We start from the raw sequence: 70,356 nt of genomic DNA on the forward strand, positions 1-70,356 counted from the left end.
TGCTGGCCCAGAACAGTTTCAGCTCTGGCCCCAGATGTCAGCCTAATGTGTACCTTAGCCATGTAAGCCATGTAATAACAACATGTGCTGGAACATAATAGTGCAAAAGTAACATGACGAAACTCTGTTCAGACAGTGAATGGACTGATTCTTATACAGCACTTTTTTACTCACCCATATTACTCAAAGTGCTCTATACAACATGTCACATTCACCCAATCAGGCCAAATGTGGCATGCCATCACATAAACAGTGCCATCTTACCATGCCAGAAGTCAGCCAGCAGTGCCGGCTTGACACCAGATCCAGGCAAGACCCGTCTGCTATGTGGGATGACTTGTTCTTTTGGCATTTTAGTTGTGGATTGTGTTTGGACTGTGTCTCTTGCCCTTTCAGTATTGTTTCCTTGTGCTTCTAAGTGTCCCTTTGTTTCTTTTTAGGTTATGTAGTATGGGTTAGAGATATTTTGTATGTTGTTTTTGTTTAATAAATCCGCCTTTTGGATTATTCCCTGATGTGCCTGAGTTCTGTTATTTAGTGTCACTTTGAAAGGACACACAGCCAGCATTTACATAGAATTGTTCTTTCAATTTTTGATAAAGATTACAGTGAATTGAGATGTAACTTGGCCCAGAGGTACGGTAGGACGCCCAGAGTAAGAAAGTGTTGAAAGTTGGACCTCAACTATTATGGGTGATTTTTAATGAATTTTTGAAATTTCCATAATTGTAGTGTATTGACTGTATTGAATTGAATAAATGTTTCCATTAATTTCTGAGGAGTTCTACAGTAAATCTGGATGAAACCTGGCACACAGGTACAGTAGGTGTCCCAGAGGGGGGATGTGTTGAAAGTTGTACATCAACTACTCAGGATGATTTTTAATGAATTTCTGAAAATTGACATAATTCTACTGTATTGGCCGACTGCATTGGATACAAGTACCCTTTAATTTCTGAGGAATTCTACAGTAAATCTGGCTGAAACCTGGCACACAGGTACAGTAGGTGTCCCAGAGGGGGGATGTGTTGAAAGTTGGACATCAACTACTCAGGATGATTTTTAATGAATTTTGGAAAATTGACATAATTCTATTGTATTGACTGTATTGAATTGAATATAAGTTTCCTTTAATTTCTGAGGAATTCTACAGTAAATCTGGCTGAAACCTGGCACACAGGTACAGTAGGTGTCCCAGAGGAGGGATGTGTTGAAAGTTGTACATCAACTACTCAGGATGATTTTTAATGAATTTCTGAAAATTGACATAATTCTATTGTATTGGCCGACTGCATTGGATACAAGTACCCTTTAATTTCTGAGGAATTCTACAGTAAATCTGGCTGAAACCTGGCACACAGGTACAGTAGGTGTCCCAGAGGGGGGATGTGTTGAAAGTTGTACATCAACTACTCAGGATGATTTTTCATGAATTTTTGAAAATTGACATAATTCTACTGTATTGGCCGACTGCATTGGATACAAGTACCCATTAATTTCTGAGGAATTCTACAGTAAATCTGGCTGAAACCTGGCACACAGGTACAGTAGGTGTCCCAGAGGAGGGATGTGTTGAAAGTTGGACATCAACTACTCAGGATGATTTTTAATGAATTTCTGAAAATTGACATAATTCTATTGTATTGGCCGACTGCATTGAATACAAGTACCCTTTAATTTCTGAGGAATTCTACAGTAAATCTGGCTGAAACTTGGCACACAGGTACAGTAGGTGTCCCAGAGGGGGGATGTGTTGAAAGTTGTACATCAACTACTCAGGATGATTTTTAATGAATTTTGGAAAATTGACATAATTCTATTGTATTGACTGTATTGAATTGAATATAAGTTTCCTTTAATTTCTGAGGAATTCTACAGTAAATCTGGATGAAAATTCGCACACAGGTACAGTAGGTGTCCCAGAGGACGGATGTGTTGAAAGTTGTACATCAACTACTCAGGATGATTTTTAATGAATTTTGGAAAATTGACACAATTGTAGTGCATTGGCTGTATTAGATTGAATAAATGTTTCCATTAATTTCTGAGGAATTCTACAGTAAATCTGGATGAAACTTGGCACACAGGTACAGTAGGTGTCCCAGAGGGGGGATGTGTTGAAAGTTGGACATCAACTACTCAGGATGATTTTTAATGAATTTCTGAAAATTGACATAATTCTATTGTATTGACTGTATTGCATTGAATACAAGTACCCTTTAATTTCTGAGGAATTCTACAGTAAATCTGGCTGAAACTTGGCACACAGGTACAGTAGGTGTCCCAGAGGAGGGATGTGTTGAAAGTTGGACATCAACTACTCAGGATGATTTTTAATGAATTTTGGAAAATTGACATAATTCTATTGTATTGACTGTATTGAATTGAATATAAGTTTCCTTTAATTTCTGAGGAATTCTACAGTAAATCTGGATGAAAATTGGCACACAGGTACAGTAGGTGTCCCAGAGGGGGGATGTGTTGAAAGTTGGACATCAACTACTCAGGATGATTTTTAATGAATTTCTGAAAATTGACATAATTCTATTGTATTGGCCGACTGCATTGAATATAAGTTTCCTTTAATTTCTGAGGAATTCTACAGTAAATCTGGATGAAAATTGGCACACAGGTACAGTAGGTGTCCCAGAGGAGGGATGTGTTGAAAGTTGTACATCAACTACTCAGGATGATTTTTAATGAATTTTGGAAAATTCACACAATTGTAGTGCATTGGCTGTATTAGATTGAATAAATGTTTCCATTAATTTCTGAGGAATTCTACAGTAAATCTGGATGAAACTTGGCACACAGGTACAGTAGGTGTCCCAGAGGAGGGATGTGTTGAAAGTTGTACATCAACTACTCAGGATGATTTTTAATGAATTTCTGAAAATTGACATAATTCTATTGTATTGACTGTATTGCATTGAATACAAGTACCCTTTAATTTCTGAGGAATTCTACAGTAAATCTGGCTGAAACTTGGCACACAGGTACAGTAGGTGTCCCAGAGGGGGGATGTGTTGAAAGTTGTACATCAACTACTCAGGATGATTTTTAATGAATTTTTGAAAATTGACATAATTCTACTGTATTGGCCGACTGCATTGGATACAAGTACCCATTAATTTCTGAGGAATTCTACAGTAAATCTGGCTGAAACCTGGCACACAGGTACAGTAGGTGTCCCAGAGGAGGGATGTGTTGAAAGTTGTACATCAACTACTCAGGATGATTTTTAATGAATTTTGGAAAATTGACATAATTCTATTGTATTGACTGTATTGAATTGAATATAAGTTTCCTTTAATTTCTGAGGAATTCTACAGTAAATCTGGATGAAAATTGGCACACAGGTACAGTAGGTGTCCCAGAGGAGGGATGTGTTGAAAGTTGTACATCAACTATTCAGGATGACTTTTAATGAATTTTTGAAATAAACATAATTGTAGTGCATTGACTGTATTGCACTGAATATGAGTTTACTGTGATTTCTGAGTAATATTACAGTAAATCTGGGTAAAAACTGGCCCAGAGGTAAAGTAGGTGTCCGAGAAGAGGATTGTGTTGAAAGCTTGGCATCAACTTTTAAGAATGATTTTTAATGAATTTTTGAATATGCAACCAGACTGTCACGATGGCTGTATTGGGCTGTTCCATTGTAATTTGTGTGCGCGCGTGCGTGTGACTGTTCACGCGCGTGCATGTGTGCGCGAGTCTAGGCTTTCAATCAGGATATAAAGCGAAAAGGCGCTACCGTAAAGACTGGTGTAAAAGCGCAAGGGAATTTATGCGGCGGATAGGAGGCGGCTGGCTTGACCGCGGCTCACAAATGACGGCTCACTTTACCGCAGTGATGGCTGAGCGTGTGATGTGGATGGTGAACAGGATGAAACGGTGAGCGGTGAGGTAGATGTCGCGGGGGATGATTCAGCAGGTGACGGCTGGATCACTAGCCGGGCGATAGGCTGAGGTACAGCGACCAGCTGGGCCGCGGGCTGCGCTTTGGCTACCGGCTGGGCAGCTGACCGTATAAACATAGCCCCAGAGTAAACAGTTGAGGTGAGTGACGATGAATTGTCCATATGACTCACCACAGCCGGCTGTTGAGATGTCTGTGGATTTAGCTGCGGTGAGGAACGCTGGCGGCGCGAACGTCGTTTCCGTGTCGGCGTCGGGGCCGGCGTCTCAGGCAGTGAATCCACCAGCTGTCCGAGCTGGTGGGCAGCCTGAGGAGGAGAGTGGAGGTGGAGGGTGGAAAGTAGGAAGTCCAGGACCACCGCATTAAGGGAGTCCACCAGCCAGGGGAATTCAAAAAGCATCTCCTGCAGCCGCCTCTCCACGGCGTGACGCAAACCTTCCGCAGGCTTCTCCCACCATAATTCACACATGCGGTACACTTTGTCCATAATTTCCCTCCTGAGCCTCTCCTCGGAGACCGCTGGGTCCATAAGTGGCGGGATCATTCTGTCACGGTGTGGCATGGCACACCGTGGAAGGAGTGGGGAAGGAGGACCCAGGCGCGGTGCTCTACGTATAGACAGTGTTTATTTACAGAGGGTGATATCAAACAACAATAAATCCCCGTGTTTCTCCCCAGACTCCCGTGTCGTGTCCTCCAAGTGCTCTCTGCTCCCGTGTCTGCACTCCCGGTGCTCGCTGCTCTTTAAGCCCTCCACGCTCCTCCTGCGGGAAACAATAGCGGCAGCAGTCAGGACACTGAACAATGGCAGGCATACACTACACGACCAAAACCTAAACTGGGTAACTAACGTGGAGTCCCAAGCAAATGATCCCGCGTCGGTGGGAGCTCCAACTCTCTCCTAAGTAGCTCCCCCGACGAGGCCTGATCAGCAGCAGGTGTGTGACTTCGGGTGTGGCCAGTCCTTCCGCAGGGCCACACCCCTCAGGCCTGCAGGTGGCTGAGCTCCATCCTCCAAGCATACCCGCAGACACACACACACACACACACTCACATCTACAAGCATGGAGAAGAGCAGCAGCAACACCAAAATACACAGCAATAATAATAATAATAATATAATACATAACTGCTCAGGGATCCTGGGTCGCCCAGTCCCAGGACCCTGACAGTTTGACGTCATTAACCGTTTCTGGGTCCCACAGTCAAACGATCACTGTGGCATCACTGAGAGTTACAAACTGTCTAAATTCTTTCATCTTTAATAAGATGATCAGTGTTCTGCTCTACCAGGTGTAACAATTAAGTTTAACTTCCAGGCATCCATGAAAACAGAATTTATTAAATTCAACAGAGTTAGAAGTTAGCAGGAAGTTAGCTCGCTAGCTTCCACTTAAACATAATATGCCATGTCCAGCTCTGCTATCATAACCTTAAAGCCATGCTGTATAACTGACATCACAGAGTCTTGGTCTCAGTAACCAGCTGCTTCACCATTTTTCCTTTTATCAGACCATGCAGAGATACAGTTGCCCGCTTTTTCCACAGCGTTAACTGTGTTGTAGAATTTTGCTACTTTATGTCCCAGAGCTTCAAGACCATCAACTACATCCTGCAGAGCAAAGAGGAGAGAGACTCAGATGGAACAAAACCTGTAGAAATTATTAATTTATCATTTAAATACACTGAATAAATTACCTTTTCAAGCTTGGATTCAAGTGTTACTTCACTTTGAGAGTCTACAAGAACAACCAGAGTATCAATTGCCTCCTTAAGACTCTTTCCAAACCAAAGGTGGTTCATGAGCGCCTTGGAGAGAAAAAATAAATCTATGAGGTGAGAATGTGATGATTACAGGATAAATTAGGGTGAAGAATCCTCTTACTGTGATGCAACCTTTAACAGCAAAGACGGGCATCGGTCCACATGAATTTATTTTATTTAATATGTAACGGCACCTTTGTGTGTACCATGCATACGTACCGAGGCCACAGCCGGTGGAATCATTTCAGAACCAGACCCTCCAATCACCAGCGTCTTCAACGGAGACTTCAGCACAGAAGGGGCCATATTGGAGGGAGGCCGCTCGCCTGAGAAATACAACAAAGACCTTGAACGGCGAAACTAGAAAGCAGAAATCAGTCTGTACACACATATTTGAGCATAAATCATTCATACAAATGTTTCATACACAAATCAGTGACTGTATTTTCTTGCAGTATTTTCATACCTGGATTGCGGGGGCAGTGGAGCCTATCCTAGCTATCATAGGGTGAGAGGCAGGTTAAACCCTGGTCAGGTCGCTAGCCTGATGCAGAGCTAACACAGAGAGACACTCAACCATTCACATTCACAACTATGGGCAATTTAGAATCACCAATTAGCCTAACCCTACTAACTGCATGTCTTTGGACTGTGGGAGGAAGCCAGAGTACTCAGAGAGAACTCACACAAACATGGGGAGAACATGCAAGCTCCCCACAGGAGGTGGGATCGAACTCAGGGCTTTCTTGCTATAAGGCAACATCGCGCCACCGTGCTGCCCTATCTATATACAGTATAAATGAATATAAATATCCATATACTGTTAAATCACAACAGCACATTTATATTATAAGGTTAACCCACTTCAGTAGAGACAAAACTGAACAATAAGACGAGCCCCTTGTGAGCAGGTACTTAATGACAGTGTGAAGGAAAAACTCACTTTTAACAGCAAGAAACCTCCAACAGCACCAGGCTCACAGAGGGGCAGTCATCTGCTGTGACCAGCTGAAGAGTGAGGTGAGGAAGACAGGACAGATTTAGAGAGCTCGTGTAATTTGTGTTTATAGAAGTTCACTCAGAGCTCAACTGTGCCTGTTTTTGAACATTCAAAACATTTCAGTAGGCTATGGCATTAAATGGAAAATGGCATTTTAATCCAAATTTACATGATGTGCTTCAGTTTGGCAGTTTTGTTGATTGTTTTCATCAATTGTCAGATGACAAGGTGTCACCATGAATTATGAAATGCAATTTTCTGCGCTCATTTCCTCAGTGGTGCTTTTGTTTGGTACTCTTAGATTAATAATTCATGGTGTGCAGTTTCCTGAGGTGTTGTTGTTTTTCTTTCAAATTTCTTATATTTGCCCCCCAACATGCTAACATGTACAAACATGCATATTTATAAAGTATATGTTATATTAACCAGCGGTGCCCAACCCCCGGGCCTTGGACCGGTCCGTGAGTCGTTTGGTACCGGGCCGCGAGAGTTGAGGCTCAGGTGTGAAATGTATAGTTTTCAGGGTTTTTATCGGTTGTCAGCGTTATTTTGTTATTGTTTTTACCGTTAACTCGGTTTTCCTGGGTCTTTTCACGTGTGTTATGAATAAATCTTCTTTTTTTCGGTACCGGTACTAGTTTTATTTTGTTGTATTTATCCGCGACACCTTAAAGGCCGGTCCGTGAAAATATTGTCGGGCATAAACCGGTCTGTGGCGCAAAAAAGGTTGGGGACCGCTGATATTAACCATGCTAAACATGTTAGTTGAAGTAAAGATGAAGATGAAGTACAACTGCGAATTAGCACTATACAAATCAGAACTGAGGTCCAGAATATTTGTTAATAAATATTAAATTCAGAAGGAATCCTGCTGATCCCTTACCATGAAAGATGTTATGAGCTCGACCACAAAAGTCATTTAGATGGTTGTTGAGGATGATTCCAGTGCTTGAAGAGAGGACATTGGACCCAAATCTGTAAAGAGTAAACATTAAATGAACTAGGTCTAAACCCTGTGACACTGTGTTGTGGAAAAGTCAGCTGGTTTCTAGCAGTGAAACAGAATGATGCAGGTACTGACTCGTCGTTGATGCTGCTGGTGACAGACACAGCAGATCCATCTTCAGCCAGCACAGATACATGTGTGGTGCCGATGCTGTCCAGATATGAGTTTTTGCCGTAATACTGGGGATCGTGAGTCTTGTCGCTGCTGATCAAGCTCCGTATGTGGTTGGCAAAGCTATCCTCTGTCAAATTCTTTGCCATCTGTGTGAAATACAGAGAATTAAGACCCATAATTAAATAAGCACATTACAGAAAATACATTGATATCAAGAAAATTAACAATTTACAGCCAAATATTAACAGAATTTTGATCATTGATGCATCACTGACGCTGCTGGTGACAGACACAGTAGAAGCATCTTCAACCAGCGACTTGCAAAGTCGCAAGCTCACCCCAGCAAATTAACCCAAAGTCCGACTGTGCAATGCTCAGAGATATTACAAAAAACTTCAGACCTCAACTCATTATCAATGTGCATAAACCGACTGTGGTGGGATGTGGTTTGTGGATGAGCTGCAGGCGGGGTGGAGCACAGGGTTCAGGCAGAGCAGAGGCTGATGTGGTGTTGCTACATTTACTCGTTTAGTCACTTAAATATAATCATACTATATGCAACAAAGCAGGTGCAAATCTGTAGGATTTTCAGATACTTACTTTATCTGAGCTGAAGTTTGGATCTCTGATATGTTTCTTTAATCCATTGGCAAATTTTAAAGCTTCAATATAACGGTGATAAAACAAAATCTTTTCATCAGTCATGTTAGGTTCTGATTCCATTTTGTATCCTGAAAATATAAATAATTGTTTGTTTTTTATTTAAAACATCCATTTCTAGTGTATCACATTTGTAAAGATTGATAAGGATCATCTCCACATGCTAGAAGCAACAATCAGGAACCTTTCATGGTGTTGAGGATGAAGCTGAGGATGGCTCCTCCTGAAGGAGGCGGAGGGAAGTACATCCGGTACTCTCCCAGAGAAATATTCCACGCATCAGTCACATTAGCTTGATACGATGCCAAGTCCTCCAGTGTGAGTGTTCCTCCTGAGCAAAAACATTAAAACAAATGATTTTGTTGAGCAAAAATGAACACAACGCATTTCATAATCAAGACTTTGAATGGATCCAGACAGATCAGAGTGTAGCACACAGTGATCATGGTAGATTTTTACAGAACGAATCGATTTGTTAATTTGTAATTAGATCATTGTGCCTGGCAAACAGAAAATGTTCAGAAAAGAGAGCAGGATGAATCCCGTCTGATAATACCTGCTTTCTGTATGTCACTGATTAAATTCTTTGCTATTGTTCCGTTGTAAAACACATCTGGTCCCTCGTTTGCGATCGTCTCCAAAGTGTCAGCCAGTTTCTCAAATTTCACAGTATCCCCGGTCTTAAGCAGGTTCCCATTTTTATCTAAATATAACTCCCTAAAACACAAAGACAGTGAAATAATAATAATAATGGATTGCATTTATATAGCACTTTTCGGGGCCCTCAAAGCGCTTTACAACACCACTATTCATTCACTCTCACATTCACACACTGGTGGAGGCAGCTACATTGTAGCCACAGCCGCCCTGGGGCAGACTGACAGAGGCGAGGCTGCCGGACACTGGCGTCATCGGCCCCTCTGGCCAACACCAGTAGGCGACGGGTGAAGTGTCTTACCCAAGGACACAACGACCGAGACTGTCCGAGCTGGGGCTCGAACCGGCAACCTTCCGATTACAAGGCGAACTGCCAACTCTTTGAGCCACGATCGCCTAAAACATTCATTTGTATTTTTGAAATCACATTGTTGGTGTATTTCATACCGTAGTGACGTGTTGCCAATGCGTGGGATGTGTTGACCTTGGTAGTGAGGAATAGGGAATCCTCCTCTGGCTAATTTGATGGTCGGCTGAAAGAGGTCGGCCCACGGCAACTTCCCATAAAGCCGGTGTGCCGCTTCATAACCTCGAATTTCCCCAGGAACCCCAATCCATCTGCTATCTGGTTAGACAGATAATGGGTAGTCAGGGCTGGAAAGTCACACATACATTTACTCGTGTTTTGAGTAAACTGTAAGGTCCTGACCTTTAATGGTCTGAGATGACATTTGTTATAATTTGGTGCTTTGTAAATAATCTATTCTATTCTGCTCCATTTCAGAGGGAAACACTGTAATTTTTAAATGTGTGTCTGTTTGTAACTGATTGTGTTAGAGATAACATTTTGCATCCTACACTTACTTTTAGTTTATTTCACTACATTTACATATTTACACTATTTCTGGCTCAAAGAAGCATTTAGCATCTTATACTTACTTTTCTTACTGTTTATGCAGCCTGTGTGCAGGAGTGTAGCACAGAACTCTGGACCCTTTAAATAAATGGTGTCTGGAGCCCCCTTTCTTTTCTTGATCCATTTACCTCACACATATTTTAATTTCTATTTTCTTTCTTTATTTATTTTATGTCCGCCACAAGTGAACTGCTATAATAAATACTCCTCGTATTGCTGTCCATCCCATAGGTCAAAGTCAACACACTATAGACAATCAGGAAGTAATGCAGGAAGGTCTTTTGTACTCTGCTGACAGCAACATAAGGGACAGGGACATGTGCATCCACAGCAGCCTGTGTCTCTGGCCTCACAAGATCTCACAAGATTTCCAGCTTAACCTCCATAGACAGATAATCTGCCACAGAACGAGTGAAGATTAGCCAAATTAGAAACAATGACTGATAAAGATGGACTTGTGAGGAAAGTTAAGATTTGTCCTGGGGACCAGAAAATGGGAAAGATGGACAGCATCCTGGCAAGCTGTCTACACAAATCAGAAAGTTCCCCAACCAGAAGTCCTGGATCAACGGTCAGGTACGACACATGCTGCGTACTCGCTCTCTTGCATTCAGATCAGGCAATGAGATGGAGTACAAAGCTGTGAAGTACACACTGAGGAAAGCCATTACAGCAGCTAAGAGGCAGTACTTCTATTCTTCTGCTGACCCCAGGCGGATGTGGCAAGGCACATCACAGAATATAGGGCCACCACCAACACCATCAGCTCCACAGGTGGTCTGCTGGAGGATCTCAACCCGCTTTACACCTGCTTTGAGACCCCCCAGACCTCCCAGATCCTCCACACCTCCCATATCTCCCAGAACCTCTAGACCTCCAAGACCTTACAGAACCCCCAGATTACCCGACCCTCTCCCCCGCCAGCGGTCTCAATAGACCAAGTGCACAAGGTCCTGAGGAAGATCAACCACCGCAAGGCAACAGGACCAGACAACATCCCTGGACGGGCCCTTAGAGCATGTGCTAACGAGCTGGCTGATGTTCTCACCTCCATCTTTAACCTTTCCCTCAGTCGGAGCATAGTTCCCACATGCTTCAAGACCACAACTATCATCCATCTCCCCAAGAAAAGCCCAGCCACCTGCCTAAATGACTACAGACCAGTTGCACTCACTCCAATCATTGCAAAGTGTTTTGAGAGAGTGGTGCTGGCCTACATTAAATGGTAAATGACCTGTATTTGTATAGCGCTTTTCTAGTCCCTAAGGACCCCAAAGCGCTTTACACAACCAGTCATCCACCCATTCACACACTGGTGATGGCAGCTACATTGTAGCCACAGCCACCCTGGGGCGCACTGACAGAGGCGAGGCTGCCGGACACTGGCGCCACCGGGCCCTCTGACCACCACCAGTAGGGTGAAGTGTCTTGCCCAAGGACACATTAAGAGCAATATTCCAGACACTCTGGACCCCCTGCAGTATGCCTACCGGCCAACAGGTCCACGTCAGACGCCATCGCTGCTGCCCTTCACTATTCACTCTCCCACCTGGAAAATAATGACTCCTACATCAGGGTACTCTTTGCTGACTATAGCTCCGCCTTCAACACAGTCATCCCTCACAAACTCATCCACAAACTGTCTACACTCGGCCTGCACCCCACCCTCTGTGACTGGCTACAGAACTTTTTCACTGGCAGGCCTCTGTCAGGATCGGCAACAGGACTTCAGTCAGCATTACCACAAACACTGGCGTCCCACAAGTTTGCGTCCTCAGCCCCACCCTCTACACCCTGTACACCCACGACTGTGTCGCCTCCAACAAAGACAACATCATTTTGAAGTTCACAGATGACACTGCAGTGATCGGTCGCATCACTGGAGGGGACGAAGCGGCTTATAGGAGAGAGGTGGCCGGTCTGGTGTCATGGTGTGAGGACAATAACCTCACCCTCAACACTGATAAAACAAAGCAGATGAGCAGCTTTAGGTACCTGGGCATTCACATCAGTGAAGACCTCACCTGGACACTGAACACCACACAGCTGGTCAAGAAGCCTCCTGAGGAGGCTGAGGAAATTTGGGATGTTAGCCAAGATCCTCAGCAGCTTCTATAGCTGCACCGTGGAGAGCACACTGACCAGCTGCATCACTGCATGGTACGGCAGCACTACTGCTATGGACCACAAGCGCCTGCAGAGAGTGATAACAACTGCGGAGAAGATCACCAGGACCCCGCTGCCCTCTCTGCAGAGCATCTACCATCGCAGAGTCCAGAGGAGAGCTGCCTCCATCCTTAGAGACCCCACACACCCTCAACATGGACTGTTCACACTTCTGCCCTCGAGACGAAGGTTTAGGAGTGTGAAATCCAGAACATCTCGACTCACTAACTCCTTCTTCCACTGCTGTCGGACACCTGAACAGCTGACCTACCTCAACTGCAATTTGCATATAAGGACAATTTGCACACTAAGTTAATTTTGCACATAGAAATGCTATTCCTTCTGTACACATGAAAATAAACACTTTCTTGAATCTTTGAATCCAAAAATTTGTAGTATTGCACAGACTAAATTCTAAAGTATGTAAAGAGCTGTGTGGTTACAGGTTATTTTGAGTTTAGAAATCATTAATTTTATATTTCTCTTTGTTGTTAAAACACACACACATAATTTGGTGGAAATGTAAAATAATAGGACACTTGAGGACACTATTGAGGCCGTGCCACAGTCAACTTTCATTGTGCTCTGGGCTGCAATTGCTTATTAACCCTTTTTTTGTCTTTTAACAAATGTATTTAATAAAGGCATTTTAATACTGGAACCAATTTGCCTCAGCAATGTCTCTTCAAGCCTATGTAATTCTTTTGTTTAGTCTGAAAACACACTCTCTTTATATTTCCTAGGGTTGAAATTCCCCTAGGTGGCGCTGTTGCATTTTAATCATAACACCCCCTGACCACCTCGCCACAACAGTAAGCATGTACTTAGTTTTTCATGGTTCAGTGTGCCATCCACAAATTTAAATTCTCTATCATGCAAAAAATAAAGTCATACATGAACATGATCCAGAAATGCAGCTGTCTTCTCTGGGCTAAAGCTCACTTAAAAAGGACTGAGGCAAAGTGGAGAACTGTTCTAATGTCTGACAAATCTGTTTGTTTGTTTGTTTGTTTGTTTGTTTGTTTGTTTGTTTGTTTGTTTGTTTGTTTGTTTGTTTGTTTGTTTGTTTGTTTGTTTGTTTGTTTGTTTGTTTGTTTGTTAGAAAATGTGGATCCTGCATCCTCTGGGCTAAACAGTAAAGGGCTTTAACAAGTGCTGCTGTTTTTGCAGCTTGTTATCACCACTCAATTCAAAACATTTGAAGGTGATTACATTACTGCCTATGGAATTGGCTGCTTGCACATCTGGCAATGCACCATCAGTGCTGAAAGGTGTACACAGGTCTTAGAACAACTTACGCTCCCATCGAGTTGACATCAGCAAGACCGCGCATACTGTATCTATTACAATAGCATGGTTTCACAGTAGAAGTACCTGGGTGTTAAAATGACCTGCCTGCAGTTCAAACCTTTGACCAAGAAAAAAAAAACACATCGGATGCACCATGAAATGAAAGATATGACAAAAAGGACCCAGGACTTTCTTTGTGTCCAGTCCGTCTCTGTCTCATCTGAGGGTCCTGTCTTTAGTGTTTTGTTCTTTTGTCCAACTGTTTTGTCCCAGTTTGTCCCACTTTCATAAACAGGAAACTCAAGCCTGCTTTAATGTTAGCTTATAACCAGCTGTTGTTGTTTAGCTGGTTTTTCATTGACTGCCTGGAGTTGGAAGCGCTCCATGTCTAATCTGCTTACAGTAATTAAATAATAATGGTTATGCATTCCTTAGTGTGTTAGAGCCCTGACTTTATTTCAGGAGATGAGGTTAGAGGTGAGGAGGCGGATACCTGTCATGCTGTCTCTTTCCTTCACTTCTTTGGTGACAAGAGCCCTATCCCAGATGATAAAAAGTAGGTATGATCCTTCACATCTTGAGTTTGTCTTACAGACTAAGGTGCAGAATGTAAAAAATACCTCTGCAAATAACTGGCTACACCTTTAGAACTTTTGTGTTACATCTTGTGCATAATTTGGAGAAAGACTTGTTAAGACCAGTCTGGAAAAAGACCCGTTAAGACCTGTTTGGAGAAAGAAACTACTTCAATCTCTCTGGTTGCTTCTGAAACTAAGGAGCATGTGTTTCATGGTTTTAATTTATGCTAGATTATTCTGATAGTGTCATATACGACACCGACTCATTGTCTTGAATAACTGCCGACAGCCAAACCCTCTGTAGTGGTTTGCTTTATCTCTTTTTTCTTTTCTTTTTTATTATCCCAGTTTCTCTTTCTTGAGGAATGAGGAATGAGGCTGTGTCATAAAGGTGAGTCCAAGAGCAGATTAGACTAAACCATTATAAATATTAGCATTATGGCAGAAAAACAACCCACCTTCCAGCCACTCCATGGTCCACTCTGTGGTTTTACGACACAACTTAAGCAGGTCAGAGTTCACATTTCTGGGGACAGTCTCTCTGGAGTTGATGATTTTCACTTTACCTTTGAAAAGATGACATATTATTATGTTAAACCCCAGCGGGGTTGAGCTAAGAGGAGCAAGGGTGTCTTGTTACCAGAGCTGTCCATCACAGTGAATATGACCCCGCCTCCGATGCCCGCGCACTGTGGGTTGATGATGGAGGTGCACAACAGCGCAGCAATGGCAGCATCTACTGCAGAGCCGCCTTTCTGAAGAATGTTCCTGAAACAGTTCAGAGAAATAGATCAGGCTGAAGTTCATGTCCCGCTCCCGGCTATTCGCGGGGATAAACCATTATTGCAGTCACTTTTAAAACAAAGTATCCAACTGCATAAAAGTACCACTGAGCATCTGGTTCCAGGAACTTAGAAAGAAAATGTTTGAAAGTGATGCAAGAATACTACGCTTGCGAGCATATGACACAGAAATCAGCCCTGTTAAAACTGATAGTAGGTTTAAATATTGGTGCAACTTTGGCATTTCCGCATATTGGAAAGCATCATCTGAAAAAGGCCTGGTTACCTTTCAACAAATGTCAGACAGTTAAAACCTGGAGAGGGGTTACTTCTTTAAATGTCTCCAATTAAGACCTCACTGTAATACAGATATTGTGTCCAAGGAGAGGGAATAAATCTATCTGAAGAAGATTGGTCAAGATTGGTTTTTGGTTTGATATATATATATATATATATATATATATATATATATATATATCAAACCAAAAACCTTCCAGTTAGTAGGTGACCCGCTCTACCTGAGCTACAGCCACCCCCATCTCTTTAAACATTTCTTTTCATGTTTGCTTGAAATAAAATATCACTGTTGGTACTGCAGCTTACTGCAACCTAAGTATGCGTTTAAATTTAATGCTTAGGAGAGGCAAAGGGTGATATCCACATGTTGGACCATCTATTACGTGCTTTACCGTGATACTGGAATATTATTCCCCTCTATGTTGTCATTACAGACGATGTCAGTAACAATAGTAATTTGTCACTTAGGAACGAAACAGATCTTAGGTCCGGATCTTTGAAGTGAATGATGGGATCCGAGGCATGATATTTTTAATCTCTATACTGTACTGTCTGTTGACAATACACACCACATCTGTAAGAATCATAGTTTCTACGTAATACGGCTTTTTCTCCGTTTTGACCAATAAATCATTTAGTAGGGAAATGGCATGAAGATTTTATACAGATCACACCGAATTTTGACTTTTATTTTAAAAAAAAAGGGGGGGGGGGGACATAACCGCACACTTCCATGATGAGACGCTGTCATGCAGTTTTCAAAGACGTTTTAGCGCTAAAGTTTGCATTTGGAACAGTGCATAATTTTATGTGTAATGCGAAAAACGAAAATGTGTCCGAAGTTTAAAATGTTACTCACCGTCCAATCTCTGAACAATTCCAGGAGTCTGCGGCCACAGCAGCTTTTGAGAAAGGGCAATTAGCACTGGTGTCCTTACACTCACTTCTACCCTTCCAATACCAATTATAACCAGCTAGTAGACCAGCTACTAGAGCACCTACAATTAGACCAACTACAAATAAGCCAACTGCTACTAATACGCGGAGAACTTTGGCCAGGCGTTTTCGTTTTGCTCTCGTTTTTGCGCTCTCAACGTCCTCGTCCTTAATGTCCTCGTTGGGGGGACACATAGGAGACGTATTTGCCTCTTCCACGTGCTCGGTTGACTCAGGCATCGCTGCTTTCTTCTCTGCGTAACCGTCGGTAATTCACTTCCTCCGAAAGTTAACCGCTTGTTGATTTCCCAGACAGCACAGCGATGTATTGCGCACATATATCCGCTGTGTGGGTACTGATAGGCACAACGCAACGGAGACGTGTGTTTGTGGTAAGCAGAGGTAGCTGCTCCCGGTGTGTAGGACGTTTTGTCAGAACACCGGTAGCCCTGATGTTTTTTGCTCATCTCTGCAAGACACTGGGTGGACTTTTCTTACCTCAGCCTTTTCCTCCATGTGCTTGATCCCACCGGGGATAGTGTGCACGTCGTTGTCCCACTGCAAATGGATCGAATAACATCGACGGCTCTTATCGCTGCTTTATCGACCTCCTACTGTTCGCTGTTCATGAGCCACGCACTGGTCTTCCTCACCCAAACCATAAATACTTTGCATCAAGATTGTGACTTTTAGTCTCTCAGTGATGTTGGTTCACTGACCAGAGTGGGTGGTGAAGTGGTAAATTATGATCTTCAGTTGGACTAATATTAAGTGCAGCTGAATGTTCGGGTATCTGTCAGCACTGCTCAAATATGAAGAAATATATTTGGTCTAAAACTGAAATAAAAATTCAAGTGCGAAAATGCAGTTAACTGCAATTTAAAACTAAACTTGAGGTTAAATAAAAACTGAAACAATATTTTGTATTTAAATTGAAACCTATGTGAACTGTATTTAGCTTAAATGTACTTTGTTAGCTTCAGATTTGGACAAATTTGTCAACACAACCATCATCAGTAGCGGTTTTAGATACGGGCGGTTGCCCGGGGCGGCATCGTGGTGGGGAGCGGCATCACGGGCATCGGCAAAAAAAAAAAAAAATGCTCGTACTCATGCTGCCCCGGCGTCATGCCAGCGCATACTGGGAATGGTACAGGCACCGATCGGTTTTCTATCACCCATTTGCTGGGAGTAAGGGCGCCCTCCGTTTGCGAGGTGCGCCTGCTGCTTGCGGCACAGGGAGGAGAGGGCGGGGCTGCGGGGGATTCTCTGGCTGGCTGGAGCAGCGTCTAATAACCAACTCGCAAAATAAAACAAAATAAAAACAAACCAAAAAACACGAAAACACCAGACATCATGATACAGACTTGTAATTTGAACCGACGTTTTTCTCAAATCTATACGCGAAAAGTGAGCGCGAGAGCCCTCGCTACTGAAGTCAAAGTAAACTTTATTGTCATCTCCGCTACATACAGTCCAGTATATAGAGAGACGAGACGAGGCTCCAGTTACAGCAGTGCAAGTAAACAAACAATAAAAATAAGAAGAGTAAGAAAATAAATATACACTTTAGGACCAGGAGTAAAGGGATCAATAACAATTTAAAATTTATAATTTACAGTTTGATGATTTAAAATCTCACACACAACCTGTCGAAAGGGGACCGGCTGCTTCCAAATAGAGCACATTTCATTCATAATGTTGTAAATCCAAGTCCATTATCTATTCATGATTTGAATCCTGGGTTGTGCGAAATCCCAGAAATAAACCCTAGACAAAGTGAACCTGTGAACTAAGGTGTAGGTCTGTTAGGTTATGTTGTGGTGATCCTCGGGATGGGGGATGGGTGTTCATACTGGAGTGCAACATTAAAACCAATGGAAGATGGACAGGAAAAGTTCAAAGTCATGGGGTGCAAAAGATACAAGTAAGCAGATGTGTGATTGGACCATGGCAGGTCATCCTGAAACAATCAGAATCATAATCAGAATACTTTATTAATCCCTAAGGAAATTATGTAGGTTACAGTTGCTCCAAGAAGAAATTGTGAAAATAGCAACAGTAACAGACTAAACTCCAAACAATACATTATGTTACAGATTTTACACATGTAAGAAATAGCACTATTATATACAGACCACCAGAGGTGTGGACTCGAGTCACATGACTTGGACTCGAGTCAGACTCGAGTCATTAATTTTATGACTTTAGACTTGACTTGAAAAAATGTTCTAAGACTTGTGACTTGACTTGGACTTTTACACCAATGACTTGGGACTTGAATTGGACTTGAACCGGTTTACTTGAAAAGACTTGATATTTTACCCCAAATATAAAATTTAACATGCATTTTATATAGAGATTGAAAATGTGACGTCATTCACGGGTAGAACCGCAAAGGATTCTGGGAACTCGTGGCAAGCGGTACTAGCGCACGCAGGCTTTCAATTAAAATCAGTTACACAGCGATAAAAAGAAACACAAAAATGTCAAGAAGCCGTTGTATTATTAACTGCAATAGCCGGTCGCATGACAGCCACGGGAAGCTGACGGGTAAAGAGATCGGTTGTTATCGGATTACGTCGTTGAAGAGAAATTGTTCAAGCCATGTTTCCGAAGTAACAAAGAGGCGACGGATGGCCTGGATTGCAGCCATTCAAAGATCAAATATAACGTCCCAGAACACTCCAGCTCACAGGTTAGTCTGCTCCAAGCATTTACACGAAGGTCAGTCTGCTGTTGTAGTTAATACGTCATTTTCATAACATAACTGGTGATATAGGTTACAAGCAAGTCTGGCGCTGAACAGAAATTGTCGCGCTATGCTCCTTTATTTATTGTGCATAAATAGTGAATTGTCCTGACACAATATTGCGTTTCGCTTCTGTTATTATGGTACATTGACAAAAACATATACTTTTATTCACAGGATAAAACAGGTTTTTTGTATCACTAATTGCCCAGTGCGATTACAGCATACAATATTGTTGTCACTGCTACATTTCTGTGATGCTACCAGAAATTATTTCCACTACTAATTAATTACCGTTGAGCTCAAAGGTCCTATTAATAAACGGTTAAGGAATGTGTATTTATGACGACGATTTGTGAGACTGGTAAACTTATGATACGTACGATGGTCTTTACTTTCTACACGGTGCATTTCAAGGTCCTGCACCCATCCGTCGGTAAACTGTACCTGGGCTTGTTGCAGTGACCGGAAGTTACTAAACTTCATGAGTGTATGCACTCACTCCAAGAACCGTATGATTATAAATATGCATATAAATATGCTACGATGAGATAGCTGACTTCATCTAACTAGCAAATGTTGTCCAGGCTACGTTGGTGATACAGTTTTTTTAATGTGTATGATATTTTTGTCATGCGATTTTAAAGCCGGTCCTACAACCGCATCCAAGAATAACATGCAGCTTATCTCAGAACTGTCGGTGAAAATTATTCTTGGAGCTAGGTTTAATTGAGCTGCATTTTAAAGAGGTGCAATTTCACAATTTGTGTATATTTTCTAAGTTCACTATTTTGTCATGTGTTGAGAAAAACACAGATTAAAAAATTACATGGTCTAATATTTACATTTAGCATAACTGCAACATTATTTTTTCGTTTTTTTTTTTTTTAAAGACTCGAAAGGACTTGAAATTCAAAGTTTCAGACTTGTGACTTGACTCGGACTTTTACACCAGTGACTTGAGACTCGACTCTGACTTGCCTGACATTACTTGAGACTTGACTTGAGACTTGAGGATAAAGACTTGAGACTTACTTGAGACTTGCAAAACAATGACTTGGTCCCACCTCTGCAGACCACTCAATTATAAATATCAAGAATTAACAGAGGTGATTTTAAATAAATATCAAGAACATTGGCAAGAATATTCCATGAAAGAGCACGTGTAAAAAGGGGTGTGACTGTTGCAGTGTTTACAGTGTATTAGATGGAGGAGTTGTACAGGGAGCCACAGGCAGGAATGATTTCCTGTGTCGGTCAGTGGTGCTTTTTGGTAATCTCAGTCTCTCACTGAACGAGCTCATGTGACTAGCCAGCAGGTCATGGAGTGGGTGGGAGTTATTATCCATGATTGTCCTTATCTTGGACAACATCTGCCTCTCAGACACCACCCTAACGGAGTCCAGCTCCACCCCCACAACATGTGGATCAGTTTATTTAGTCTGTTGGCATCTGTGACCCTCAACCTGCTGCCCCCGAATGCAACAGCATAGAGGATGGCACTGACTACGACACAAATACAACAAGATAACATTAATTAGTAGGCATAGTGAAAACTTGCCTACTAATTGTAGATTCAGTGTCTACTGTTTACTATCATAAACAGTAGACACTGAATCTTTTGGACTGTGTTCAGCACAATATTAATTAGTCATTGTGAATTGTTGATTTGTCCGATTCTCATTGTATGACGAATTGTGTTGGCTGTTTGTTAGTCATTTACAAACTATGCATACTGTCACTCTGGGGAGTGTTCGCCCAGGGCGCCAAACAGGCTAGGACCGTCACTGGGGCTAAATAACTATTTATCTGCATCACATTTTAAGAGATCTGGAATAAGCAGGACTTTATCATTGACAAGTGATATTTACAACGATACAAGTAATCTTTTTTTTTCCACTGTCGGTCGCCCTGTGTCTTTTATCCTAAAAGCCCAGGTCCTGTACCAGAGACCTGGTTCAGTGTCCGCATATCGTCACTGTTTGTAGGACTGGAGTCTTCTCTACAGAGATCTCAGATGTCATTTCTGGGATCACACAGCCTGCACCTGGGGGTCTTGCCTGCAGTGGTAGACCCCAGCCGCTACTGATCTTGTGCTTAGGCGTGTTCCCGCGCTCCATGATGCATGTCTATACAGGCTAAGCCTACGCTGGAAGCCACTGAGGTGTTCGTTAACGGGGGTGACGCGATATCACTGGTATGCATGCATTCATTAAACAGCCCAATAACTCCAGTTCAGTTTCAGTTTTATTTGTCATATGCAAGTTAGCACAGGGTCAACATTGCAATGAAATGTATTTGAGGAGCAGCAGACAGTCACTCGGCAGTACGTAAAAAACTGTAAGAGCAAAATGTTTAGAAATACAGTAGTACTTATCTTGTTCATGTTTATCTATTTTAACATAACAGCGCAGCGGTCACAAACTGTTTGTCTTCTTCCGACTAACAACACACCTGACGCCCATTGAGTGCGTCCACCTTAAATACCTTTACATAAACCTACCATACAGAAAACAGAAACAGGGGACCTCTAGCGGCAACATAGGGTATTAACCCAAAAAACTTTCATACATGGTAAAGAAACTTGTCTAGATGTCAGTGGCTTCTATCACCTGCTTTGGCCAGCTTATTCTCTCAGAAGGGACAAAAGCCTGTCAGCAACATCCCTTAGATCCCCGAGACACACAAACCCTCCTGCCACGGTAAGGTAGCTATTCATCGATTAGTTTTCTAATAATGAGAAAACTAATAATAATAAATAATAATACATAGAAAACAAATAATAATAAAACAGTAAAACACAGACAATATATCAAATGTTTAAAATGTGACATTTTACTATTTTATCAAAAATATCAATTCATTTTGACTTTGATGGCAGGAGCAAACATGCTAGGTCGGGGCAACAAAATGTTTAAATAATAAGTGGAACTAAAAACAAACAGCTGGAGGAACATTTAAAAGTTAAGATAATTTGCAACAAGTCAGTAACATGATTGCACATAAAAAGAGCAACTTAGAGAGGCAGAGTTTCTCAGAAGTAATGCCGGACAGAGGGTCACCAATCTGCAAAAACATATTATGGATCAATTTCAAAATAATGTTTATTAGTTTAAAACTGTGAAAACTTTGTGTATATCTCATCATGTACAGCACATCACCAAAAGACTCACAGAATATGTGTGCAAAGGACAACACTAAAAGTCAATATTGGATGCCTCACAGAATATTTCAATTAACAAACTAGAAATCTAAAAAAACAAAACAAAATAACTGGGAAAACAGACCCAGGATAATAAATGTGCCATCCGAAAATGCAGATTACAGCGCTGCCATGCAAAGAACAAGCCATATGTAAACATGATCCAGAAATACTTGCATCTTCTCTGTGCCACAGATCATTTAAAATGGACTGAGGCAAAATGGAAAACTGTTCTGTGGTCAAGCTAGTTAAAATTTGGAATTTCAACATGCTTCTTTAGTTAAAATTGTAAGTACTGCCAGTTACTGTAGACAACTGGCATCATTGATTGATTGATGATACTTTATTTCTCCCGAGGGAAATTGTTTTAAAGGCTGCCAGACAACCGGCATGTGCTCATGATAGTGCCGGATAAGTGCCAACATAACAGTGGGAAGACAGAGAGGTACGAAAAAAACCTGTAAATACACAACACATGAGGAAAGAGAAGGAGAAAAAAAGAGCCCCTCCCAGGCTGAGCTCCTAGTTTGAGAACAGAGAAGAAGAAAAAAACACCACAGCACAGAAAGCACAAAATCTTTCACATCTTACAACATAAAATCGAATGATTTCATGTTTATATCTCAGATACTAAAAGTTATGTCATAAAAAAATATTATTTCAACCATAATTAAGCCAGATTAGGTTATTAGACACACAACCACAACAAATCAGATATTAAAACTGAAAAGTTTTGTTCTCTAAAAACAATATAAGGTCACTGAATCTTAAGGTTGATGTCTCACAGATGATGTCACACATCCTTGTGGTATCACCATTTAAGATAATGTTATGAATAAATCTCTACAGTGTGTAAGCTTTGCTGTAGTGACATGGCTGTAACAGCGACATCAGCCCTGGTGTTTTGGATTCATCCTAATTAACTGTGATTGTGTGTTTCACATATACTACATGTGTTAACCTGAGCATTGTGACTGTGGCCATCTTGTTATGTGTTTTAAAACTGTTTTTGTTTTCTTTCTTTTGAAACCAGAAGTCCAGATATAGACAGGCCACCCTAAGCGTACTCTACTTTATGATCCTTTTGGACTATTGTGGGGTTAAAATGACCAAAATAAACATGCATTTAGTAAGAGTTAAAATTATGAACTGGAACTATAAACTTATTAGGACAGTGTTTACTGTGAGAATAATCAGCATCTTGTTTAATGATCTTTAAGTACTATGCACACTATTGGCTACAATTTTGTGATTTTGTGGCTGCGGGAGTATCTATAACCTTAAAGCCAGGCTATTAAACTAACACCCCTGGCTTTTGGCCTCAGTAACCAGCTGCTTTGCCTTTTTTCCTTTCATCAGACCATGCAGAGATACAGCTCTCCTCCTTTTCCACAGCGTTAACTACGTTGTAGAATCTTGTTGCTGGTTGATGATTGTGTCCCTTTTTCTTAAGAGCCTCAATTACATCCCGAAGTACAAAGAGGAGAAGAGATTCAGATGGAACAAAAGCAGAATTTCTTATTGTGGCATCATTTAAATACACTGAATATTTACACGTACTTTTTCAAAGTTGGGTTCAAACTTTACTGCATTTTCAGAGTCGACATAAACAACTGGAGCATTAATTGCGTCCTTAAGGCTCTTTCCAAACCAAAGGTGGTTCATGAGCGCCTTGAAGAGAAATATTAGAATACATTGCAGTCTTTCAGATGGGAAAGTGATGATTAGAGGATGGATTAGGGTGAAAACTTCTGTGACTACAGTGTTTACTCTTACACTAAAGAGGATCTGTATTATTTTCTCTCCTTAGCAATTTGTGTGATTGCCATGGACACGTACCAAAGCCATTCCAGTACTGGTCATACTCCCACCAGTCGATCCAACCACCAGTGTCTTCAACTGAGACTTCAGCAGAACTGGAGCGATAAAGGAGGGAGGCTGCTCTCCTGAGAAATACAACAAAAGCCTTGAGTGACAGCACAAAACTACAATCCACACTCATCACTGTTAAGAGAAAAATGATCACATATAAATTGCTTCTGAATGATGTGAATCAGATCATGATGCATTTATTCAACCCGGACACGTGCCATTTACTTTTGTTCAGCATCATCAGACACTGATGAATGCTGAAGGAAATGTTGTTTGTTTTTTGTTTTACTTTTTTCCTCTGAGAAATGTGTGTTGGAATGTAACAAAAACCTTGCTTATGAGTTAATTCTAAATAGACTTTATTCATTCCCTAAGAAAATAACTGCAGGAAATAAAATAAACTCTGTGTCATTAGTTTTGGAACAATCCTCACTGTGCATCCTGATCTCCACAATGCTCTTCCCTGTGCTTGTATTTCATTAATAATGAGTGTAAAATGTATCCAGCTGATCCCTTACCAAAATTAGATATTGTGCAGAAGTCAAACAGCACATCATTAAGGATGATTCCAGTGCTTGGAGGCAGGAATTTGGAGGCAAATCTGCAAGTAGAAAACGGTAAATGAATGACAACACGTACGAGTACAGAAATTTTGCAAAGCAGCTTCTAAAAATAATCTCTTAAACCTTTTCAATCTTTCAGTTTCAAAGGAAGACACATTTTTGATAGCTGCTTCCTAACAGTGAAACAGTTTCATCCAGACACTGACATGTGGTTGATGCTGCTGGTGACAGACACAGCGGATCCATCTTCGGTCAGCACAGACACATGCGTGGTACCCATGCTCTCCAGATTCGAGGTGATGCCGTAATACTGGAGATCGTGAGTCTTGTCGCTGCTGATCAAACAAAAGCTTTAGAGAGAATACAGGAATATCAAGAGAAAAAACAAATTAAAGCTGAATCTTAAAGAGATTTGAGTTCAAAAACCTCTGATACATATTTGTTTCAAATATTATGCCTTTTTCCATTGCAGTTTGACATCAATTTAGTAAAAATAATAACAATAATAATAATAATTATTATTATTTTTTTGAAACCAGGAGCTTCACTTAAATATTTTATCTATATTTAGTATTTTGTGCTGAAATGTTGCCATTTTTACTCCAGTCAGATCTAAATACTTCTTCCACCACTGTTCACTGTTCAAGTTAAACAGCTCAGCTCAACACATTAAGATTTCTAGAAAATGTCAATTTGTGATTTTGTGATTTCAAAGTGTAGAAGATCAGCATCTCTGCAGTCGGTGTCTTTTTGTTCCCTTTTGTCCTTTTCCTCTAAAGAAATCACCAGGCTCAGTGGTTGAGATGGGGGAGCAAAACAACAACATGTTAACAGAAACTGCTGAGGTTCTTGGATGAACTGGAATATTTGAAACGTCAAAGCCTTGATCTGAGCGGGCTGCAGTCATCCATGTGTCCTGTTCTAATAAACTTAAATGTCAGGAACCCTTCTTTAGATCTGTTCAGTTTTATTCATATAGCACCACTTAACAATCAACAATTCTTGTCTCAAAGCACGTTATATTGTAAGGTTGTAGGTGTACAGTGTTAATCTAGGACAAATGTTCACTCAGATTCATTCATGAAGTGAATGCAAGTCGATAACCAAAGGTGGGTTTTTGCCATAACTGACTGTATCATGAGTGGACAGACATGGATGTAAACCACAACTGAACTGTTTGGCTGAGTCAAAACAACCATAGCAGTGATTCTAGCTTAAAGATACTCTGGATATTGTTAAATGTGCAAATACAGTCCATAAATATTTAGACAGAGACAACTTTTCACTGATTTTGGTTCGGTAAATTTCCACAATGAATTTAAAATAAACAACTAAGGTGGAGTTTAGTGCAGATTTTTAGCTTTAATTCAGTGGGTTGAACAAAAAGATTGCATAAAAATGTGAGCAACTAAAGCATTTTTAAAACAAGCCTTCATTTCAGGTAGCCAGAAAGTAATTGGACAAATTAAATAAGTGAAAATAAAATCTTAATTTCTAATACTTGGTTGAAAACCCTTCGCTGCAACGACAGGCTGAAGTCTTGAACTCATGGACATCACCAGATGCTGGTTTCCATCTTCACTGCAGCGACTTTTAGTTGCTGTTTGTTTGTGGACCTATAGTCTTCAACATATGAAATTCACACTCAGTTGGGTTAAGATCAGGTTGACCATTCAATAATAACAGAATGAAGGAATTACCCAAATTTCCCCCTGGAATAGCCTTTGAGCCAACTGTCCAATTACCTTTGGTCCCTTTAAAAAGAGATGTTTCAGTAAACAAGGAAAAAAACAACAACGACAAAAACAAACCTAAACTTGTGTCAGTGACCAAATATGTCTATGGACCTAACTGTTAGATGTCCTGTTTCAAGAAAACACTTTGGAGCCACTTGAATGCATATACAGTATATATATATATATATATATATATATATATATATATATATATATATATATAAAAACACCCAGCACGCCCCTGCGGGCGGTTTATCCTTCAAGCTCGGGTCCTCTACCAGAGGCCTGGGAGCTTGAGGGTCCTGCGCAGTATCTTAGCTGTTCCCAGGACTGCGCTCTTCTGGACAGAGATCTCCGATGTTGTTCCCGGGATCTGCTGGAGCCACTCGCCTATCTTGGGAGTCACCGCACCTAGTGCTCCGATTACCACGGGGACCACCGTTACCTTCACCCTCCACATCCTCTCGAGCTCTTCTCTGAGCCCTTGGTATTTCTCCAGCTTCTCGTGTTCCTTCTTCCTGATATTGCTGTCATTCGGAACCGCTACATCGATCACTACGGCCGTCTTCTTCTGTTTGTCTACCACCACTATGTCCGGTTGGTTAGCCACCACCATTTTGTCCGTCTAAAGATACTCTGGATATTGTCCATCTATATACCATATATATATATATATATATATATATATATATATATATATATATATATATATATATATATATATATATATATATATATATATATATATATATATATATGTATATATGCATTTACATGAGGATAAACTGATTGAGATTGTGAGTTATGTTGTGACAGAGATTGTGATTATTTTGTTCATGTTATTGGCTGTTTCGATTTTATGATGAGATGGATGCTGTCATTATATTTTAGTATAGTTTTTGAGTTGGATCCTTCCAGGAAAGGTTGTTTGATGTGAACTGTCATAAACTATAACCAGCAAATCATTACTTTCTAATTTAGGTGTAACGTATACCTGCAACTGTGAGTAATGTATGGTGGGAGTTGCACACAGTTCCTCCCTCCCTTTTTTTGGTTCTGTTTTCTTTTGTTTTTTTGTGTGTTTTTGTTCGTTTGTTTTTTCCCTTTTGTGGTGTTATGTATGAAGGTAGTATGTGTATGTAGTTTATGTAAGTTTAGCTACTTGTTTTGTTACGCTTAGTGGTTGTGCACAGTGCTATGTACAAATCAAATAAAGGTTGGAAAAATACAAATTGTACATGGACTACACTGGTCAATGACTAAATTGTCCAGATTTAGACCAGATCTGGGTCCTACCTGTGATAAATGTCAGCAGGCTTCAGCCACCCTTCTACATATGTTCTGGGTTTGTTCAGTGCATCATCAGTTCTGGCAAGTAGTCTTCTCTACTCTTTCTAAAGTTTTAGGAGAGCCATTTGAGCCATGTCCCTTTGTTGGACTAGTTGGTACCGTCCCACAGGGTAGGCATCTGAACACAAATAAAGTTGAAAACGATAGCCTTTTATACTCTGTTAGCCAGGAGACAGGTGCTGTTGCATTGGAAAGACTCCTCACTCCTTTCATGTTCACATTGGATCATAGAGGTTATGCAGTATTTTAAACAGGAAAAGATAAGATGCTCCCTCAAAGGATCTACGTCCAGCTTCTACACTACCTGGCAACCATCTCTGACATTTACTGACAAATGGAAAGATGGATAGTTGCCTCTGTACAATTTGTGGAAATGTCCATAAATGTCAATTTTCCATCACACTGCCTAATTTGACCCCCCCCCCCCCCCCCCCCCTTCCTTTGGCAGACAGGAGAGTGGGGTTTCAGTTTATAAGCAGTATGCTATTGTTGTGATTATATGATTTCTTTCAATGAAAAGACCTTGATTAAAAAACGTTACAAATATTTTCATAAATGTTCTAAAAAAACAACAACAGGTTTTTACAAGGTTTGGAGCTAAATGTGGAAAAATGTTGCTGTTAATGTTTCAGTTTACAAACCGCGCCCCATAGTACTCTGTGTAGAGTGTTTGTAGATGTCAACATATTGTTTGGATGATGAAGTAAAATACTTTTTTTTTAGCTTCCAAAATATTACATGTGCCTTTATAGCTCTTGTAATTCATATATACTGAGAAATACTGAACTTTTACTTTTCTCAGGATATGCCCATCATTTGTTTTAGGTGGGTGATGCTTGAATATAAAGGTTTTTCCAAATATATTTATTTCCACTGAAAGGAATGAGAGTGCTGGAGACGTTGTTACAATTACTGTTGGTTTCATTCGAATTTGGACCGTGTCCCCTGCTTTAGGGGAAAGCACGAAGCATTGCCATGTTGCTGATAGGCCACGAGGTGTGACGCTGTCGTGTTGATTGGCCGAATAATGGCGGTTGAAGAATGCAGTGATTGGCCATGTGAACATCCGGTTCTGAAAAAGCCGGTAGAGGAAGGCGGGGCATGAGTTTGGGAGCCGCGGCTAGGATTTTCTTCAAGATGGCGGCGCGACGAGAATTGTGTTAATTTAGAAAGGTAGATAGTTGCCCAAGAGGAGATACCCGTGTCATATTTATCAGTGAGTACGCCTGTATCCCAAATATCTGGCTGTTTTATGGGTTGCTGACCTTTGCGGGTTTGCTCGGTGAGCTGTAGCTCAGCTCATTAGCATTGATGCTAACCTTAGCAGGGGCCCACTGTGAAGCTTCGGGCTGAACAGATGCGCTAAAGAGTGGTTGTTCCCCATTTTATTCAAATGTATAGTTTGCATACAACATATTCAAATTCAAAGCCAAAACACGTCTATTTGTCGAAGCTATTTTTACGTTAAATATCGTATTGTAATAGTAATAAAGTTGTGCTTTCTGACATTATTCTCACTGGTCCCTTTTTTCTAGCTTCCACAAGATCGCAGTGGAGGATGATCAGTGCCTAGATCCCATATTAAGCTGAATGCATTGTGATTTCCAATAATTGAGACAGTGATTCTGAAAGCTGTCTACATTAATGAAAAGAACAATGTAGTCAGCTTAGCATATTCACCTCTGGTACGTGGCCTATGCAGGGATGTGCTTCTGCATGCATTCTGTGTTTAGATAAGAAGATAGCCTCTCACTAAGTAAAGAATTTAAAATTAAAATTTCAGTCTATTTAATTTAGCTATATATTTATAAGGAAATGGAGATAGATGATGTTCTACCCCCTCTCCCCTTGGAGCCACCTGATGATTTTGGCCTAGATGAGGGAAGAGCACCTCCACCACCTCCCCTGCAAACGTCCAGTGACGCAGAGGTAATGGACGTTAGCTCTGGTGGTGATGGATACACATACACCCCAGGGGACGGGGAAACCAAGACACAGCAGCCCCTCAGCAGGGGCTCACTGACTTTCTGTAGTCATCTCTCAGATGAGGCCAGTCCCGCCCCACCGTGCCCCAGAACAGCCCGCCATGCTCCCCCGGTCACCAAGTTTCTGCCAGATCTCAAGCTGCTCAGAGATGTTAAGATTAGTGTGAGCTTCACTGAAAGCAGTAATAGCAAAGAGAGGAAGGTTTTATATACAGGTGAGAGGCAGGAGGCAGGGAGCGAGGATGGCTTAGAAAGTCTCAATGGTGAGTTGCACGACATGGCTAGTGAGCAGGAGGTAGCCGAGGTGACTGGTGGAGCAGCAAATGCTGCAGGCAGAAAGTCAGAGGACACAGAGGTAGATCTAGAGAATAAGGTTGAGTTTGCTGTCCTGGATGAGTTGGATGACCTCTACGAGAACTTCCTGGAGCCCGACGATGGAGAGCATGGAGGCTTTAAGTCTGACGTCATAGTTCAGCAGGAACAGGCATATGACGAAGTCACGGCTTATTCTTATGAGGTATGACTGGACTTTTATTTGCAGTATCCCCTTTTAGTGACAACTTTGCACTGAGTTTGTCCTTCGTTGTGAAATACATAATAATGCAGGACTAATGCAGACCACAAACACTACAGTCACTGCAAGTACAGTACACTTCTTAATGTCATATTTCATCACTCTTCTGCATCAAGCTTTTATTTATAAAAACAGGACCAAATGTTTAAGTAAATGTTTGATAACCAATGTTTTTTTGTTTTGTTTTAAATCACTGAAAATGTGAAGTGTGAAGCTGGAAGAGGTCAGTGTTTTAATTTTTACCTTCAATAGCGGAGTCTGCATTTGACCCAAAAGATCTTCATATGATTTTCTAGTAGGAGAAGTTACTGTCAGACGGATGAATTCTGGTGAGATCCTTAGAGAATCCATTTTGACAGGCTTTAAGCTCACTGTGGTTGGTCGGACCAGCTGGTACTTTTGAGGAAATATTGGCCAGTAAAATCACAGCTGTGGAGCTTTGGTCATTTTTTAACGTGCCTGCCCTTTTCCTATTTTCAAGGTAATTTTTTTTTTTTTTGAAACCTGGCTAGTTAACAGAGGGGCATATCCTCTCTTTCTAAACTCATAATTGCTTTTATGCACCATTTTGCAGCTGTAATGTTTTTTTCTATATTTCTACAGAGTTACACACACACAAACACACAGTCTGAGAAAAGACTACAAAGAATTCAGTACTCTCTAGAACTGCCCAACAATCATCATCTGCTGGCCTTAACCCTTCACTCTTCTAGGAGGAATTTGACAATGATGTCGACGCTCTGTTGGAGGAGGGCATGCCAGTCCCAAAGAAGATGCGCCCGGCAGAGGATAAATATGGTGGGGACAGTGATCATCAGTCAGATGGTGAAGGAGGTGTTCAACCCATGATGACCAAAATTAAGACTGTCCTGAAGAGTGAGTTGGGGAGGGGCCTGTAGTCTGAAGTATACTGCAAATACTGTCTTGTATGTGCCACATATTTGTCTTATTAGTTACTTTTGTTTTTTTGTTTAAATAAACCATCTGAAATTGTAGGAAATTGATTTTATCTTTTGTATATTATATTTTTGTGTGTGACCTATGGAAATAACCTGCTCTCCTTTGAGACACTGCTTGGTAGATGTGCTCTCTATAAATACACTAGACAACTAAGAAGTCCTCTGAAAGGATCACACAGTCTAACAGCACATGGTCATTGCTGTCTTTGAGTGTTGTTGTTGCATTACACAGAATGACCTACTAAACAAGTCTGGTCTGAAATCCTAAAAGACAAAGCAGAAATATTTTCCAAATTCCTTAAAGTTCCTTCAGAAATCATTGTTTGAAGTTTCTAATTTCAACTTCAGAACCGTGTCTCACTTTTTCTTTTACCAAACTTTAAATTAATGTGGTTGCATTGGTCGCATTTTAAAGGCAAATTAATGAAAAGACTTCACCTTCCCAGCTAAGAAGCATTTAGGCCTGTTAATGATGGTTTTGATGTAATGAATAGCAAATAGTCTCTCAGTCTTCACCCCATACCCATGAGCTGAACATGATTCGGTCTCAAAGTTAAAAAGCGATGTCTTTTTCACAGGGGACAAACTCCCATAGATTTTTAGCAAGGTGCTTATTTACAACAAGGTGACCTAAAGTGTAATGATTGCTGCTTAGAGTGAGAGGGATATCATGCACCTACACTGAGACTGTAAAGAACTTTTCTTTTCAAAGTAGCAAAATATTTACAGAAAAATAAATTCTTCTAATTTGCCTTGAATATCTGACAAAAACCTCACACGTGTTAAAGTCTTAGTAATGGTTGCTGTTCTGGCTTTTTTGATTTGTTTTGGATTATATTTACATGGAAAATGAAGCAAATGAATAAAAATGCCTTCGATGTTTTTTGAATGAATGATTATTACAACTCCTAGAAATGTCAGTATTTAGTATTACTAATGAGGTATACCACAAAGTGTACTATGTAGTACTTATATTTACATTTGCATTTTCTTATGTACTAGGTCGGGGACGTCCGCCCACTGAGCCTCTCCCTGATGGATGGATAATGACATTCCATAATTCAGGCATTCCAGTCTACCTGCACAGAGAGACCAGAGTGGTCACTTGGTCCAGACCGTACTTCCTTGGCACTGGAAGCATTAGGGTAAGAACGGCATAAATTTCACAACTGTTTCTGTTTATGAAACTGGTGGAATAAAATTTAGCTTTGCTTACATTAAACGTCTGCCTGTGTCAACACTCTAAACAGATTAGTGACAGATTTTGCTTCTGCTCTCAGTTTGGACTAAAGTAGTCTGCCACCAAAAGCCTAAACTCTGCACTGTTCCTCGTCTGTTTGTTCCTGATTAATCTGAGTTAATTCACATAATACAAAAGTAACAACATTTGATGTGGTGTTATTTTTGTTGTTCAAGTTAGTGTGAAATTAGTGATTTAAAGGGCTTGGGAACCCTGCCAATACTGACAGTGTTTGAGGAAACAAAGGCTCAAATGTTTTTGCCTAAAGAAAACCATAACGACACTGTTTTCCCCAAAACGCATATCGGCACTGGATGAGCTACATCTTGAACATTTTACAGCTGGGTAAACATCACTTTGAGAGATTTTACCTTATTTATTTAAAGCCTATGGACACTTTCCAGGTCATTTTAAAATTAGTCTCAAACTTACAGCACTGTTAACATATTGTTCAAACAGAAACACGACCCACCTGTAAGCAGCATCCCCTGCCTACACTACAAGAAAATGAAGGAACAGGAGGAAAGGGAGCTGAATGGGGAAGTGGTGCCTGATGCAGAGGAGTCTGTTGTCAAGCCTGCTGAGGAGGCCAACGGGGGAGAGCAAGTAGGCACATCAGATGCTACAGCTGAGGACCAGGATGTCATGCCACCCTCCAGTCTCCCTGGTGAAGGTCGGGATGGAGAAGGTACCACTGACAACAGCATCCAAAATAAAGAGTCTCTTCCCTGTGACTCTGCACAAGGAGCCTTAGGGCAGGTCAAGGCCAAAGTGGAGGTGTGCAAGGATGAGTCCATCGGTAAATAGCTTCCCACACTAGCAGTGACTTTTGAAATGTTCTTTTGTTTGTTTGCTTGTGTTTTGCTGCAGTAAAAGACATCATCTGACATCTTGAAACTTCCTTGCAGAACTTGAAGAATTTCGCCTGTACCTGGAGAAATGCTTTGACTTTGAACAAGTGACTGTCAAGAAGTTTCGCACCTGGGCTGAGCGAAGACAGTTCAACAGAGACATGAAGAGGAAACAGGCAGAGTCGGAAAGACCTATCCTGCCTGCCAACCAGAAGCTCATCACACTGTCAGTCCAGGACGCTCCTACTAAGAAAGGTGCCAGTACCTGTGATTCATACTGTGTACATTTCATACAGTTTGGGTGTAGATATTAAACATATCCTGTTAAGTTTTTGTTTGTTGATGCAATGAATTGTTTGTTTCCACAGAATTTGTTATAAATCCTAATGGAAAGTCTGAAGTTTGCATCTTACATGAATATATGCAGCGTATCCTCAAGGTTCGCCCTGTTTACAACTTTTTTGATTGTGGTAAGTTCCTCTTTCTTAAGCGGCCAAAGGTAATACAGTAATTTACAAGGGTGTACTACGAAGCAATATTAGCAGGTTAGCTACCTATGTCAGTAGCTCTCTTTTTACCTTATCTTAAATAGACTCAACAACTGAGCTGTAACCTGGTGTTGGATCTGGAGCAAAAACACCGGGTTAACATATAAAACTGCTATTAAGCAATGTGAAAGCCCGATATATGATCTCTGATTTGGTTTTATCAAGCAGCTAATGCACAGACAGTCAAATTCATAGTACGCTATTACTTCTTCCACTCATTTTCTATCAGGATTTTTTGTGCATAAACTAGTAAAAGTGTTTTTGTTTTTTTGTGTTTTGCCTGTTTTTGATGTTGACCTTTTTGGAATATCCATTTTAATTTGCCATTCTTTCCACAGAGAACCCAAGTGAACCCTTTGGAGCGTCAGTCATTATAGATGGAGTCACATACGGCACAGGGACTGCAAGCAGTAAAAAACTTGCCAAGAATAAAGCTGGTAATTCTTCTTCTTTACAATATTGGACATTTGATCATGTGGTTGATATTGGTCACAGCTTAATATATAAAAAAATTATGGTGTTGTATTAGAGGTTGTCCTTTGGAGTTGGTATAAATTTAAAAAAAAATCAGCATAATGACCTTAAAAAACATGTCAAGCCCCTTTTCCATTAGTACCTACATCACGTAGCCACGACTTGACTCCAATTCACTGGTTTTTCCATTGCAAATGAGCGCCACCTAATGTGTGTTTTCGTTGTTATAGCAATACATCGCATGTTATTAGAATGCACCACAAACGCTACAACAAAGGTGGACGTTGAGGCAAGAATATACCCGCTGCTCGCTCTGTTGCTTTCCGTCAGACTCGGGGGACCCCGGCGTTGTTCTTTGTGGTCCTGTCATTCGTTGCCGGGTTTTTTAAAAATGATGGTTTTGATTTTCGTGAATGAGAGAGGCTCTCATCACTCATCAAGTGACGCAATTGACCAGCCAATCAGTGGCAGTGGAGTCTGACGACATCACATTTTAGTACCTGCTCAGACCCGGCCGAGAAGGTACTAAAAAAGTACGTGGTACCAGGTAATATGACCTAATGGAAAACCCTGAAAACGTGGTGAGTCGATTCGAGTAGGTACTGATAGTAAAGGGGCTTTAGTTGGATGTCACTGAATAGCTTGGATGTATCTGCTTTGTGAGAGAGAGGTCTTCTGAAAAGTCAAGGGGTTACACTTTCTTACACACTGCAGCTCCAAGAACAATCTCTTTGTTGCACCTCCCCACAATGGAGCAAGATAACAGTACACTGTATTACATGTGGTAAATATTTGCACATTCACCTGCTGTAAAATCTCACTGGGTGTTTGCAGCTCGAGCAACACTGGAAATCCTCATACCTGACTTTGTGAAGCAGACCTCGGAGGAGAAACCCGTCGAAGGCGATGAACTGGAGGTACTTTTTCGTTTTTTGACATTTTTTTTCTGTGTGTATTTCTTTTTTGTCTTTTTTTTTTTGTTGTTTACTCTTGAAGCAAAGCTAAATCCTGATTCTGAAGCCAAGATTTTCATATAATACTTCCTTCAAATGTAAAACACATCTTTTTAGAGTTGAAGATGACACAGCAGTGGTGACATTCAGTGCATTCTCTCCTGCAGTATTTTAATCATATCAGTATAGAAGATTCAAGAGTATATGAGCTGACCAACAAAGCAGGACTACTATCGCCATATCAGATTCTTCATGAGTGCCTTAAAAGGTAAAGTAGATTTGAGTATTTATTAATATTGTTAAACTGTTATTGTTAAAGCGATGTGTGTGTCCTTTTTTCTTCTGTCTCTCTCTCTCAGGCCTCTTTATGTCACCTGTTGTGGGATTTATACTACGACTGCGTCCATATTGTTAATAGAGCAGCTCTGCATGATTAACTTTTCAAAATGATCCTTACTATCTTTTACTGGCCTTATTGCAGTCTTTGATTTCACCCTCTATTTGAAACAAGCTGTTAGAGTCCCTCCTCACCATCTTTCTTCTGACTGACTGCTCCTTGTACATGGATTGAAACAACTGATTGGCTGTGTGCCCGAGATGCCAGTGTTCAGGATATCATCCAGAAACATAAGTGGGAAAATCAGTTTGAAATGGATCATTTGGCTTATTTGTACAGACACTGGTTTTATTATCGGTAACTGTTTAATATAAGCCTTTATCACATATATATGACAGAAAACAAGGAAAAGCATATAACTGAAATGATAAGGTGGAGCTGCTCGTCATCAAGATGAGAGAATGAAGTTCACAGCTGCTGATTGGACATTTGGGTGTCTGTGCAAAACGCAGACAGATTTCAAATATCCATGTGAAAACAAATGTTTGTTCCTTACTGCAGAAACCACGGGATGGGGGACACCAGCATTAAATTTGAGGTGATCCCGGGGAAGAACCAGAAGAGTGAATATGTGATGACATGTGGGAAACATACTGTGCGTGGCTGGTGTAAGTAGACCCTAATCTTTGCATTTCTATCTGGCGAGAGCATAGCTGGGTGTTATTTATAGATAAGTTCAAAGCAGCTGTCAGAATTGCTTTGTAAATGAAGTCCATATTATTACAATTATTTTCCTTTTATTTAGTTTTTTTAGTGGACCTGTTTTGCTAATGTAACGCAGACACTAAAGCTGATGTGCCAGAATGTCATGCTAAAGAGAATGATTCTTTTAAATACAAGGGGGCGAGCAAGCGAGTCAGACACCAAGCGCACAAAGATGAAGCAGGTCTGATCGGAAGCAGTTTATTACCAGGCCAGGGAGCATAAAAAAACCTACAGAATAAAATGTTGTCTATATAGTAAAACAATTCTAAAACCCATAAAAATAAAATTTTCTACATCCACTAAAATCCCCTGATGTAATCATGCCACATGTTCATTATGGGTCCACCAGCAGGCCAGGAATTCTTTCTCCAGAGCGGAGTCCACAACAGTCTAGTCTCCAACAGACAAGGAGGAGCCTCCTATCCTCCTCCTATCCCTTCACTAGGCCCATCGCATCCCAGCCCAGCTTGCGTTCTGCACCGGAGTCCATCATGCAATGCCACCACGGCTCCCCTCGCATCAGCGCCCTGTAAAATAACAAATAGGGGCCAGAACAATCGTCCCAGAAGTGTCCCTGGCTTATAGCCATGGCGTCCCTCTCCCAACCCGGCTGCATCTGGCGAACAAGTGGAGACACTACTCACAAATGCAGGAGGTATACTTCTGCCCTGCTGCTAATCACACGCGTTTGTCTCCCACTGTCGCCGTTCCTTGCTGTCAGGAATGCGCCGCCACGTCTCCTGATTAGGTGTTGCACCCCACGGTCAGGCAGCGGGTCCCTCTTTTCACCTGGCCTGCTCATATCTGGGGCCTCTGTCCTCCCAGGGCTCAGCTAGCCTGCTTTTAAAAGGTCTTTACACAGCACCTCTGGAGACACCCATACCTCAGCGGGTGATCCCTATCAACTAATTTATCCCATTTTCAGCCATTCCACAGTGGATTAAAACAATGTCAAATAACACACTAAAAACATGCAATACAAACAGAATAAAATCATGCAAATAAAAACACTAAAAATCAGAATAAAACCAATATAAGTGATAAATACAAATTTTCACTGTGACACTAACATGTGAGTTTCAGTGACAGGTTATTTGTATTTGTCATCTTTGTAACTAGGCAAGAACAAGAGGGTTGGCAAACAGCTAGCATCTCAGAAGATCTTGCAGATGCTACATCCTCACGTCAAGAACTGGGGCTCACTGCTGCGCATGTACGGCAGAGAGAGCAATAAGATGGTCAAGAAGGTAAGGACTGACAGCTGCTGTAAAGTCTTAAGAGAAAGCATTGAAGATGAAGAAAATTGTTTTGGTCTCTAATATAGTTCCTGTGGGTTTTAAGTGTCTTTAGATAAGAAGATACCGTTTTCCACAGAGTCGCAATCTCCAGCTTTAACTCAGCATTGTGCATCATAGTTTTTGTGACCGATACAGAGGGGCGCCTGTTCAAGTACACTGATAAACAGTGGATGCTCTACTGAATTGGAGCAAGTGGCAGTCAATCTTTTTCAAACCACAGTTCATTTTGGGTCTGAAAACAGGATGAAGAGCAAGAAGATGCCGTTTTAAGATGCTGCTTTCTATTAATTTATTTAGGAACTGGGTGTCTATGACAGGAAAAAAGATGTGAGTGGGTCAGTGCTGGAACATTTGAAGTGTCCAGCTAAATAAAGCTGGATCCTTTGTTAATTACAGTCGTAAGCCCAAAGTCACTACTATGCATAATAAAATAAATGAGCTTATGTGATGACAAAGCTCTGCTCCTAGAGTGTTGGTCAACAGCGGATGGGCTGCTACGTCATTGATTTTGGGTTTTAAACCAATGACTGGGATGTAGAATTGAACCAGTTTTCTGCACATATTGAAATGGTACTGCCATGTGTTGATGAGCTGAATAGCGTGTTATCATGAAGTGTCATGTGCTATGTCGTTATAAAATGATCTTACTTCTCAGGAGAGCTCCGACAAGAGCGTGATCGAGCTCCAGCAGTATGCCAAAAAGAACAAGCCAAACCTTCATATCTTGAACAAACTGCAAGAAGAGATGATTAAACTGGCTGCACAGAGGGTAGGAATGGTTCTTACTGGGATTTTAGTTCTAAAAAAAAAAAGAAAGGGGGGGGGTAATGTTTAGCTTTATTTTTTTGTAAATAAAAAAGACAAAACAAAGGAGTGTAACTTCCAGTCTTTGGTTGGCCAGACTGCATGTACACTACCCAAAATCTTGTACTTGAGAATAATTGTTTTTGTTATCTTGCTTGTTGTACTTTAATTATTTTCTCTACCAGGAGGAAACGAGGAAGAAACCCAAGATGACCATAATGGAATCTGCCCAGCCGGGGAGTGAACCCCTCTGCACTGTCGACGTTTAAATCTCAAATCACTGATGAACCACAGCACTGAAAACCAGTCACTGTCAGACATCACACACATGCACACCCCACCATCCACCACTTAATTATGCATCACTGAGATCTAAATGGCAATATAGTAAAGGGTTGACCAGGCTGATATTACTGCTTACTTCCTTCACTTGTTTTAATTGGTTAAGCTGGTAGAAGTAAGTGTTGGACTGAACAGACTGTAGAGCGAATATCGTCTACCTCTCTAGATGCATCCTAATTACAGCAGTAGGAGAACCCCCCTCCCCCCCAGTGTCCAGAGAAGTGACCATTACTTGATAAGATGAACCACATCAAAATAGATTTGCATGCCTCTTAAAGTGGAGAAAGCCACTGCACACACTGGTTTTATTTTTGAAGGCTTGTTTTCACCAGTCATGAGCGCATAGTACCAGCAGCTGATAGTTTTCTCTGTGCTAAAAGTATTTGAAAGGGACTACTAATACTTGTATTTATACCGTTCATTTAATTGGAAGCAAAGTTCCTATTTTATTTGTTATTTTAATGGTAGGTGTTATGGATGTGGTGAGTGATGATTACAGCTGTGTGCGGTCTTGTTTGTCCCCAGAATTGACAGATGCTGTCTTTGGTTTGCACGTTGGCAACATGCGGTGTGAAGTGCTCACTGTTGTTACACACTCGTGTCCTGTCAGATGTTTTTGTTGACTGTTGCTTTTATTCCTGGAATAATTCCTAGTGGAATATTTGGGCTGACTTTTTCTTGAGGGTCTTGCCTTTTTCATTTGTTTCAGTAAAAGACATAAGCTAGAGCCCACCTGATGTCTTCATCGCTGATACCAGTACAGATTGTTTTATGGAATACGAAACTTCAGTGATGTCAGTCGATATTCTTAACAAAAATGCATGTTTGTTAAATACGACTGTATTAAAAAGGGACTCCTTCATTTAATAAGTAATGAATTTCACCGACTACTAACCCAGCTGTGAAGCTGGAGGTACTGTTTGGAAAAAAACTGTGACACCATCTCTGAATGATACCAAGCTACTACTTCTAAATTATCTTTAGTATAAAAGGGCACGCACATGTGCCCATACAAATATCTGACATTAGGCCTAAGCCGGTGAAGGTCAGGTTCTACAAGAGCTTCCTGCTACATGGTGACACTGCAGTATACCCCAAGCACAGGGACACAGTACTGTAACATGTTGGGGATCATTTCACTTATGCGCTTAGTTCGCACTTGGATTTTTATTCATATGCTAATGCCATGCACAGTTGCTAACCACAAAGCGCATTTCAGTTGCTTTTCATTTATATTCTTATTTTAAAAAAATCATGTTGGTTACATGTTGCCTTAGTTAATCCATTTCATGAAGGGCTCAAGAGTATATATTGTACATTGGACCTAAAACACCCTTCAGCAGGAAGTGGAAAGACCAATCTCTATTTACTTGATAAAGAATTTAAGATAGTGTTTTCAGTTAAAAATGGCCAAGAAACGTCTCAAGAAAATATGCCTACAACTCATCCAGATTTGTAGGATTCACCTGAATGGACTATTTTGTGTACGTTTGCCATAATTTTTTTTTTTTTCTTTCAAGGCAAACTTGTAAAATTTAGTTGGCACTGATGTAAACAACAGCGATAAAGTCATTCAGTCCAACAAGCTGATGAAACTGTGTATACCAAAGCTTATAGTCTTATGCATTTTATAGAAAACTCAATGTTGCTGTGAACTGAAGAGAATATGGACTAACAGGAAAATGCATAGACCCGTCACTTGCTGGAACAAAATGGAAACTGCTGTGCACTCAAGTATTTGCCCCGCGGTTTTTCTACAAGAGGACACATCTGTTTACCCAAGGCTCCTGTGATAGTACAGATCACTTTACGAATGTGCTTTCCATTTGTGTATGTGTTTTCATGCAAAGCCCATAAATGTCGGGGGAGGGGGGGGATACTGCTTCCATGCGTTGCTGTTAAGTTGTACCAATGACTTGTTTGAAGTGTTGCTGCCTAGATTATGAAGTATGTATTGCAACCTGAGCTCCATGACTTTGGTGATATTTGTTATGCAAAATAAAAATGTCTTGACTAATAGCTACAAGAGCTTTTGTTTATTCAGTGATTGAAGGATCAAAACTAAAAAGGGGGAAGTGAGCTGAGGTGGTAATTTATTGGTTAAGCTTTTACTGTTTGGAATAACAGAAAACACAGTATTAGTTTGAAAATTAAACTTTAGGTCAAAGCTAACAAAGGTTCATGCAAAAAGACACTACAGTTATCGCTCACTGTGAAAACTGGGATTTAACTTGTGTTACTTTTTGGCTTTACAAATATGTAAATGACAATGTTAATTCTTCAGAGTACTGTGTGGATACATTTATAGAGGAGGAAGCCCAATTTGCCAATCAAACTGCACAGAGACCCATTTCTCCAGCTATAAAACTGAGTCTTCGCTGTAGTCCACTCTCTCCAGCAGCAGAATCATCTCAACATGCATGGTTTGAGGGAACAGATCCACGGCTATGGATCGCACTGGACGGAATGGGGCTCCATGAACTCTGTTTGATGGAGCTCTGCACAGACTGAAGGAAAAAACAATTCCAGTTGGAGTCACATTTTAATTTTTTTTATTTTGGCTTATTTTCTACTACAAAATTCACTTACTCAATGAAGTTGGTCATTGCTGCCTTGGCATTACATGATACATAAACCAGCCTCTTTAAATGCTCTGCTCTCCTGATTGCGAGTATCACCTTTGAGTCTAAGGAAACAAAGAAAAAATAATCATCTCTTACTACAACCATCTTAACCTGAGTAGATCTTTTGATCATAACGTGCACTCACGTAGGCCTGCTCGTGGTGGATCTACGATAGCAGTCGCACTGGATGAAACGACAGCATTGAGGATGTTGGGGAACACATCCTCAGCTTTTCCACAGTGAAACTCAACATTACTGAGACCTTAAAAACACAAAAAATAAGAGAGGGATGCAGCATGCATACAATTACTAAAGTTAATCACATCAATACCACAACTTATGCGCTTTACCCAAACTAAATGCTACAAAAAGATAAAAGTGATGATGTTCGTGGTGCCTACCATTCAGCTTTGCATTAACTTTGGCGTCCTCCACTGCTTCCTGGCACATCTCAATCCCTATCACCTTTTTCACCCTCTAGATATAAAAGTGGGTGGCAAAAAAAGGCAACATGAAACCGAGTCAGTGTGCATTTGTCCTGCTTCATGACTAATGAGAAAATGCACACAACACCTATACATTGACAAAAAAAAAAAAAAACCATTACCTTAGCCAAAGAGATGCCAATGGTTCCTGTCCCGCAGCACACATCCAGTACTATGCTGTCCTGATCCAGCTGGGCCAATTCCCCCACAGCAGAGTACAGCACCTCTGCAGCTCCTGTATTCACCTAGCACACAGAAACAGATTGTTAATGGAGGCTGAGCACCTGATGTTAAAGCTGGCAAACACAACTGGGACCATCGTCTACCATACCCGAGTGTCCTAGCCACAGATTAATAACAAAACAAACAAACATAAGATGAATGTATTAAATTCACAGTCACTCCAGCCTTGTGGGATATTTTTGAGTTAAGCCCTGTATTTGGAGAGGTTTCCACATTTTAGGAATGCCTGCAAAAAAAAGGTAAAGCATGGTGAAGTACAGTGATCTACTTCTGTTTGTTAGGCTCTGTGATGAGCCTTAGAAGAGCCTAGCTAGGGGGTGGGGAACTCCAGGCCACGAGGGCCTGTCTCCTGCAGGTTTTAGATCTCACCCTGGGTCAACACACCTGAATCAAATGATTAGTTCATTACCAGGCCTCTGGAGAACTACAAGACATGTTGTGGAGGTCATTTAGCCACTTGAATCAGCTGTGTTGGATCAAGGACACATCTAAAACCTGCAGGACACTGGCCCTCGAGGCCAAGAGTTGCCCACCCCTGGCCAGAGGAGTACCATTTCACCCCATCTGCAGAAGGATAACATGGTGAGATCAGAACTTCAGAAAAGGATTACCATGCCTGCGATAACATGTGTTCACTCATCCTCACAGAAAGAAATCCTGAAATATTCTAGTTGCAAACCAGACCTCATAACTTCCACAACATGCAGCTTCTGCTCTTCCTCACCTGGAAGAATGAATGCGGAGAAATCCTGAATTTCAAACCAAGCATTTCTTCTTGAATGCAGGTCTCTCCAACCACCAGCTCACAGGGGAGATCCTCTGGGTTTGGAGATTTCCTTAACAGGCAAAAAAAAAATACAAGAAGTTACATAAATAGTCAGAGTATTATTAAGATGACATTCAGTCATTAAATTCATACAGATTATGACTTACTGAGCATGTAGTTTAGTTTTACCTTTGGCCCTCTCTAACAAAGTACAGAGAGGTCACGCCGCTGTCTTTCCCCTCTCCTTCTGTGAAGTACTCCTTCATGGAGTTCTTTAAAGCACCAAGTTCCTCTTCTTCAAGTTTCTAAGAGTCATTAAACAAATGAAGCGAATCAAAAGGGAGACCTTTAACAGCATGGGGCGCTAGTTCAGTTTCAACATTTCATCACCTGTGGGTTGAAGAACACCATGGCCATGGCATGTTTGGTCCTCGTAGTACGTACAGTCAGCTGCTTCCAGTGTCCTTCATATGTCTCTGGGCTGTACACAGAGTATGGAGTTGTTCTGTTTGCAAAAATCACAGCCAGACTGAGCGATTAGTCACTTTTAGACAACTTGCTTTGTTTTTTTCCACTTATTTGTATCATATTTCTCAAATAACATGACATGTACATTATGAATTTGATCTTTTTTTATTTAGGTTCAACTACTTTTTCCAAGCAGCTTTAGTTCCCCAAACTAAACTGTTCCTAGATCCTCACGAGCACACATAATAATACCTGATGAACTTTTGAAACTCGCTGACCATCTTCTTGGCCTCTGGCGGCACGTGGCACGTGTCAGCCGGCCCCACCACAGCACAGGACCCTCCCTTGTATTTCCCCAGGCGGAAACCGATGGTTTTATCCTCGCCATCTGCACCCACCGATATGAGGAACTCGCACTTGTTTCTGTACTCTGTCTGTCACGATCGGAAACCGGGTCAGAAGGATGAATATTAAATTATATACAATATTTAGAGACATGAAAACAGCCGAGAGATCGTGAAACAGAATAAACTTATGTACGTCATTTTCCATCTCTAATTAGTTACTTTTTATTTTGTGCTTTGCCTTTTTTTTCTTTTCTTTTTTTTTAACTGTTGCATAACCACCTGCCTTTTATGGACAAATAAAAGCAACTATTCAAAGTATACCTGTGTAGGAGACGGTCGGAGGGCTTCCAGAGGACAACACATGTTGTTGTATTTCCCTTTCTGTGCAAACAGCCACGGCACCATGGCTTTGTTGGTGCTGCCGATCTCTCTGAAAGAAAACAAAGGTTTAACTTGTACGGACATGTCAGCAAGTCCCATAAAAAGTACAACATGACCTATAAATAACCCCAAATCTGTATTATATTACACTTACTTGGCCAGCTTCTGCAGAACCACCACCACCTCCTGTTCCTTCCTCTTCAGCTGCTCGTCATAAGAGATGTTCCACAGAGGTGTCACGACGTTGGCGATCTGGACACTGAGCGGCTCCTCATCCTCGTCCCCATCATCTGTTCGTTTGCATGGGGGCGCGCTCTCCCCCTCATTCTCCTTCCTCTTTCTCAAGATGGGGTCTGCCTTGGGTTTGGCCAGCTTGACACTAAGCACCTGGCCCTTCCACTGCATGCCATGCACCATCTTCATGGCCTTGTCGCGCTCCTCCTCGTTCTTGAAGGTGACGAAAGCAAACGTCTGCCTGCCAAACAGCTTGATTTTGTGCGGGTTGAGGCCATGCTTGGCCAAGAACTTCTTCAGGTCATTGAAGCCTATGAACCTGGGCAGATTCCTGATCTCCACTTTGTAGATCTCCGACGTGAACAGGTCCTCTTTGATGTAGCGGTACACGCCGGGGTCAGGAGCCCCCTGGCTTTCTCCTTCAGCCTGAACATCAGGCTTGGCAACATCATTTTTGGAGAGGTCATCAGGCTTCTCCTCCAGGGAGAGCGAGGCTGGAGTGATGGCCGCTGGGCTGCTGCTGATATCTGCCATCACTGTGCTGATTCCTAAAGCACCAAACAATAAGTAGGCCTATCAGGAGCTCGCATTCACGGAGTTAAAACGTGAAAAAAGTCGCATACTCTACTCTCAAGCCTGGTTTAGGGTATTGTGCAACTTTCAAATAACTGCTACAATTAATGTGTCACCGTGACTATGTAAAACAATGCTGTTACTCTACATAACAGTACATGCACTTACTGCTTTTCAGTAATTATGTTTTGGTTATATGGCAAACTGAAAGACTTGATGTTAGCTCGAGCAGGAAGTTACATTCTTTGCAGTTTCAGAGGAACGACGTCGGTATCTTAACGGAACACTTTGTGTAGTGCGCTGTTTTTGACTAGCGGTAACATTCCACGAGAGCTCCTTACCTTCCCGTACCTCTGTATTTACTTTCTGCTCCACTTCTATTGAGCAGGCGACGCCATGTTGATTCAAGCACGTGCAGCTTGAACTATGAACTTTGTTAAAGTGACAGGCATCCCAGCGGCTTTAACTTTGTGTACCTTGGTCACTTTCATAGATAGGAGGGTTAAGAAAAGCTTTGCACATCACTGTCTACACATTGGTTTACGTCCTTAAGGTGTTGTGTTACTGGTGTTACTTCATACTTCATGTTGTGCAGGGAGGGGGATCAGATGTCCCTCCCTGCACAACATGAAGTATGAAGTAACACCAGTAACACAACACCTTAAGGACCTTAAGGAGGGGGACTGCACAGCATTTTTATGCTTTCCCCCCTCTCCCACATCTTGAACCAATGTCCCACATTTTACAGGCTCTGCAGGACATCCACCTTTCTAAACACTGGATTTTCCTTAGTACATATTTAGGTCATGCTTTTATCATGAACAAATATATCATTCTGTGCAATATAGTGGAAAATACCACAAAGCAGATGACAGATATACTGAGAAATAGAGTTATTTTTCAGTTTCACATAAGAGAAAAAATGGTGTGAAGCCACACAGTATATTTGGCTAAAGATTCATAAATTGTCAGCTAGTGCTCCAAAAAGACCTATGGATACATCCTTACTCAAACCTATAGACTGTTACCAGACAGAATCGCAGCTGAAATAACAAGGGAGAGTGAAAGCTTCCCTTTATTCTTATGGTGTTTACCTAGCAAGAGTTGAAAAGTCCGACATGCGGCTTATTGTGATCTGGTCACCCTGTGTGCATGTCTGGTATGGCTACTCAGCAGCCATACATTACAGGGAATGAAAAAATCTTTTCAATTTGTTATTGTTGCAATTGCATTCTCTTAATAAAACCCAGTATCTACAGTGCAGGCTCTCCTACCAGGCACGTGCAGAAGGGGGGGGGGGGAGGCTAGAGGGGCTTGGGCACCCGCCCCTTTCCTGATGGGTGCCCGAAGTGCCCTTTTGTTGAGGCAACTTTTTTTTTTTTTTTTAAATTTTCTTTGTGTGTGTGCGTGCGGAGTCCTGTCTGTGCCCCTCAACAATAATATTTAACTATTAATCACAGTTTTGCCAAATAAAAGGATCTGGCTTGCATCAGTCACATGATCACATTTAACCAATGATCGCCCTTGACGGCAGAACGCGCTGGTTAGGAGCTGGGAACGAGCTCACAAAGAGCACACGCATTTTTTGTAGTCCGGAGCTGTAGGAGAAACACAAGTTAACTCAGAGACACAGACTGATGCGACAAAACCAGTAAGTAGGTGTACAGCGTGCACTGTAGTGTGTAGCACACAGGAGTATCAGCTTATTACGTACACGTTGGTAAGCTGTCTTGTTGCAACTGACGAACTGAAACAAACGAGCGTGCTGTGTGTGCAACAGCGCGACAAACATTACCTGTCCTTTTATTAACTGCACAAGTAGTGCTGGTCATAGCTGCTGGCTACCTGTGTAAGGCTGTCATGGGTCTGTAGCTCTGTCACCGTTTTAGGGAACATATTTAGTTTTAAAGTAAGTTTCCGGGCTTTTCCTGCCTTTCTGGAGGGATTATATTTCACTAAAAACGATCTAATACGCATGTCCACATAATTGTGCATTATTATAATTATAATATATTAAAAACACAAGCTGTAATTTAAAGAACATACATTAAGAAGCAGATTATATTAGATTTATATTTTAAATAAGACAAAAGTTGGATTTTACAGCAGTAAAATGATTGTATCTCTACAGTTTAAAAATGTAATAAGCTTTGCCCTGCACAGAGTGGATAGTGAAACAAATCATCATAAATACATTATTTCATATTTATTACTTCCCCCTCCTCATTGCTTTATTATTGTAGCTCTAGTAATAAATATGTAAGGATTCTGGATCAGCACCATGATGCCCATAGTATATACAGTATTCTGAAGAAGGTCTAAAATGTCCCTGTGTGTGCGTGCATGTGTGTGTTTTATTTAGATGGATTTTTAAAAAAAATATTACTCATGATATAACATTGTGCAGACATGGCTGGTAAGGACATGAGGAGGAAACAGTAGGAGCTGTGTGAGGCTACTAAAAGCAGGGCTATAACATTTTTCTGTCATCATTTTATTATAGATTAAGTGCTGGAGTTGTTAGGTGTGGATAATTAAATTATAGTTTATTGCAATAGCAAGTTGTGCCTTGTTCTCAGATGGACAGCAAGTGGAAAGTGATATATGAAAAGATGGGATGGAAGGAAGAAGAGAAGCAAAGAGTGATTCACAGGCAGAGCCTAATTTATTTCTCACAGTTTTTTGTTGCCTTATGGTTCCAAGCGCTGTCACCAATCTTTGCATTTTGTTATTATCTCATGACACTTGTTTAATTAATCAGCTACCATCTCTCCTGTGGACTTTTTAATGTCTACAGTCTCAGATCAACACAGCCCTGCCCTCCAGCACTATCCACAGCAACCCCTCAACAGCAACATTGTACCCATCAGGTAAAACATCGGCTACGTTTGCTTTGCCTTGTTGCCCATATTAGATTCTTGATGAATGTGTGTTGTTGTTATTCAGCCTGGTTCAATGTGCCCCTTTTTAGCTTTGAGCACCCGCCCCTTTAAACCTCTCTGCACGGCCCTGATCCACAATAACATTGTACTACAATCTTCTGTTTTTAACAAAAAATTAAATGTTTTGCAAAACAAATATAAAGGAAATCATAGCAAAAAATTAATAATATACAAACAGTAGCAATGGCGTCTTTGAACAAATAATGAAATGACAAGTTACCCCTAAGTAGGACTCTGTGACCAGACTTGTCCAAGCATAAGTGGTAAGGGAGATTTTGGATGTGGCTTTTTTTAGTTCATTCCTTAGTCTCTGCACTGAAGTTTCATACTTTCTCTCCATCATGCTTGTAAAATGACGCTTAGACGGCAGAGTGTAACCTGGTTGGAAGGTGGTCAGCATTTCTTTGAATCCCTCACCCACAGCAAGTGGTCTCTTGTCTTTTAAAATCATAGCTAAGACGCTCTCAGTAAGTACAGCCACCTCCTGGGGGGTGCATGGTGTACTTCTTCTCTGACAGTAGTCCTCCAGACTTTTCTGTTTATTCCTGAAATCATAAACCACACACAGCACACAGATGAATTCGAATAATTACTAAATAATTATATGGAAAGCATAATATCAAAATAATTTGATAAGGATCTGGTTGAGATAGATAGATAGATAGATAGATAGATAGATAGATAGATAGATAGATAGATAGATAGATAGATAGATAGATAGATAGATAGATACACACATACTGTTATGCCATGTGCTTTCATAGCATAACAGTAAGAGGTTAATAATAATCCCCAATGTTGAACTTATGATATGCAGTAATCATGATGGCTGGAAAAAATAACGTTTAAACAGCCATAGCTGATGGCACCTTTACTGGTGCACTGCTTTCTAGTCATTAGATGGCATAACTTTGATCTATAAGATCAAGCTGGAGAAGCATTATGTGTAAAAACAGCGTTCAAATAGGATGAAACACATTAAATTTGACAAATCAAGAGTTCATTGTCATTTTGCTTTTGCAAGCACTTTAACAATGTTGTAATAGTGTCCACGACGGCTACGTTTAGCAGGTGGTGCATTATCCTTGTTAACATTTCTCCTGCGGCCAATTCGCTGTCTCACATTTTTGTCTTTCGCCGATTCTGATAATCAGCCTGCGTGCATTCCGACTCATTTCGCCAGCATGGGCCACAAACCAAAAAAACAATAACAACTAGAAAAATTTGCATTTCCTGCGAAAATGCAGTGTGGATGCTTTAAGCTGAAGCTGCATGCAAAAACTAGCTGAAAAAGCTGAAAAGTTGCAGAAATTGTAAAAACTTTGCAGAAGCAAAGGAACTATGCTAAAATGGAATAACTTAGCAGAACTGCAATATCTTAGAGGAAACATAATACTTGGCAGAAATACAATAGCATAGCAGAACGTAGCAGAAATATTGTAACTTACCAGAAACATGATAACTTCTCAAAAATACAAGACTTTAGGAGAAATAGTATAAGATAACAGAAAGAATATATTTAGCCAGAAATACTTAAACATTATGGAAACACTATGATTTAGAAAAATAGTACAACAGAGCAGAAATACTGTGTTTTACCAGAGACCCTGTGATGAACTATGAATATTGTAATTTTAAATTAAGACTATGTTTTAGCACAACTATAAAATGGCAGAAATACTATAATTTAGCATAAATACTATATTAAGCACAAATCCTTTAAAAAGCATAAATACTATATTAAGCAATATAAATATCCTATAAAAATCCTATAAAAAGCAAAAATACTGTACTATGATTTGGTAGAAAAACTACAATTTAACAGAATTACTATATTTGGCACAAATCTTATAAAATAGCAGAAATAGTGTGATTTTAGCACAATAGTAATAACTTAAACAGAAAAATTGGAAAAGCAAAATGGACAGCTGAAAAAATGCTGAACATGCTGAGGGTCCCTCAAATATACTTGTTAAATGAAAAAATATATATATATAACAGCCACACAATCACAAATATGGACACATATGGAAACACATGCACAGAGAGACACACACACAGGATCCAATTCAGTCAACCAGTCTAAATATATTGAATTGGAATCTTACAATGAGATCATCCCATAAAAAGGCGCTCTCTCTCTCTCACACACACACAGACACACACACACAAATAAGTGTAAGTAAGTGTTGTCTATTTAAAATAAAAATGTGAATTTTTAGAGATATATGACATGGATGACTGGTTGGCTTACAAGCCGTGAAGGCCTCAATATGCAAATTTGAATGCCTCAGCCCTCAGATATGATTGGCTGGCTGTGAAGCCGTGCAGGCCCTGATTTGTAAATTTGAATGTCTCAATCCTCACAGAGGATTGGCTGCCAGGGGACCTGGCAGTAATATATGGAAATAGTATGATTAAGCATAAATACTACATTTAGTAGAAATACTATGTTTTAGCACAAATACTATAAAAAGCAAAAATACTGTACTATGATTTGGTAGAAAAACTATAATTAATCAGAAATACTATATTCGGCAGAAATACTATATTTAGCACAAATCTTATAAAATAGCAGAAATAGTATGATTTAGCACAATAGTAATAAGTTAAACAGAAAAATTGGAAAAGCAAAATGGACAGCTGAAAAAATGCTGAACATGCTGAGGGTCCCTCAAATATACTTGTTAAATGACAAAAATCTGCAAAAAAATATATAACAGCCACACAATCACAAATATGGACACATATGGAAACACATGCACAGAGAGACACACACACAGGATCCAATTCAGTCAACCAGTCTAAATATATTGAATTTGAATCTTACAATGAGATCATCACATTAAAAGGCTCTCTCTCTCTCTCTCTCTCTCTCTGTCTGACACACACACACACACACACACACACACACACACACACACACACACACACACACACACACACACACACAGCAGCAGCAAGTGAACTGGGGCTGTCAACAGCATGTTTGTTCACACCGAACGCGATGGACGCGAATAGAGCGTCAGGTTTACATGTAAAGTCAATGGAAAGGCACAATGACGCGCGATTGCGGGTCCCGCGAAAATTCGGAAGGAGATTTGCGTCGCCAAAACGCGTGAAACGAGCGTCAGTGTAGCGCATCTGGCGCGTTTGACGCGCGAATAAAACCACGCGCGTGAGTTTTTGTGTTGCATTTTGTGCATACGCGCGTTTCGCGTCTACTGCTCGAGTTGGAAAATCTGAACTCCAGCATCAAATCGCGCCGCGACAACCAATCAGGAGCCTGGTGACGTGGCTCTGACCTAGGTCAAAGGGGCAGATCCAGCCAAAGCCATTCATTCTTCATTCAGTATGGAGGAAAAGCTAATCAGTGCTGTGGCTAATTACCCCGAGCTGTATGATGCCAGCTACTATTTCTACCAAGACAGGAATAAAAAGGACCTAGCTTGGAGGCACATAAGTGAGGAGATCGGGCAACCTGGTAAGTCCATTCCTTCTTCTTTTTAATTTTCAGACTGACCCGATGAAGCCGCACAAAAGCTAGCAAGCCCACCTACTGTCCCGCGATTTTCCCACTGTTGTACAAATACCTTTCGGCTAACCAGATAATGCGTTTATTCAGAGGACATCTGCAGGAGAAAGTGGAAGAGCCTCAGGGACACCTATAATAAGGAGAAGAGGACAGAGAAGGAGAAGAGGAGTGGGTCTGCAGCAGGATCGGGGAGGAGATGGAAGTTCTTCGCGGTCATAGGGTTTCTGGACCCCTTCCTCACCCCGCGGGAGACTAGCGGAAATATGGTGCGGACCGTGGGGAACTTCTCCCCCGAGGACCAGGGACAGCCCGAAGAGGCAGCAGGGGAGTGTCAGTCAGAAGGTATGTTTACAATGAATTAATGTAGGCAGTTAATTTATGCGTGTTGTCATACAGGAATATATTTTGTTTATTAATAAACAGTATACAGTAGTCCCACTGTTCATCCGTCACCGCCTCGCCTTTTCGCTGATTTTTTTTTATTGCACCGTACAGCTTTCAACAATGCGCATTGCATTCTGCAGCCCAAATGACAAATCTCCTCCGTGTCGTGTCTCCTGCGCTTGCCAAACTTATCATGTTTGGTTTTGATAACCATCATGTCCAATAGAAAAAACAGCACTTAACTATGACCCTCATTCGGAAATAGACACCTGCACCGGGAGCGAAAAAGGCGCACAAAAGTGGCGCCGCAGACGGAGAAAAAGCGCGGCATAATACTTTTACGTTTTAAAATCGACAAAGGTTTGCACTTTGAGAATCAACTTGTGAGAACTGTGACCAGTGTTGGTCAAGTTACTTGAAAAAAGTAATCAGTAACTAATTACTGATTACTTCCCCCAAAAAGTAATCCCGTTACTTTACTGATTACTTATTTTCAAAAGTAATTAATTACTTAGTTACTTAGTTACTTTTTAAAAACACGATTTACAACCTGAAGAGGTGATAAAGCGATAGATCTTTCAGCCCAATTCTACTTTTTCTACATAATCCATCATACAAAATGTAATCAAATGGAAAAGTCTCTTTTTTTAACTTGTTTTATCAGTTTTAATCTTTTAACTTTATGCATCAAGCAAAACTTTAATTATATGCAACATTCTCTGAGTTGAATAAATTAGTTTAACATTTAAACCTATTTTCTGCACATTCCAGCACATAAAATAAAATATTTTTTGTGTTTACACTCAGTCTTTCAAATAGATGCAAGTAAAACACAGCAGAAAATAAATAAAGTCAAAGACTCAGCAGTCCTGTTGCTCTATTTTCACCTGTAAAGCAGGACTGCGGTAGGCGGAGGTTTACCCTGGTGCAGGTGTACAGCGGTCAGTGGAAGGATACGGCAGTTTCTCTGTGAGTTTCCCATTATGTCGTAGCTACTCGGTGCTTGTTGGAAGTTTAGGGTTTTTTTCGCTGTAAAAAGAAGTTTTCTTCCCACGCACAACGGACACTAATGTTTTTGTCACTTTTTATGGAATCAAACTCAAAGTAAGGTCAGTACTTCCACGCTGCACGCTCATACTCTCTCCCACAATCGATATGTGATCCATTGTTGATCTGCACACAGCTGTTGTCACTAACGGCGCACTCGCTTACGTCACTGTCGTGAGACATTCTCGCAAAAAATCACGGTTTTAGTAACGCAGTAACGCAGCGTTCCTACGGGAAAATAACGGTAATCTAATTACCGTTTTTGCAATAGTAATCCCTTACTTTACTCGTTACTCGAAAAAAGTAATCAGATTACAGTAACGCGTTACTGCCCATCTCTGACTGTGACTACTGTTCATGTGCTGCAATAAATGAGAGACCACTGTATATAATAATAAGTATATAATATTCTCTATGACTATTGTCTTCAGCCTGTTAACATTTAATATTCTCCTGATAGAGTCAAGTAATCATGCAGCAGAGTCCTCCCCTGTTGCTTCTCCTGGCTCCCCAGTCCCTGGTCCCTCAGCTCCTGCTGCTGCACCCACAGGTATGAACATCAAGCACTGATAGCTTGTTACTTGCTTGAATCCCCTTGTGATCACCTTTACTAAATATCTACAACCAATCTGTTCATATCCTGTTTTTTTTTTCAATTTTGAAAATGAAAATCTAGTAGCAGCCTTCTCATTACTTTGTGGTGGAGCTGGCTATCCTGGAGTCCCTAAAGAGGCCACGCCCGTCTCCAACAGAGCATTTCCTCCTCAGCCTTGTTCCTGCTCTGGAGAGCATGCCGCCTCAGACACGAGAATTCGTGAAATTTCAAATTTATAAATTAGTTTTTGAAAACAGCACAGCTGTGTTAAATTTGGAAACATTGGACCCTAATGATCAGTAGTTTTCTGATGAGGCAGCAGCTCTCCAGGGCAGAAACAATGTTCTTATTCTTCTCCTCCTTCTCCCTGAGGCTCTTCCACTCCAAGCTGGGTCCTTTTTATTCCTGTCTCTCTGTAAATAGTTAAATTTCATATATTTATGTTTTTGTTACTGAATTTATATATTTTATCAAATAAACATTTATAATGACAAATGTCTCTGTTCTACTACACAGCAAATATTGGCACCCGACTTGACACATGTAGAATTTATTTCATATTATACTAATGACAAATATACTAATACAGTGGGATGCAAAAGTTTGGGCAACCTTGTTAATAGACATTATTTTCCTGTATAAATCGTTGGTTGTTACAATAAAAAATGTCAGTTAAATATCATACAGGAGACACACACAGTGATATTTGAGAAGTGAAAAGAAGTTTACTGGATTTACAGAAAGTGTGCAATAATTGTTTAAACAAAATCAAGCAGGTGCATAAATTTGGGCACCAGAAAAAAGAAATGAAATAAATATTTAGTGTATATCAATGTGTGTGTCTCCTATATGATATATGGGGTGCCTTTGTCTGGACGTGCTTCTCATCCAGAGCTGCACAGCACAGAGGAAAGTTCCAGCGCTCCTGGAATCCCTCTGTGATGGACCGCCAGTCTCCAGGTGAAGGCACAGCCATGAAGTCGTCCACTAGACAGTCCCAGATGGACATCGCTGCCTGGGGGGTGATCTGGCTCACCGTGGACACACCGACTCTGTAACTGAACGCGATGGTCCTGAAGGAGTCCCCGGTGACAAGGAACCTGGACAAAATTGTTCAAAATTAGTATTATGTGTACTGCAGTTACAAAATACATTATTCAAATTCCAAAATACTTTTGTGATGTCAGATTTAAATCACAAAACTTAAATCTTACATAAAACATTTTGTAATTATAAGGATAATTACAAAATGTATATTAGATCATATCTAAAACAGTTGTGTTTTGTTTTAACTTTAACATATCATAATTTGATTGGTAGCAACTTTTGCCACTACAGTGAGCCAATCACTCATAATCCCTAAACATGTCAATCAGGTAGGAATGAAGTAAGACATTAATAGAAATAAAGAGTTGTATGTTGACATGTAGCCCTTTCCTTGCTTAAATCATTAATATTTTTGAAAAATTAATCTGTGATAAGACATAGCTTATCAAGATAGAACCATGTAACTAAAGATGAACCAAACTGTTCAGTTTTATCTAACTCTGTTTTAATAAAGGCTGGTGACCCCTGCTATAGAGTCTGACAGTTGCAGGGATTATATACAAATATTCAACTATCCCAGAATTAAACCAGGTCTAAATTAGAGATGGCACGATACCACTTTTTTATGTCCGATACCGATACCGATATCATAAATTTGGATATCTGCCGATACCGATATGAATCCGATATAGTGTTTTTTAATCAACAAAACTGTTTTTTAAAATATCTTGCTGCATTTTGCAAGTCTGCAAGTTCATACTCAAGTTTAAAACAACAACTACACTAAAGCTATTCTGTTATACCTGTATACAAAAAAAATATTTCATAGTTCAGCAATACTGATCAATCTAATAAACTTAGACCTACACCATCCTCCCTATTCTGGTATTTTAAAGAGTACTTAGCGTAAATATTAAGCAACCTAACTAATAGGGTTCCAACTCCCAGCAACAACAAAAATAAATAAATAAAAAATAGGGAACCACCCCTCACGCTCCACCTCATGATGCTTAATCAACGTAATCAACCTTAATTTGATGAAGTGTGAAAAAAATGCACAGAAATCAATTATTTTTCAAGAAATATTAAATAGATTCAACATCTTTCTTCAACAAAATTGCAGACTGCACAGATGGTACCTTCCCAAAGGAAAATGTACTATAGCTTACTAGGGTATATATATTAGACTTAATAGTCACTATATACAGTAATTGACTTCTATTCATTTTACATCAAATTAAAACTTTGGGTGTCAGATAATTATTTATTAAAAGCTAGACATTTTAAATGAGAATAAGAAAGAAAAGTATGTCTTTGTGCCCCCTTTTCCCAGTTAATGCCCTATCGGCCCCCCTGGCTAAACTTTGCTAGATCCGCCCCTGCACAGTTACCAGCCGTCAGCTACATAGAAAAAGATCCTGGTGTAGAAAGTAATATTAAATAAATTGTAACAACAGCTTATCAAGCTTAAACGTGCTGCTGTTGTTCAGCCGCTGGTTTCCTCTTTCTGGCGCAAAGTGGACCAAAAACAAACAAGAGAGACTCACAACAGAAAAGCCGATCAGCTGATCATTAGCAGTTTCACGATTGAAGTAGCAGCCGGAGAGCGAGAGGCAGTCGCTCGTTAAGCTTAACGTGGGAATGCTTTACAAACATTCAGAGATGGACTTACACACTTGCTTTACTTCTCTCGGGGATAACTTTGTCGGAGATGAAATGCCAGGTTGCTAGCGAAGCTCCAAATGCTATCCAGACCACCGACAGGTCCCGCATGCCACAGCTGCTCTATCACGTGATGCATACTGCTCCGACGTTCTGAGGCGAGTTACGGCGTGTTGCAAGTTTTGTGAGGTGCTTTCGTGATATTTAATGGATCGGATTACATTTTTTATTTTTCTCCGATATCCGATCCAGTAATTTAGGTCAGTATCGGACCGATACCGATACGTAATATCGGATCGGTCCATCTCTAGTCTAAATATAAAGGAGTGAGTATCACTACAAAGGTTAACTCAGTAGTCCTAATGCTACAGTTTGATATCAGCAAACACCGAGCGCATACATTGATGTGACACCACAGCCATGCTATCATTGCAAACACTGATAACAGCATAAATCGAATTAAATCGGGACTTGATGAGAGCTTCTGAGTATCACTAGAAATATTATAAACAGTCTCCATACCACAGTTTGCTATCAGTAAACACCGACAGCATTCACTGTTAGCATAGCACATCCATGTTAGCAGTGTATAAATGGATGGTTTAGCATATATTAGCACAGGTATCAATAAAGGACTACCGTATTAAATAGTTTTACTAACCTCAGGCAGACGGACAGGCGCTCTGCAGGTGGGATTGAGCACCTGTAGTTGGTGTCTAGGCGGGCGATGCTGGGACCGACGAGGGAAAGCAGGTCCTCAAACTGGCCGACGGTGATAGCGCTGGAATCGGCCGTCATCCAGGCGCAGCTCCTGGAGCAAATGGTGAAACTCACCAAACTGCTCACGCCTCTGGAGGACCTGATGGACCCAGGTACGGCGAGGACGTCTTTTACGCCGCTGCTCTGCTCTCCACAGTACATAGAGAAGGGAGACTCTCTCTTCAAGCGCTAGCTCGACAGCTGCCATCTTGCAAAGATACCGGTCTGGCACAACTTCCTCCCACATTTCCGGTTCACGCGCGTCAAAACGTTGAGACGCGAATGTGCACGTGTCAAATTAGGGGCGTTTGGGGCATTTTGTTCGCGTCCATCGCGTTCGGTGTGAACACACCGTTAGTCAGTCAAACAGCTGTGAGCTGCTGAATTTGAATCCACCAATCAGAGAGGCTGTGTACTTTTTCCCGCCAAAACAGGTGCACGCAGCACAGAGAGACACAGGATTTTTGCAGTCTATTTCTCATAATGACGACTCCCCTCAAACAAATGACCATAATTTCCTAACCGTAGGGGCTAGAACGGTCATTCTTAAACCGTTTTGTTCAGAAGAGATGGGGGAATCTTAAAGTGTTGACAATTTATCATTAAAATATGAATTATTAAAGATACTTGACTTCTAATGCACCATAACTGAGTAGAGCAAAGCAAAAACTGCCTTGACTTGCCCTCAAACAACGCTTTGTAACTCTAAATCTATTTGGAGTATTAATATCATTCTTTCACCGTAAGAGACAGCAGGCTTTGGTGAACAATCATGGAAATTTTCAGGTCTCTGTGGAAATCCATTAAAAAGATATGACGAGAGAAAAAAGTGGTTCATTTCCAGAGTTTGAAATCTGAAGAAATCTGAGCGAAGGACGAATTTCCTACCCTCAAACAAGTCTAACTCATTTCAGAACGGTAATAGGTGAGAAAATAATTCTTGAATTGTGAGCGTCAGGAGTATCTGAAGATATACTGGGACAAGCCTTATGTCTTAACTTTGCTTCGTTAAGGAGATATGACGATTCGAATATGCCTCTCATTACAGAAATCAAGCGGTGATTTTGAACAAGCTCTCCATTGACTTTCTATGGAGAGTTTTGCGACTTTGTGTTGGTCTGAGGAGATTTGCCAAAGTTCTATAAATCCCACAACAATGATAGTGACATTTTCGGAAAGCCAGCAAAAATACCTATGTTTTGATGTATAATTTGTGGAAGTTGAGTGGAAGCTGATTTATACCTGAATAGCCCAATAATTTGAGAACATTTTAAAGTTTGAATGGTTGCTCTACGTGAAAAGTAGTTAAGTTTCAGAAACAAGCAAATTTTAGCAGAATTGCAGAAGTTTCCCATTCATTTCAATGGGACAAATTAAGCTTAATATTTTAAAAAGTATAATAGTGAAAAATACCAAAAGACATAGCAGGAATTAGCAGAAATAGCAGAATAGTTTAAAATTTGAACGGTGAAAATCGGCTGAAAATTGTGGAAGTAGTTAAGTGCCAAAAAGTGTACGGAAGTCCCAAGAGGAACTCAATAGTGTACAACTAAACAGCAGCTGCTATATGTTACTGCTCAGCAGCTTAAATGAGTTTTGCATTTACGGAGGTTGGGTGTTTATCTCTGTGTCTATAAGTGAGTGTACGTCTACGTGGGGGGGGGTCTGGATGAATTAACGGGTAAAAACTAGCGTTAGTAAAAAAGTTGAAAACTTACGGTGGTTTGTCCTTTGCAGAAGCTGTACCTGGATGCAGTCGTTTGAGGTGCTGGTGCATAGCCGTCATGCTTTTATGATAGGCCGTTTCCACCTCACAAAGCCGGCAAACGACTGAATCACTTCCTTTTCTGTTAAAATATCCCCATACTGTAGAACTGCGTGTTCGGGTGGAGTGATTTAAGTTGACTGCAACTGCCTCACTCATGATTCCGCTACTCGCTGCCGCCATGTCTTTTTTTTGAAAGTGACGACGCATCGACGCAGATTTTTTTACGTCGACGTACGATTACGTCGACGTACGATTACGTCGACGCGTTGTCCCAGCCCTAATGGCAGTACTGCACTTTAAAGAGGTTACGTGGACTCTGCTGACTCCATTGTTAATTCTTTTTTTTCCAACAATATCTTTATTATTTTTTACATTTTAATGACTTACAAACAGTCCAACATTCTAAATACTACATGAACATACACTCCTCTCAGACAGCAAAAAGAAAACAAAAAAGTCATCAGATTTATCACCCTGTTAAAGGCCTAAATTTATCATTATCCCAAATCAAATGTCATTGCCCTCAGTCCTCGTCCTCCTCAGATAATACAAATCCTTCTACAAAATTCACAAATGGTCTCCACACCTTCTCAAAAACATCCAATTTCCTTTTCAGTATACATGTTATCCGCTCCAATGGCAAAGCCACCATCATTTGTTTTATCCACTGTGTGATACTTGGTTCCCTTGTTCTTTTCCATTTTAGTGCGATTAATCTTTTTGCTTGTAACAAACCCATATCAATAAACATTCTGTCACTTTTTGTGTATCTCATGTTTTCTGGGTACAATCCCAGAATAAGGAAGCCAGGATCCAAAACAACCTCTTTGGATAATATTTGTTTCATAGTTTGTGTTACTGCAACCCAAAAAGAGCCTATCTTCCTGCAATCCCAAATACAATGCCAAAAGTTACCTTTATCTTCATTACATTTATTACAAGTGTCTGGAATATTAGAGTTGTACTTATTCAATTTTTCCGGAGTAACATATATTCGCATTAACCATTTGTATTGCAACAACCTTAGTCTAGAATTAATAGTTTGTTTATGAGCTTTTGCACAAACCAATGCCCATTGTTCCACGGATACGTCTTTCTTTAAATCATTTTTCCAGGCGTTCAACCTTCCCAAAGAATTGTCAGATGTTTTGGACCTAATCAATTTATATATTTCTGATATTGCCCCTTTTTTTGAACTACTTTTGCTTATTATGTCTTCCAATTCTGATTTTGGTGGTTTGGTGGAGGTATTATTTTGATTCGCTCTAATGTAACTTCTAATTTGGAGATATTTGAAAAATTGCTTTCTATCTATATTATATTTATGTCTAAGCATATCAAAGGACATCATATCTTGAGAATCTGTTGCATACAAATCTTGGATTTTTTGAAGTCCTTTAATTGACCATTGTCTAAAAACTTCATCCTCTCTTCCAGGTCTGAAATCCTGGTTTCCCCACATTGGTGTAAACTGTGACAATTAGAGCTGGGCGATAGAACGATAACGATATGTATCGCGATATAACTTTTTCTCGATAGAAAAATTAAACTACTGCGATAGACCTCGCCGCTCTCGTCCTCTTAAAAAAAAAAAAAAAAAAAAAAAAAAAAAAAAAGGACAGCCAATCCAAATTAAGTAGCGCAGAGCCGAACCAATCACAGCCGCAGCGTCACGTCACGTGACTTGTTACGTACAGCACAAGTGCCAAGCCGCACATGTGTATTTGTTTGGGAAGCAGCCAGCCACCGTACCGCCCGGGTAATGGAGGAAATGAGTGTGCCGACTAGAAAAATCAACCGAGCGTGACCGAAGGTTACCGAAGAGAAAACAGATGATGGTTCCAATGCCGGAGAGATTGTCGAACGGAAGAGCCATAGAAGTTCCGTAGTGTGAAGGTATTTCGGCTATTTCAAGCCTGACAAAAAACAGAGTAGCGCGCACTGTAAATTGTGCCGAAAGCAAGTCTGGAAATACAATAAACTGGTGCATGCTCAGGCTACGTCCACACGTACCCGGGTATTTTTGAAAACGCAGATTTTTCTATGCGTTTGCACCTTTCGTCCACACGTAAACGGCGTTTTTGGTCACTGAAAACAAAGATTTTTGAAAACTCCGTTTTTGCATTTACGTGTGGACTAGAAAAACGGAGAAAACGCAGCGTCAAATGTGTGCGCATTTTTTTGACGTCACACTGTGCGCCACGTTATTGTTTCGGTGAAATGAATTTCTACAATACTGTTACTGTTAATTCTACTCTCTGCAGTGTTTAAATGCTTACATATACACACCGTTACTATCCCTCCACACATACGACACGGTTCTGCTTCTATGACCCAGCTTTGTTTACTTTTTCCCACCGAGGCTTCTAGACTTCTGATTGGCCAACATTTCTACACGGTTTGGAATCTAGCGCCACCTGCTGCTTTGGCATGTTCATAGCAGCGTTTTCCTTCATTTCTGCCTTTATGTGTGGACGGGATTATTTTTTAAAACGGAAAATCTCCGTTTTCAAAAATACCCGTGTACGTGTGGACGTAGCCTCAGTCTCTGACTGGAAGCGCTAATTCGTCATTCGGCTTTTGTCAGACTAAAGTAACTGTTAAAACTGTTTGAAAAGCTCAGCTATACAACAAGGACAGATTGAGAATTTCCTTTTAGTTCTCAGTAGAGCTGGGCGATATGAGATTTTTTCATATCACGATATGTTTTTTTCATTTCAGGCGATAACGATATCTATCACGATATAAGCCAAATAACTATATTTGTAAGATTTAAATGTGCCGTTGCTCACAAGTAAAATGTGAAATAATCAGCAGCTTGTTTTTATTTAAATATTTATTTCCCATAATAAATTCAACAGGGTAGATGTACTTAAGGAACATGAGACTTTTTCAGATAAATAAAGGCAAATATTGCAAACTACACAAAAGGCAGCCACTAAAGCGTTTAAGTTTCAAAATAGAACAAACAAAACAGACTAAATTGTCAATTCCACTTAGAAACAAAATATTAATTCTAAAAATAAATCTTAGTTTGTTTTACAGAAGAACAGACAAAACTGACTAACTTTTGTCAATATCAAATAAACTGAGAACTAAAAGGAAATTCTCAATCTCTCCTTGTTGTATAGCTGAGCTTTTCAAACAGTTTTAACAGTTACTTTAGTCTGACAAAAGCCGAATGACGAATTAGCGCTTCCAGTCAGACACTGAGGCTACGTCCACACGTACACGGGTATTTTTGAAAACGGAGATTTTCCGTTTTCGTTTTAAAAAATAATCCCGTCCACACATAAAGGCAGAAATGAAGGAAAACGCTGCTATGAACATGCCAAAGCAGCAGGTGGCGCTAGATTCCTAACCGTGCAGAAATGTTGGCCAATCAGAAGTCTAGAAGCCTCGGTGGGAAAAAGTAAACAAAGCTGGGGCATAGAAGCAGAACCGAGTCGTATGTGTGGAGGGACAGTAACTGTGTGTATATGTAAGCATTTAAACACTGCAGAGAGTAGAATTAACAGTAACAGTATTGTAGAAATTCATTTCACCGAAACAATAACGTGGCACACAGTGTGACGCATGCACCAGTTTATTCTATTTCCAGACTTGCTTTCGGCACAATTTACAGTGCATGCTACTCTGTTTTTTGTCAGACTTGAAATAGCCGAAATACCTTCACACTACGGAACTTCTATGGCTCTTCCGTTCGACAATCTCTCCGGCGTTGGAACCATCATCTGTTTTCTCTTCGGTCACGCTCGGTTGATTTTTCTAGTCGGCACACTCATTTCCTCCATTATGCGCTGGCTGCTTCCCAAACAAACACACGTGCGGCTTGGCACTTGTGCTGTATGTAACAAGTCAGCGACGTGACGCTGCGGCTGTGATTGGTTCGGCTCTGCGCTACTTAATTTGGATTGGCTGACCCTTTTTTTTTTTTTTTTTTTTTTTAAGAGGACAAGAGCGGCGAGGTCTATCGCGATAGCTTAATTTCTCTATCGAGTAAAAGTTATATCGCGATACATATCGTTATCGTTCTATCGCCCAGCTCTAGTTCTCAGTTTATTTGATATTGACAAAAGTTAGTCAATTTTGTCTGTTCTTCTGTAAAACAAACTAAGATTTATTTTTAGAATTAATATTTTGTTTCTAAGTGGAATTTAGTCTGTTTTGTTTGTTCTATTTTGAAACTTAAACGCTTTAGCGGCTGCCTTTTGTGTAGTTTGCAATATTTGCCTTTATTTATCTGAAAAAGTCTCATGTTCCTTAAGTACATCTACCCTGTTGAACTTATTATGGGAAATAAATATTCAAATAAAAACAAGCTGCTGATTATTTCACATTTTACTTGTGAGCAACGGCACATTTAAATCTTACAAATATAGTTATTTGGCTTATATCGTGATAGATATCGTTATCGCCTGAAATGAAAAAAACATAGTGATATGAAAAAATCTTATATCGCCCAGCTCTAGTGACAATACAACAGGTTCCTTCATATATCTTTTTACATCATACAACACTTTGACCATGTTCTTTACCATTGGATTTTTCGCCTTTTTAATCAAGTTTATTGCTGTGTCTGAGAAAAAATATAAAGGTAAAGGTGGATGCAAATTAATACTTTCCATCTCTGACCATTGCGGGGCGTTATTTAAGTCAAAATAGTATCTTATAGACCTGGGGCCCGTTCTTCGTACGTCGCTCACTACATCCAAGATCAAATGACACATCCAAGATCAAACCATCGCGCTAACCGTGAGCTCGCTAATCCGGTTCTCCGAACACACCTGCTGTTGACGATTAGTACAGCTGGACGCAGTAATGTGACATCACTGGGTGTCGTAAAAGGGGCTACGCATCGATAGTAGAAACATTGATCGGCAACCCTCTGATTGGTCGGCGAAAATGTCGAAGGAGCGCGCTCGGCTCGGTATTTTTCGGCAGCAGAGCAAGAACTCTTGAGTGAGGGATTTCAGGAGTTTCAGAGTTTAATCAGAACGCAAGGGAACACTGCAAAGGCTGCAAAAGCAAGGAGAGAGGGCTGGCAGAAAGTTGCTGACAAATTAAACTCGTAAGTAATTTAATAATAATAATAATAATATATTGGATTTATATAGCGCTTTCCAAGGCACCCAAAGCGCTTTACAATGCCACTATTCATTCACTCTCACATTCACACACTGGTGGAGGCAGCTACGGTTGTAGCCACAGCTGCCCTGGGGCAGACTGACAGAAGCGAGGCTGCCATATCGCGCCATCGGCCCCTCTGGCCAACACCAGTAGGCGGTAGGGTAGATTTATTATATTACACTATATTATCCAATATTATATTACATTATATTATATTGTTATATTATATCCTCTTTCACATTAGAGCCACAACAGGACCCACTAGAACATGGGAACAAGTAAAAGTGAAATATAAGAATATTCTATAGAATGGTAATATTTATCACTTATATTGCTTTTCGTCTCTTGGAAAGAGACCCTGGAATAATCTGTTTGTTTGTTTATAACAGCAACCAAGAAAAGGGCAGAGCAAAAAAAGACAGGTGGTGGTCCTGCACCCCCTCGTCAACAAGTTGGTTAAGTAAATAATACCCTCACGGGAAAATCGATATCTCTCAATGAGCACACTGTCGCGCTGAGCTAAAGGATCCTGTCTGTCCCGCAATATACGCTGAATTCTGAGGACTCTCCTTATCAATCTTGCACCTTCCGCAATGGGTTGCTCGCGTAAACGGACAGGACATGGCTGCGACAGGCTTCCCAAATCCACCTTGGCTTTTATAGCTGTGGTCTCTCATCTTGATTACACGAAGTAATTTACAATTACTACTCTGAAATATGAATTACATCTGTAATAATCACATACATGTAATAGAATGTTAATAGTACATTTCCCTTTTTTAGGAAATGACCTGTATGTATCTGTGTGACATCAATAAAAGGATCAAGTGCTGCATTATCTTCAGTTACATTGATGTTATTTATTTATCGCTGTTGCTTTCGTATGAATGACGTGGACATACCTGCGTGGCCGCGATCTAATCCTGTTTACATAAAGTAAACCTGCTCCCGAGCAGGTTTACGCTTACGGCTCTGTTGCTATGACAGCAAGTCCCGGATGAGCTTCGGGGAACCGAACGATCCAAGATCACGCGAAATCGTCAACAATCTAATCCAGCTAACTTACTTAGCGAGGTACGAAGAACAGGCCCCTGATTTGACATGCCCAGTAATACCACTCAATATTTGGACACATGACACCACCCTCGTTATATGGTAGATGCAACAATGATAATCTTATCCTTGGTCTCCCATTTTTCCATAGAAAACCGAGAACAAGCTTTTTGATCCTGCTAAACCAATCAACAGGAGGCGGCAGGGGGATGTTCTGATACGCATAAAGCACCTTTGGCAGTATACTCATTTTGTATATATTAATCCGACCAATTAAAGAAATTGGTAGAGACATGCATCTGTCCACTATCTCTGTTATTTCTTTAGAAAGTCTTTCATAGTTATTTTCCACTATCTCACTTAATTTGGGCGAAATCATTATTCCTAAGTACATAAAGTCCTTTACTGTCTTAAAATGAGATGTTACTATGGGTGGGTTTTTCCTTTCTTCTTCATTTAGTAATAAAATTGATGATTTAGAGTTGTTAATGACATACCCTGATATTTGACCAAACTCCCCTATCAATCTAAGCAGAGCAGGTATAGATTCTGTTATTTTAGAGAGATATACTATTACATCGTCTGCGTACAACGAAATCCTATGTTCTACTTCATTTACCATAATTCCTGTCAATGATAAACTCGAACGTACAGCTATAGCAAAGGGTTCCATAGCTAATATAAACAACAGTGGGCTTATCGGTGAGCCTTGTGGACATCCCCGTTTCACCCTTATTGGTTTAGAGATATTTTTGTTTGTCAAGATTTCAGCAGTTGGAGTTGAGTGTAATAATTGTATCCATCTTCGAAACACATCTCCATAACCAAATCTAGTCAGAACATCAAAAAGATAAGGCCACTCGACCCTATCGAATGCTTTTTCAGCATCCAGTGAGAGAAAGGCCCTCTCTGAAGAATTGTTTAGTCCGACTATAATATTAAAGACTCTTCTCACATTATGTAGACCTTGGCGCCCCAATATAAAACCGTTTTGATCTCTGTGAATTACTGAGGGGAGAGTATCTTGCAGACATGTTGCTAATATTTTACCCAACACCTTAAAATCAGAATTAAGTAAGCTTATCGGCCTCAAATTTTCACATTTATTACTCGGTTTTTCTGGTTTAGGTAACAAAAGGATTAGTGATCCTGTTACTGATTTAGGAAGACTTCCTTTGCTTAATGATTCCTGATACATTTCCAATAGTGGTTTCATTAATTTACTTTTAAATTTTTTATAAAAATCAATTGGGAATCCATCTGGTCCAGCTTTTTTACCTGATCTCATATTGTTAATTGCCCTGCTTATTTCCTCTTCGGTGATTTCTGCATCTAATTGTTGTTTTACGTCATCAGCGATAGTAGGAATATTTATTTTATCCAGAAACGCATTTCTGGAGTTTTGATCTGATCTATCCTGGGATTCATAAAGTTTTTCATAATAGTTTCTAAATTCCTTGTTTATTTCAATCGGATCCATTATCAGTTCCCCTTTGCTGTTTATAATCGACGTTATATTTTTCTGCACTTCCAATTGTTTAATTTGCCATGCCAATATTTTTCCAGGTGTCTCTCCTTGTTCATAAAAAGACTGATTTAATCTCAAAATGTTCGAAGCTGCTCTATCTGCCGATTCTTTATTATATTGTGCTTTTAGAATTAGCAAGTCTTTCTCTATTAATGGGTCTCTACTTTTGAAAACTAGTTCCTCTAGTTTTTTAATTTCCTTTTCCATGTGCTGTCTTGTTTTGCATTTTTCTTTAGATTTCGATGAAGTATATTCTATCATAACTCCCCTTAAACATGCCTTAAATGCCTCCCACCTAATGCTAGCTGATGTCTGTGAGCTATTTATAGTAAAATACTCATCTATTTCTTTTCCTACAAAAGTGAGGAATCCTTCATCATTCAGCCATTTCTGGTGTAAGCACCATCTATGTTCAATTGTTCAATTGTTAAGTTGTTATGTGTATATATGATATTGCAGGGAGCATGATCCGATATTAATATACTGTCATATGAACATGTCTTTATGTTTGATAGGAGGCTCGCTGATACTAAGAAATAGTCTATTCTGGAATACGTATTAAACGTTTTTGAATGGCAAGAAAAAAGTATATCATCAGGTTTTAACTGTCTCCAGATGTCTATCAAATGCAGTTCCTTCATGAAGTTAAGAATTGTCTTTCGGCTTTTGTTATGGGCCTGATCAGTCCCAGTCTGTCTATCCTTACTGGGATCCAGAACACAGTTCCAATCTCCTCCTATGATGCATTTTCCGTGGAGTGATGAAATTGTGAGAAAAAGATTAGTAAAAAATGTATCATCATCTGTATTTGGTCCATATACATTAATTAAGTTAATGGTTTCCTGTACAAGTAATCCCTGGATGATCAAATATCTACCAAATTTGTCTTTAATTACATTTTTGACCTGAAAAGGTACTGATTTATGTATTAATGTGATTACTCCCCGAGCATTGGATCTAAATGGTGCTGCATACAACGAACCCTGCCACCTCCTGCCAACCTTAATATGTTCCTCCTCCAGCGAGTGCGTCTCCTGAAGAAAAATTATTTTTGCTTCCAGATCTTTCATTTTGTTCATTACTTGCTTAATCTTTTTATTACTTTTTAGGCCTCTACAATTCCAAGAGGTACATTTAACTGCCAATTTCCGAGCCAACACGCCTCACATGCATTGCTAAATACTTAAACTTGTCTGAGAGTGCGAACAAAACAGAACACAAAACACAAGCTTTAAATGAACAAACCGTACAAAAGAAAAAACACAAAAAACCCCACCCACCCAGTTCCTGGGTAACCCATGCAAATGTTCTACTTCCAACGTTAACCATATACAGATCCCAGTTTTAAGATCTGCTAACTCAAAATGACCACGGCTTTATGCCTGGCTCTTCCTTGCTCCCTGTATCCTTAATGAATCCTTTAGCTTTGCTAATATTCCACTGCCCCTTAATAATTAACTGCTTTTTTGTTGTCTTTAAACAAACAAACAAAAAAAACAAACAAAAAAAACCTAGACACATAAATGAAAATGAAATGAAAATAAAAGTAAAGAACAAAAGAGTAGAATAAAATAAAAATCGAAAATTATCTTTATGTCTGTCTATTTATCCATGTAGATAAAAAAAATAAAGTAAATAAAATAAAATAAAAATTAAAAAAAAAAACCCACTTTGCTCTTAGTTACCTTTTGCTTTGATGAAGTTAACTATATCCTTTTCCAAAATGAATCATTACCCCAGATTGCTAGACCTTATAATATCATCCTCATTTCTGGCTCTCCTGGATCTGCTTTATGAAGCTTTGGACTTCTTCTGGCGTGCTAAATCTGTGGACTTGTTCCTTGTATGTTACTATCAGTTTAGCTGGTGGTACGATGCCACTTCTCAGTCCCATCTTCCAGAGTTGTTGTCGTACCCCTCCAAACTTCTTCTGTTGTTTGTGCACCTCTGTGGCGACGTCCTCATAGAATCTCACCCTTTTGTTCTTGTACAAAATATCCTTTTTCGATCTTGCTGCTCTGAGCACCATATCTTTCTGTTTGTAGTTAAGAAAGCACATTATTAATGTTCTTGGAGGTTCCTCAGGCTTTCTTGTTGGGCCAATGCGATGTGCTCTCTCGATAACCAGAGGGCTCCTTGACGTGTTCAACTCCAATACGTCCGTTATCCAGTTTTCCAGGAATCCACAGGTGTCCGCGCCCTCTTCTCCCTCTGGAACTCCGACCAACCTGAGGTTATTGCGTCGGGATCTGGTTTCCAAATCCACTACTTTATCCATCAGTGCTTTATTTTCTTTTTCTAATCTTGAAATGGTGGTCCCCATCACCACATGTTCATCTTCAACATTTGAAATGCGTTTCTCCGTTTGCTCTACTCTCCCCACACAGTCAGATAATTTTTTCTGCATTTCGTTCATGGCTGCCACAACCTCATCTGCCTTGCTGGAAAACTTGGCCACTGCGCCCTCCAGCTTGTCCCAAAGTGCAGTTTGCGCGTTTGCAAGCTTGTTTTCAATACCTGCAAACTCCTCTCGTATGGCACGCTGCAACCTCTCCTTCATGTTGCCACTATCCGCGGGGCCGTGTTCGCTCATGGTGGCTGGCTTCTTAGCTGCGCAGGTCTCAGACGCGCTAGCTTCACCGCCAAACACCGATATCTTGGTTTGCGTGGTTGACTTAGTCTTCTCCTTGGTAATTTTACCAGGTCCAGGCATCGTGGGTCTATAGCGTATTTCGTTTTCGTGTTTTGGAGCTTACTTTTAAGGATTTAGCAAAGTTTCTTGCAGGAGCAGTTCAGAGCTCGACCGATTGCTACGGTGACGTCATCGGAAGGCCTCCATTGTTAATTCTAGAACATTTTCAAGTGGCAGGAAGTCACGAGGAAAGGTTTTGTTTTTTTTGTTTGTTTGTTTTTTTTATTGAAACAAATTTTCATATACAAAACAAGTCAAGGAAACAGACCAGAATTGTGACAATTTACATTATAAAGATGGTGAAGCAAGTCATCATAACTTTACAGGGAGAAAATAAAAGTTTCTAGGGTAAAGTAATAAGGAACATAGACCTTTTGACACAGGCAGGAAAATTAGAATAGCAAGTATTTTGTGATTTTACCGTATAGTACAGCAGTTTTTTTGTTCATATTTGAAATAAGCTTAAGTGACTTAAAATATTGACAAAAGTAATTCAAGAAGACGGTAAACATAGGAGAGGCATTCTTCCACTTACATAAATGAATAAAAAACTTACATAGCACTATTACAAAATTGACAACATCTGAGATTTCAGAATCCAGATTGTCCATAAAGTAAAGAATATCCTTAGATGTGAAGGCAGGTACATTGGAAATCCTGAGTGAAACCCAACAGTGTATTTCAAACCAAAAAGCATTAACATACTGACAAGTGAAAAATAGATGCTCTAGTGTTTCTGGATCGGAAGAACAGAAAGCACAAGAGTCGGCCTCAAAATTAAACCTTTTATGCAGGAATTCTCCAACTGGATAAATGCCAGATATGATTCTGAAGTGTGTTTCTTTCATTTTAGGCGCAAGTGGGTATTTTAGGTAAAAAGAAAATGACTTTTCTTTCAACATGCTATCAAGGTCATGTCTGACATTGACATTGTAGTTGCAGAATACTATTTGCTTAAAGGTATTAGAGATGAACTTATTATTAAATTGTTTGTCCTTTATTGAGGTATTACCTATCGTCAGTGAAGGTAAGCATGTTCTTATTAATGAATACTTTAAAGTATTTACGATAAGATTTAACAACGGTGTGGGTATCGCTTTACAAACCTTATTATAATTATTAAATGAAATCTCTATTTTATACTTATCAATAAATTCTTCATAAGATAGCAAGTTTCCATTTTTATCAAGCAGATCAACAACAAAACATACACCGTTATCATACCAGTCTGATTTAAATAAGGACTTCTTATTGATGACTATAACCCTATTATTCCACAACACAGAATTGTGAGGTGAAAAATTGTGGGTGAAAATTAGTTTAGTTTCCCAAAATTCAAAGCTTGCTTATAGAAACTAGACAACTTAAGAGGAATCTTACATATTTCATAATCACAT

General features: G+C 40.3%; 4 protein-coding genes across 7 annotated transcripts; 1 reads left to right on the plus strand and 3 right to left on the minus strand.

Annotated features, from left to right (window-relative positions):
- Positions 1 to 3,803: 3,803 nt before the first annotated feature.
- On the minus strand, positions 3,804 to 16,583 carry LOC308403880 (glutathione hydrolase 5 proenzyme-like). The gene is made up of 13 exons (XM_080893679.1): positions 16,015 to 16,583; positions 14,717 to 14,844; positions 14,535 to 14,642; positions 9,574 to 9,751; positions 9,026 to 9,186; positions 8,654 to 8,800; positions 8,410 to 8,540; positions 7,771 to 7,955; positions 7,573 to 7,664; positions 5,909 to 6,015; positions 5,624 to 5,734; positions 4,777 to 5,537; positions 3,804 to 4,689 (listed from the first exon to the last, which is right to left on the minus strand). Exons 1-12 carry the CDS (start codon positions 16,329 to 16,331, stop codon positions 5,400 to 5,402), a joined length of 1,803 nt encoding a protein of 600 aa, XP_080749805.1. The 5' UTR covers positions 16,332 to 16,583; the 3' UTR covers positions 3,804 to 4,689; positions 4,777 to 5,399.
- Positions 16,584 to 28,650: 12,067 nt separating this feature from the next.
- Positions 28,651 to 40,654, plus strand: dgcr8 (DGCR8 microprocessor complex subunit). Its single transcript, XM_080894948.1, has 14 exons — positions 28,651 to 28,782; positions 29,102 to 30,068; positions 30,839 to 31,001; positions 32,087 to 32,229; positions 32,784 to 33,123; positions 33,233 to 33,430; positions 33,544 to 33,645; positions 34,062 to 34,160; positions 35,032 to 35,114; positions 35,318 to 35,418; positions 36,049 to 36,155; positions 37,372 to 37,499; positions 38,206 to 38,319; positions 38,540 to 40,654. Exons 2-14 carry the CDS (start codon positions 29,382 to 29,384, stop codon positions 38,621 to 38,623), a joined length of 2,349 nt encoding a protein of 782 aa, XP_080751074.1. The 5' UTR covers positions 28,651 to 28,782; positions 29,102 to 29,381; the 3' UTR covers positions 38,624 to 40,654.
- A 63-nt stretch (positions 40,655 to 40,717) lies between these two features.
- On the minus strand, positions 40,718 to 58,742 carry trmt2a (tRNA methyltransferase 2 homolog A). Of its 4 annotated transcripts, XM_080894949.1 has the most exons (13): positions 58,507 to 58,742; positions 48,177 to 48,304; positions 44,165 to 44,792; positions 43,951 to 44,059; positions 43,535 to 43,716; positions 43,205 to 43,319; positions 43,004 to 43,119; positions 42,773 to 42,884; positions 41,928 to 42,050; positions 41,722 to 41,797; positions 41,466 to 41,582; positions 41,286 to 41,382; positions 40,718 to 41,203 (listed from the first exon to the last, which is right to left on the minus strand). In XM_080894949.1, the coding sequence occupies exons 1-13, from the start codon at positions 58,734 to 58,736 to the stop codon at positions 41,056 to 41,058; spliced, it is 2,181 nt and encodes a 726-aa protein (XP_080751075.1). In that variant the 5' UTR covers positions 58,737 to 58,742; the 3' UTR covers positions 40,718 to 41,055. The 4 variants fall into 4 exon arrangements, with proteins under 4 accessions (XP_080751075.1, XP_080751077.1, XP_080751076.1 ...); XM_080894951.1 differs by lacking the exons at positions 48,177 to 48,304; positions 58,507 to 58,742 and adding an exon at positions 45,169 to 45,433; XM_080894950.1 differs by lacking the exons at positions 48,177 to 48,304; positions 58,507 to 58,742 and adding an exon at positions 45,159 to 45,433.
- On the minus strand, positions 48,208 to 58,500 carry LOC308404758 (uncharacterized protein). Its single transcript, XM_080894953.1, has 2 exons — positions 56,691 to 58,500; positions 48,208 to 54,420 (listed from the first exon to the last, which is right to left on the minus strand). Exons 1-2 carry the CDS (start codon positions 56,948 to 56,950, stop codon positions 54,150 to 54,152), a joined length of 531 nt encoding a protein of 176 aa, XP_080751079.1. The 5' UTR covers positions 56,951 to 58,500; the 3' UTR covers positions 48,208 to 54,149.
- Positions 58,743 to 70,356: the final 11,614 nt, after the last annotated feature.

This window comes from Rhamphochromis sp. 'chilingali' (genome assembly GCF_963969265.1).
Source record: "Rhamphochromis sp. 'chilingali' genome assembly, chromosome: 10".
In the NCBI taxonomy this organism is placed as follows: domain Eukaryota; kingdom Metazoa; phylum Chordata; class Actinopteri; order Cichliformes; family Cichlidae; genus Rhamphochromis; species Rhamphochromis sp. 'chilingali'.

Bases quoted from the DNA above. Each gene is read 5' to 3' on its own strand.
- LOC308403880 (XM_080893679.1), bottom strand. From the start codon at position 16,331: ATGCCTGAGTCAACCGAGCACGTGGAAGAGGCAAATACGTCTCCTATG. The intron at 7,956-8,409 runs GTAAGTATCTGA...TATTTCACACAG, and splicing joins CAAACTTCAGCTCAGATAAA to ATGGCAAAGAATTTGACAGA. The intron at 7,665-7,770 runs GTCAGTACCTGC...TACTCTTTACAG, and splicing joins ACCAGCAGCATCAACGACGA to ATTTGGGTCCAATGTCCTCT.
- dgcr8 (XM_080894948.1), top strand. From the start codon at position 29,382: ATGGAGATAGATGATGTTCTACCCCCTCTCCCCTTGGAGCCACCTGAT. The intron at 32,230-32,783 runs GTAAGAACGGCA...TTGTTCAAACAG, and splicing joins TTGGCACTGGAAGCATTAGG to AAACACGACCCACCTGTAAG. The intron at 34,161-35,031 runs GTAATTCTTCTT...GGGTGTTTGCAG, and splicing joins ACTTGCCAAGAATAAAGCTG to CTCGAGCAACACTGGAAATC.
- LOC308404758 (XM_080894953.1), bottom strand. From the start codon at position 56,950: ATGTACTGTGGAGAGCAGAGCAGCGGCGTAAAAGACGTCCTCGCCGTA. The intron at 54,421-56,690 runs GTTAGTAAAACT...AATTTTGTCCAG, and splicing joins CGCCTGTCCGTCTGCCTGAG to GTTCCTTGTCACCGGGGACT.
- trmt2a (XM_080894949.1), bottom strand. From the start codon at position 58,736: ATGGCGGCAGCGAGTAGCGGAATCATGAGTGAGGCAGTTGCAGTCAAC. The intron at 43,320-43,534 runs GTATTATTATGT...TTTTGCAAACAG, and splicing joins GAGTTTCAAAAGTTCATCAG to AACAACTCCATACTCTGTGT. The intron at 43,120-43,204 runs GTGATGAAATGT...AATGACTCTTAG, and splicing joins TGGTGTTCTTCAACCCACAG to AAACTTGAAGAAGAGGAACT.